Source organism: Pan troglodytes, chromosome 8 (genome assembly GCF_028858775.2).
Source record: "Pan troglodytes isolate AG18354 chromosome 8, NHGRI_mPanTro3-v2.0_pri, whole genome shotgun sequence".
NCBI lineage: Eukaryota > Metazoa > Chordata > Mammalia > Primates > Hominidae > Pan > Pan troglodytes.
Genome location: NC_072406.2, coordinates 82182842 through 82240701, shown reverse-complemented (window position 1 = coordinate 82240701; position 57860 = coordinate 82182842). Strand labels below are relative to the sequence as shown.

The 57860-nt window shown below is 39.0% G+C and overlaps 1 long non-coding RNA gene across 1 annotated transcript; it reads left to right on the top strand.

Annotated features, from left to right (window-relative positions):
• Window positions 1-2016: 2016 nt before the first annotated feature.
• LOC104008197 (uncharacterized) lies at window positions 2017-49108 on the top strand. The gene is made up of 4 exons (XR_008537407.2): window positions 2017-6138; window positions 17404-17615; window positions 30195-30257; window positions 48980-49108. It is a non-coding gene; the product is annotated as an uncharacterized LOC104008197 (long non-coding RNA).
• The last annotated feature ends 8752 nt before the right edge of the window (window positions 49109-57860 follow it).

Here is a 57860-nt window from a genome sequence, read left to right as displayed (position 1 = left end):
TTCTGAATCTACATCTGTCCTTTGTCAGATGTAAAAATTTAGCCCTTTGTCAGATGTACAGATTGTGAAGATTTTTCTCCCGCTCTGTGGGTTGTCTGTTTACCCTGCTGATTATTTCTTTTGCTGTGTGAAGGTTTTTGTTTAATTGAGTTCCATCTATTTACCTTTCTTTTTGTTGTGTTTGCTTTTCAGTTCTTGGTCATGAAATCGTTGCCTAAGCCAACGTCTAGAAGGGTTTTTTCAATGTCATCGTCTAGAATTTTTATGGTTTCATGTCTTAGATTTAAGTCTTTGCTCCATCTTGATGATTTTGTGTAAAGGTGAGAAATGAGATCCAATTTTATTCTTCTAAATGTGTCTTGCCAATTATCCCAGCACCGTTTGTTGAATAGGGTGTCCTTTACCCACTTTATGTTTTTGTTTGCTTTGTCAAAGATCAGTTGGTTGTAAGTATTTGGCTTTATTCCTGGGTTCTCTATGATGTTCCACTGGTCTATGTGCCTATTTTTATACCAGTACCATGCTGTTTTGGTGACTATGGCCTCATAATATAGTTTGAAGTTGGGTATTGTGATGCCTCCTGATTTGTTCTTTTTGCCAAGTCTTGCTTTGACTATGGGGGCTCTTTTTTGGTTCCATATGAATTTTAGGATCATTTTTTCTGGTTCTGTGAAGAATGATGGTGGTATTTTGATAACAATTGCATTGAATTTGTAGATTCAGTAGGCAGTATGGTCATTTTCACAATATTGATTCTACCCATGCATAAGCATGGGATGTGTTTCCATTTGTGTCATCTACAATTTCTTTCAGTAGTGTTTTGTAGTTTCCTTTGTAGATGTCTTTCACCTCCTTGATTAGGTATATTCCTAAGTATTTTATCTTTTTGAGTCCTTGATTTGATTCTCACCTTGATTGCTGTTGGTGTATAGCAGTGCTATTGATTTGCGTACATTAATTTTGTATACTGACACTTTACTAAATTCATTTATCTGTTCCAGGAGCTTTTTGAATGAGTCTTTAGGGTTTTCTAGATATGTAATCATATCATCAATGAACAGCAACAGTTTGACTTCCTCTTTACTGATTTGGTTGCCCTTTATTTCTTTCTCTTTCTGATTGCTCTGGCTAGGACTTCCAGTACTATGTTGAACAGAAGTGGTGAAAGTTGGCATCCTTGTCTTGTTCCAGTTCTCAGGGGGAATGCTTTTAACTTTTCCCCATTAAGTATAATGTTGGCTGTGGGTTTGTCATAGATGGCTTTTATTACCTTAAAGTACATCCCTTCTGTGTCCATTTTGCTGAGGATTTTAGTCACAAAGGATATGCTAGATTTTGTCAAAAGCTTTTCCTGTGTCTATGGAGATGATCATGTGATTTTTGTTTTTAATTCTGTTTATATGGTGTATTACATCTATCGACTTGCATATGTTAAACCATCCCTGCATCCCTGGTATTAAACCCACTTGATCATGGTGGATAACCTTTTTGATATGCTGTTGATATGTTTGATATGATATGTTGGTTAGCTAGTATTTTGTTGAGGATTTTTGCATCTGTGTTCATCAGGGATATTGGTCTCTAGTTTTTTTGTTGTTGTTGTTATGTCCTTTCCTGGTTTTCATATTAGGGTGATACTGGCTTCATAGAATGATTTAGGGAGGATTCCCTCTTTCTCTGTCTTTTGGAATAGTGTCAATAAGATTGGTACCAATTCTTCTTTGAATATCTGGTAGAATTCATCTGTGAATCTATCTGATCCTGGACTTTTTTGTTGGCAATTTTTGAAATTACCAATTCAATCTTGCTGCTTATTATTGGTCTGTTCAGTTTCTATTCTTTCCTGGTTTAATCTAGGATGATTGTATATCTCCAGGAATTTATCAGTCTTGTCTAGATTTTCTAGTTTGTGTGTGTAAAGGTTTTCACAGTAGCCTTGAATGATCTTTTGTATTTCTGTGGTATGGGTTGTAATATTTCCTGTTTCATTTCTTTTTTTTTTTTTTTTTTGAGACAGAGTCTGCTCTGTCACCCAGGCTGGAGTGCAGTGGCACAATCTCGGCTCACTGCAAGTTCTGCCTCCTGGGTTCACCTCATTCTCCTGCCTCAGCCTCCCAAGTAGCTGGGACTACAGGTGCCTGCCACCATACCTGGCTAATGTTTTGTATTTTTAGAGAGACGGGGTTTCACCGTGTTAGCCAGGATGGTCTCGATCTCCTGACCTCGTGATCCGCCTGCCTCGGCCTCCCAAAGTGCTGGGATTACACGCATAAGCCCCCGCGTCCGGCCTCCTGTTTAATTTCTAGTTGAGTTTATTTGATTCTTCTTTCTTCTTTTCTTGGCTAATCTCGCTAATGGTCTATCAATTTTATTTATCTTTTCAAATAACCAACTTTTTGTTTTATTTATCTTTTGTATTGTTTATTTTGTTTCAATTTCATTTGGTTCTGCTCTGATCTTTGCTATGTCTTTTCTTCTGCTGGGTTTGGGTTTGGTTTGTTCTTGTTTCTCTAGCTCCTTGAGGTGTGACCTTAGATTGTCTATTTGCGCTTTTTCAGACTTTTTGATGTAGGCATGCAATGCTATGAACTTTCCTTTTAGCACTGCTTTTGCTGTATTTCAGAGGTTTTGATAGGTTGTGTCACTATTATTGTTCAGTCCAAAGAATTTTTAAATTTCCATCCTGATTTCATTGTTGACCCAATGATCATTCAGGAGCAGGTTATTTAATTTTCATGTATTTGCATGATTTTGAGGGTTCCTTTTGGAGTTGATTTCCAATTTTATTCCACTGTGGTTTAAGAGAATACTTGATATAATTTGGGTTTTCTTAAATTTATTGAGACTTGTTTTGTGGCCCATCATATGGTCTATCTTGGAGAATGTTTCATGTGGTGGTGAATACTATGTATATTCTGCAGTTGTTGGGTAGAATGTTCTGTAAAATAACTGTTAAGTACATTTGTTTTAGGGTATAATTTAAGTCCATTTTTTCTTTGTTGACTTTTTTTTTTTTGAGACAGAGTTTCACTCTTGTTGCCCAGGCTGGAGTGCAATGGCATAATCTTGGCTCACTGCAACCTCTGCCTCCTGGGTTCAAGTGATTCTCCTGCCTCAGCCTCCTGAGTAGCTGGGATTACAGGCATGTGCCACAACACCCAGCTAATTTTGTAGTTTTTTTTTAGTAGAGACGGGGTTTGGTCAGGCTGGTCTTGAACTCCTGACCTCAGGTGATCCACCCACCTCTGCCTCCCATAGTGCTGGGATTACAGGTGTGAGCCACTGAGCCTGGCCTCTTTGTTGACTTTTTGTCTTAATGACCTGTCTAGTGCTGTCAGTGGAGTGTTGAAGTCCCCCCCTATTATTATGTTGCTGTCTATCTCATTTCTTAGGTCTAATAGTCATTGTTTTATAAATTTGGGAGCTCCAGTGTTAGGTGCATATATATTTAGGATAGTGGAATTTTCCTTTTGGACTAGTCCTTTTATCATTATATAATGTCACTCTTTATCTTTTTTAACCATTGTTGTTTCAAAGTCTGTTTTGTCTAATATAAAAATAGCTACTCTTGCTTGCTTTTGGTGTCCATTTGCATGGAATATCTCTTTCCACTCCTTCAGCTTAAGTTTATGTGAGGCCTTATGTGTTAGGTGAGTCTCTTGAAGACAGTAGATACTTGGGTGGTGAATTCTTATCCATTCTGCCATTCTGTGTCTTTTAAGTGGACCATTTAGGCCATTTATATTCAAAAGTAGTATTGAGATATGAGGTACTATTCTAGTCTATTCATTGTACTGTTTGTTACCTGAATACCTTGGGTGTTTTTTTTTTCATTGTGTTATTTTCTTATAGGTTCTGTGAAATTCATGCTTTAAAGAGTTTCTATTTTGGTGTATTTCAAGGATTTGTTTCAAGATTTAGAGTTCCTTTTAGCAGTTCTTGTAGTGCTGGCTTGGTAATGACGAATTCTCTCAGCATTTGTTTGTCTGAAAAAGACTGTATCTTTCCTTCATTTATGAAGCTTAGTTTTGCAGAATACAAAATTCTTGGCTGAAAATTATTTTGTTTAAGGAGGCTAAAGATAGGACCCCAATCCCTTCTTGCTTGTAGCATTTCTGCTGAGAAATCTGCTGTTAATCTGATAGGTTTTCCTTTATAGGTTACCTGATGCTTTTGCCTCACAGCTCTTAAGATTCTTTTGTTTGTCTTGACTTTAGATAACCTGATGACTATGTGCCTAGATGATGATCTTTTTGCAATGAATTTCCCTGGTGTTCTTTGAGCTTCTTGTATTTGGATGTCTAGATCTCTAGCAAGGCCAGGGAAGTTTTCCTTGATTATTCCCTGAACTATGTCTTCCAAACTTTTAGATTTCTCTTCTTCCTTGGGAACACCACTTGTTCTTAGGTTTGGTCATTTAATATAATCCCAAACTTCTTCGAGGCTTTGTTCATTGTTAAAATTCTTTTTTCTTTGTGTTTGTCAGATTGGGTTAATTTGAAAGCCTTATCTTTGAGCGCTGAAATTCTTTCTGCTATTTGTTTGAATCTATTGTTTGACACTTTCCAGTGTATTTTGCATTTCTCTAAGTATGTCCTTCATTTCCAGAAGCTGTGATTGTTTTTTATTTATGCCATCTATTTCCCTGGAGATTTTTCTGTCCATATGATTTAACATTTTAAAATTTTCTTTAAGTTGGTATTCACCTTTCTCTGGTGCCTCCTTGAGTAGCTTAATAATTGACCTTCTGAATTCTTTTTCTGGCAATTTAAATATTTCTTTTTCTTTTAGATCCATTGTTGGTGAGCTTAGTGTGATCCATTGTTGGTGAGCTTAGTGTGATCTTTTGGGGGTGTTAAGGAACCTTATTTTGTCATACTACCAGAATTGTTTTATGGTTTATTCTCATTTGGGGAGACTATGTCATAGGGAAGACCTGGGGCTCAGGGGCTGCTGTTCAGGTTCTTTTGTCCCACAGGGTGCTCCCTTGATGTGGTACTCTCCCCCTTCCCCTAGGGAAGGGGTGGGGCTTTCTGAGAGCTGAACTGCAGTGATTGTTATTTCTCTTCTGGGTCTAGCCACCCAGCGGAGCTGCTGGGCTCCAAGCTGGTACTGGGGATTGTCTGCAAAGAGTCCTGTGATGTGTCTTCAGGTCTCTCAGCTGTGGATGCTGGCACCTGCTCTGGTGGAGGTAGCAGGGGAGTGAAGTGGACTGTGTGAGGGTCCTTGGTTGTGTTTTTGTTTGGTGTGCTGGTTTTGTGTTGGTTGACCTCTAGCCAGGAGGTGGTGCTTTCAAGAGAGCATCAGCTGTGGTACTATAGAGAGGATACAAGTTTGCCCTAGGGTTGCCTGGATAAGTATTCGGGTTTCTCAGGTGATGGGCAGGGCCATAGAGCTCCCAAGAGATTATGTCCTTTGTCTTCTGCTACCAGGGCAGGTAGAGAAAGACCATCAGGTGGGGGCAGGGTTAGTTGTATCTGAGTTCAGACTCTTGTTGGGTGGGGCTTGCTGTGACTGCTGTGGGGGATAAGGGTGTGGTTCTCAGGCCAATGGAGTTATGTTCCCAGGGGGATTATGGCTGCCTCTGCCGTGTCATACAGGTCGCCAGGGAAGTGGGGGAAAGCCGACAGTGACAGGTGTTACCCAGCTCCCACGCAGCTGGAAAGGCTGGTCTCACTGTCAGCATGCTCCCCCAACAGCATCAAGTTTATTTCCAGGCAGCAGGCGAGCAGAGCTGAGAACTTGTCCCAGGCTACAAGCCTCCCTGCTGAGAACAGAAGCAGGGCTTTCAGATTTTATGCCTCTCTGCCTGCCACAGCTTCTGTGCTTGTATCTGCACTCCCTGTTTGACCCCCTCCCCAGATTCTGTCCAGGAAACTTCATGTTCGGTAGAAATTGTTATAAAATTCAACTGGAAGTTTTCCTCTCCCTCTGGTTTTTCCTCAATTCCACTGGCAGCCCTCCCCAAGGTGCAAGATAAAGACAGAAAAGGCTTCCCTGAGGACTGAGAGTGCCCACAGGGCTCTTGCTGCTGCTTTCTCTACCCCTATATTTTGTGCGGCTCTCAGCATTTGTCTCAGCTCCAGGTTTGGTCAAATCCTTCTCTTATGATCTGGACCTTCAGGTTTCCCAGTGAAGGTAGGTGTTTGGGGGCAGACATTCACCCTCTCACACTTTGGCACTCACAGTTTATTGGCTGTCTCATGGAGCCTAAAGTGGCAAGCTGCTTCCTTCAAAGGGTCTGTAGATTCTCTCAGCTTTCCTGGTACATTCCTGCAGTAGTTCTTGGAGCAAAAGTTCATGATGTTAGTCTCCGTATGCTGCTTTGTCTGTCCGAGTGGGAGCGGCAAGTCAGTCCTTCCTCTTATCTGCCATTTTCAAACTTTATTTTTTTTTAGAGCAGTTTTAGGGTCACAAAAAAATGGAGAGGAAAGTAGAGAGTTCCCACGTATGCCCCTTCTTACTCCAGGTATCCTCCCTCATTAGGAACATCAGCACCAGAGTGGTACATTTGTTAGACTTGATGAAGCTACACCGACACTTTGTCATCACCTGTAGTCCATAGTAGGGTTCACTCTTGATGTTGTCCATTTATGGGTCCTAACAAATGTATAATTACATATATCCACTATTATAGCATCATGCAGAACATTTCACTGTCCCCAAAATCTGTACCATGCCTATTCATCCTTCCCTTCCTCCCTCCCCTCTAACTCCTGGTGACCACTGATCATTTTACTGTATTCATAGTGCTGTCTTTTCCAGGGTATCCTATAGTTGGAATCATACACTATATAGCCATTTCAGATTGGCTTCCTTCAGTTAATAAGATACATTTAAGATTCTTTCATGTCTTTCCATGGCTTGATAGTTCATTTATTTTTATTGCTGAATAATATTCCCTTGTAAAGGATGTGCCACAGTTTATTTATCCATTTGTCTACTGAAAGACATCTTGGTTGCTTCCCTGTTTTGACAATTATGCACAAAGCTGCTCTAAACATTGGTGTGTAGGTTTTTGTGTAGACATATGTTTTAAACTCATTTGAGTAAGTAACCAAGGAGTGTGATTGCTGGATTGTATGGTAAGAGTACGTTTAGTTTTGTAAAAAACTGCCACACTGTCTTCCAAAATAGCTGTACCATTTTGTGTTCCAAACAGCAATGAATGTTCCTGTTGCTCCATATCCTCACCAGCATTTGGTGTTGTGTCTTGTTTTTTTGCCATTCCAATAGATGTGTAGTGGTATCTCTTTGTTGTTTTAATTTGCAATTCTCTAGTGACATATGATATGGAGTATCTTTTCATATGCTTATTTGCCATCTGTATATCTTCTTTGGTGAGGCATCTTCAGGTCTTTTGCCAATTTTTAAAATGAGTTCCTTCCTTCCTTCCTCCCTTCCTTCCTTCTTTCCTTCCTTTCTCTCTCTCTTTCCTTTCTTCCTCCCCCTCGCCCTCCTCTCCCCTCCCCTCCCCTCTCCTCCCCTCCCCTTTCCTTTCCTTTCCTTTTCTTTCCTTTCCTTTCCTTTCTGAGATGAGGTCTTGCTATGTTGCCCAGGCTGGTTTTGAACTCCTGGGCTCAAGCAATCCTTTCACCTCAGCTTCCCAAAGAGCTGGAATTACAGGCATGAACCGCCATGTCTTGCCCAGTTGTTCATTTTCTTATTGTTGAGTTTTTCTCAATTTTAAAATTGTGTTAAAATACACAGAAGATAAAATTTGCCATCTGATCCATTTTAAGTGCATAGTTCAGTGGTATTAAATATATTCATATTGTCGTGCAACCACCAGGGCCATCCATTCTAGAGCTTTTCCATCTTGCAAAACGAAAACTCTATATCCATTAAACAATAACTCCCTATTCCCCCCACTCCTCAGTTTCTGGCAACCACTGTTCTACTTTCTGTCTCTATGGATTTGGCTACTCTAGATATCTCATATAAGTGGAATCATAGAATATTAGTCTTTTTGTGACATTAGTTCTTTTAGGTATATACCCAGGAGTGGAATTGCTGGATCATATGGTAATTCTATTTTTAATTTTTTGAGGAACTGCCATACCATTTTCTATGGTGGCTGTACCATATACATTTACATTTACATTTCCACCAATAGTCCACAAGGGTTCCAGTTTCACTAACACTTATTATTTTCAGGTTTTCTAAATAGTAGCCATCCTAATGGGTATGAGGTGGTATCTCATTGTAGTTTTGATTTGCCTTTTCTTAATGATTCATGATGTTGAACATCTTTCCATGCGGTTATTAGCCATTCTGTACTTTCTTTGGAGAAATGTCTATCCAACTCCTTTGTCCCTTTGTGAATTGGGATGTTTGTTTTTTGTTGTTAAGTTTTAGGAGTTCTCTAGATATTCTGGATATTAATCCTTTATCATCAGATATATGGCTTGCAAATGTTGTCTCCCACTTTGTGGGTTGCCTTCTTACTTTTCTGATAACGTGTTTAGATGCATAACATTAAAATATTTCGATAAAGTCTAATTTGTCTATTTTTTTCTTTTGTTGCCTATGCCTTTGGTGTCATATCCAAGAAATCACTGCCAAATCTGATGTCATGAAGGTTTTGCCCTGTTTTTTTCTAAGAGTTTTATAGTTTCATATGTTATGTTTAGATCTTAGATTCATCTTGAGTTAATTTTTAAATGGTGTTAAGTAAATGTTAAACTTCATTCTTTTGCAAGTGGATAGCCAGTTTTCCCAGAACGATTTGTTGAAAAGATTGTTACCTTCCCAATTGAAAGATCTTGACATCCTTGTCAAAAATCATTTGACCATATATGTGAGGGTTTATTTCTGGGTTCTCTATTCTATTTTATATATATATATAAATATATATATCTGTTTTTATGTTAATACCACATGATTTTGATTATTGTAGCTTGGTAGTAAGTTGTGAAATCAGAAAGTGTGAGTTTTCTAACTTTGTTCTTCTTTTTCAAGATTGTTTTGGCTATTTGGGGGCCCTTAATATTCCATACACATTTTAGGGTGACTTTTTCTATTTCCACAAAAATCAAATCACTAAATTTTTTTTTTTTTTTTGAAATGGACTCTTGCTCTGTCACCCAGGCTGGAGTGCAGTGGCACAATCTCAGCTCACTGCAACCTCTGCCTCCTGGGTTCAAGCGATTTTTCTGCCTCAGTCTTCTGAGTAGCCAGGATTACAGGCTTGTGCCACCATGCCTGGCTAATTTTTGTATTTTTAGTAGAGGCAGGGTTTTGCCATGTTGGCCAGGCTGGTCTTGAATTCCAGACTTCAAGTCATCCACCCATCTTGGCCTCCCAAAGTGCTGGGATTACAGGCATGAGCCACCGCATCCGGCCTGGAATTTTGATTACATTGAATCTATAGATCACTTTGGGCAGCATTGACATCTTAACAATATTGAGTCCTCCAACCCAAGAATATAGAATGCATTTCCACTTATTTATGTTTTAAAAATATTTTTCAGGCCGGGTGTGGTGGCTCACGCCTGTAATCCCAGCACTTTCGGAGGCCGAGGCGGGTGGATCACAAGGTCAGGAGATTGAGACCATCCTGGCTAACACAGTGAAACCCCATCTCTACTAAAAATACAAAAAATTAGCCGGGCGTGGTTGCAGGCACCTGTAGTCCCAGCTATTCAGGAGGCTGAGGCAGGAGAATGGCATGAACCTGGGAGGCACTCCAGCCTGGGCAAAAGAACGAGACTCCATCTCAAAAAAAAAAAAAATTTTTTTTCAGCAATGTTTTATAGTTTTTATTGTACAAGTCTTTCACCTCTTTGGATAAGTTAATGCCTAAGTATTTTATTCTTTTTGATGCTATTATAAATTATTGTTGTGTTTTAAAAGGTTTTTGTAAATTTTGGATAACAGTTCTTTATCAGACATGTCTTTTGCAAATGTTTTCTCCCCAGTCTGTGGCTTGTCTTCTCATTCTCTCAACAGTGTCTTGCAAAGCAGAAGATTTTAATTTTAATAAAGTACAGGTTATCAGTTATTTCTTTCACAGATTGAGGCTTTGGTATTGTATCTAAAAATTATGAAACTCAAGGTCATCTAGATTTTTCCAGTTTATCTTGTAAGCATTTTATTGTTTTGCATTTTACATTTAGTTCTATGATCCATTTTGAGTTAACTTTTTTGAAGAATGTAAAGTCTGTGTCTAGATTCCTTTTTTTTTTGCACTTGGATGCCCAGTTGTTTCAGCACCATTTGTTAAGAAGGCAATCTTTTCTCCATTGTGTTGCCTTTGTTTCTTTGTCAAGGATCAGTTGACTATACTTGTGTGGGTCAATTTCTGGGCTCTATATTCCATTCCATTCCATTCCATTCCATTGATCTATGTGTCTGTTCTTTTGCCCATATCACACTGTCCTGATTACTGTGGATTTATAATAAGTCTTGAACTTTGGTAGTGTCAGTTGTTCAACTCTATTCTTTGCTTTCAACGTCGTGTTGGCTATTCTGGGTCTTTTGCTTCTCCGTGTAAACTTTAGAATCAGTTTGTCAAAATCCACAAAATAACTTGCTGGGATTTTGATTAGGATTCGTTGAACCTAAAGATCAAATTTGGAAGAACTGACATCTTGACAATATTGAGTCTTTCTAACCATGAACATGGAATGTATCTTAATTTATTTAGTTCTTCTTTGATTTCTCTCATCACAGTTTTGTAGTTTTTCTCATATAGATCTTATACTTACTTTATGAGAGTTATACCTAAGTATTTCTTTCGGTGTGTTGCTAATGTAAATGGTATTGTGTTTTTAATTTCAAATTCTACTTATGCATTGATGATATGTAAGAAAACAATTGACTTTTAAAATTTCCTGCATTCTCTCTCTAACCACTTATTAGTTCCAGGAGTTTTTTTGGGTCAATTCTTTTGGATTTTCTACATAGACAACCATGCCATTTGTTAACAAAGAAGCTTTTATTTATTCCTTCCCAATCTTTATATCTTTTATTTCCTTTTCTTGTCTTATTGCCTGGAGTGCAGTGGCATGAGCATGACTGCCTGCAGCATCACCACTCAGGCTCAACTGACCCTCTTGCCTCAGCCTCCTGAGTAGCTGGGACCACAGATGCATACCGACATACCCAGCTAATTAAAATAAATTTTTTTTTTGTAAAGATAAGATTTTGCCATGTTGCCCAAGCGGGTCTCAAACTCATGGGCTCAAACAATCCTCCCATCTAAGCCTCCCAATGTGCTGGGATTACAGGCATGAGCCACCCTGCTTAGCTTTCAATTTCTTTAATAGATATAGCCCTATTCAAATTGTCTGTTTCTTTTCGTGTGAGTTTTGGCAGATTATGTCTTTCAGGGAATTATTGGTCTATTTCATCTAGGTTAGCATTTGTATGCATAGATTTTTTTTCATAGTATTCCTTTATTATCTTTTAATGTCCATGGACTCTGTAGTGATGTCCCATCCTTCATTTCTGATATTAGTAATTTATGTCTTATCTCTATTTTTCTTAGAGGTTTATTAATTTTATTGACCATTTCAGAGAACTAGCTTTTATTAGTAATTTATGTCTTATCTCTATTTTTCTTGGTTAGAGGTTTATCAATTTTATAGACCATTTCAGAGAACCAGGTTTTATTGATTTTTCTCTATTGATTTCTTATTTTCAATTTCATTTATTTTTACTGTAATTTTTATTATTTCTTTTCTTCTGCCTACAGTGGATTTAATTTGCTCTTCTTTTTCTAGTTTCCTAAGATGTAAGCTTAGATTATTGATTTTAGATATCTCTTTTTTCTAATATATGCATCAAATGCTATACATTTCTGTTTATACACTACTTTTGCTGCATCACACAAATTTTGATAAGTTGTATTTTCTTTAGTTCAAAATATTTTTAAATTTCTCTTGACATTTCTTCTTTGACCCATGTATTATTTAGAAATGTGTTGTTTGCTGGGCACAGTGGCTCACACCTGTAATCCCAGCACTTTGGAAGGCCAAGGGGGGAGGACCACTTGAGCCCAGAAGTTCAAGACCAGCTTGGGCAACATATGGAGACTACATTTCTAAAAAAAAAAAAAAAAAAATTAGCTGCATGTGGTGGCACACACCTGTGGTCCCAGCTACTTAAGAGGGTGAGGTGGGAGGATTGATTGAGCCCAGGAGGTTGAGGTTGCAGTGAGTCATGATTGCACCACCACACTCCACCCTGGCTAACAGAATGAGACCCTGGCCAAAAAAAAAAAAAAAGTGTTGTTTAATGTACAAATATTTCTGTTACTGATTTCTAGTTCAATTTAATTGGGAGTATACACTGTATGATTTTTATTCCTTTAAATTTGTTAAGATATATTTTATGGTTCAGAATGTGGGTCTAAGGGAATGTTCCATGTGAGCTTGAGAATAGTGCATATTCTGGTATTGTTGGATAAAGTATTCTATAGATGTCAATTATATCCAGTTTATCAATGGTGTTGTTGAGTTCAACTATGTCCTTATGATTTTCTGCCTGCTGGATCTGTTCATTACTGGTAGAGGAGTGTTAAATTCTCTAACTGTAATAGTGGATCCATCTATTTCTTCTTGCAGTTCTATCAGTTTTTGTTTTATGTACTTTGATATGGTGTAGTTAGGCTCTCATGCATTAAGAATTGTTATGTATTCTTGGAGAATTGACCCCTTTATCATTATGTAATGCCCCTCTTTATCCCTGACCATTTTTCTTGCTCTGAAGTCTCCTCTGTCTGAAAATATAACTACTTCAGCTTTCTTTTTTAATGTTAGCATTGTATATCTCTCTCCATTCCTTTACTTTAAAAAATGTTTTTAACTTTGATAAAGAATACACATTGCCCAGCATGGTGGTGTGTACCTATAATCTCAGCTACTTGGAAACTTGAGCTCAGGAGTTTGAGACCAGCCTGGGCAACATAGTGAGACCTTGTCTTTAAATAAATAAGTAAATAAATAAATAAATAAATGTATTAAATTATCCACACAACATAAAATTTACCACCTTAACCACTTTTAAGTTTACAGTTTATTTATTTATCCATTCACCCATTGATGGACATTTTAATTGCTTCCACCTCTTGGCTGCTATAAATAATGCTGCTATGAACATGGATGCATAAATATCTCTTCAGAATCTTGCTTTTAATTCTTTTGGATTTGGGCAATCCCAGAAGTGGATCATATGGTAATTCTATTTCTCATTTTTTGAGGACCCATCACACTGTTTTCAATAGTGGCTGTACCATTTACATTCCCACCAACAGTGCACAAGGGTTCTAGTTTTTCCACATCCTCATGAACATGGATTATTTTCTGTTTCTTTTTTAAAAGTAGGCATCCTAATGAATATGAGGTGGTATCTCATTGTGGCTGTGATTTTCATTACTGTAATAATTTACAAAGATGATATTCAAATGTCCAAGAAGCATATAAAAAGATGAACATTTGAATATCATATAAAAATATGATCTTTTTTATATGCTTCTTGGACATTTGAATATCATTTTTGGAGCAATGTCTATTCACATCATTTGACTGTTTTAAGATCAATTCTTTTTGTTGTTGTTGTTGTTGAGTAGTAGCTCTTTATACATTGCAGGTATCAACCTCTTATCCATATATAATTTGCAGATATTTTCTCCCATTCTCTAGATTGTGTCCTTTGAAATATGATATTTTCAAGCTGGATGTAGCACCATTTATCTATTTTTGCCTTTGTTGAATGTGCTCTGGGTGTCATATCAAAGAAATCATTGCCAAACCCTTATATGCCTTTACTTTTAATTGATATGTATCTTTACATTTAAAGCAGGCTTCTTCTAGACAACATATAGTTGTGTCTTGTTTTTTGATCCACTCTGACAATCTTTGTCTTTCAATTGCTGTATTTAGACCATTAAAATTTAATGTGATTATTGATATAGTTGGGCTCATATCTACCATATTTGTTACTGTGTGCTATTTGTTGCCTTTGTTCTTTGTCCTTATTTTTGTTTTCCACACTGTTCCTGCCTTTTGTGGTTTTAAGAGAGCATTTTATATGATTCCATATTTTTCTTTCTCAGCATATCAATTATACTTTTTTAAAAACTTTTTCAGTGGTTGCCCTAGACTTTGTCATATACATTTACAACCAAGCCAAGTTCACTTTTAAATAACTCTATACCATTTCATGGATACTGCAAGTATTTTATAATAACTGAGTATTCTTATTTTCTCCTCCTGTATTATTGCTGTCATTCATTTCACTTATACATAAGCTATAATCATCAAATGCATTGTTACTATTACTATATTGAACAAACTGTTACGTTAAATAAATTAATAAAAAAGTTTTTGATTTTATCTTCACATTTATCTATTCTCTAATGCTCTTCTTTTCTGTGAGAAACATCTGAGTTTCTCACCTACATCATTTTTCTTTTCTTTGAAGAACTCCTTTTAACATTTCTCACAAGGCGGCTCTACTGCTAACAAATTCCTTCAATTTTGTTTGTCTGAGAAAGTATTTCTCCTTCACTTTTTAAAGATAATTTTGTAGAATACAGAATTCTAGGCCGTTGGCTTTCATTTCCTCAACTCTTTAAATATTTCCCTCTACTACTCTACTCTCTTTTTGGCTGCATTGTTTTGCAAAGTTGAATACAATTCTTATCTTTGCTTCTTTATAGATAAAGTTTTCTCCCTGCAACCCTCCCAACTTCTTCCTGTAGTTTGAATATAATATACCTACATGTCATTTTTGGAGGCTTTTATTCTGCTTGGTGTTTTCTGAACTTCCTGGATTTGTGGTTTGGTGTCTGAAATTAATTTGAGGGAAATCCTCAATAATTATTGTTTAAATATTTTTTCTGTTCCTTTCTCATTTTCTTCTCCTTCTGGAATTCCTATTCTGCATGTTATACCTTTTGTAGTTGTCCCACAGTTCTTGTAAACTCTGTTCCATTTTTCTCCCAGTCTTTTATCTCTTTGCTTTTCAGTTTCGAAAGCTCGTATTGATATATTCTCAGGTGCAGAGAATTTCTTTTCCAGTCTGCTAATGAACCCATCAAAGGCACTCTTCATTTCTGTTTTTGATTGCTAGCATTTCTTTTTTGCTGTTTCTCAGAAGTTCTATATCTCTGCTTACATTACCCATCTGTTCTTGCATGTTGTCTACTTTTGCCATTAGTTCCTTTAACATATTAATCATAGCTATTTTAATTAATGGTCCGATAATTCCAACATTCTTGACACTCCTGGGGGGTTTGATTCTGGTGTTTACTTTGTTTCTTCAAACTGTGTAGGTATTCTTTTAGTATGCCTTGTAATTTTTTGTTGAAAGTCAGACATAATGTGTTGGGTAAAAGGAACTGAGGTAAATAGGCCTTCAGTGATGTGGTGGTAAGGTGTTGGGGAGGGGAAGTGTTGTATAGTCCTGTGATAAGTCTCAGTTTTTTTTTTTTTGAGATGGAGTCTTGCTCTGTTGCCCAGGCTGGAGTGCAGTGGCATGATCTTGGCTCACTGCAAGCTCCGCCTCCTGGGTTCACACCATTCTCCCACCTCAGCCTCCCGAGTAGCTGGGACTACAGGCGCCCACCACTATGCCCGGCTAATTTTATTTTTGTAGTTTTAGTAGAGATGGGGTTTCACCGTGTTAGCCAGGATGGTCTCGATCTCCTGACCTTGTGATCCACCCACCTCGGCCTCCCAAAGTGCTGGGATTACAGGCGTGAGCCACCATGCCCAGCCAAGTCTCAGGTTTTTTGTTTTTTTTTTTACCCCTTTAGGTGGGACAGGATGGCTACAGGGGCCTGGATTTGGGTATTTGCCTTCCCTCAGGTTTGTTAGGATCTGATAAAATCCTAGTAGGGTTAGGCTTTGGTAAAATAGTTTCTCTTGAGGACAGGCCTTGTTAAGAAGAACAGAATGTTCTGGAGTATTTCAAAATTACACCTTTACTTTACTATTCCTCTCCCTCTTACCATTACTTTTCCCTCTTCCTGCTGGAAGCCCAAGGAGATTTTTCTCTGATGTTCACTGTGAGAACTCGGAGGAACTCCTGGAGGTAAAGTGTAGGCATCCCCCTTGCAAGTGGGCCCTCCTGGAGCTTTAACTCCCAGAGTTGTCCACACGGAGCCTCCAGCAATTCATCAACTACAGTTCAGGTTTTTCTAGCCTGGTATTTGTTCCTGCACAGATTTCTTTTTATGAGTTTCTGCTCCTGTAAGTTGATTCTCTGTATCCTCCTGTCTAGGACTACTGGTTTGCTCTGCAAATTTAATTTTCTAACAAATCTAAGAAGAGTTACTGATTTTTGTTTTGTCAAGTTTTAACTTGTTAGGACAGAGTGATGACTCCTAAGGTCCTTATGTGCTAGATGGGGCAAGCTTCTTTTTATTTCAAAGTCTTTTCTAATTTTCTCTTAAGGCATTATACATTGTGATTACTTGCTCTTGTGTTCCTTATAGTATAATATTTATTCTTGAATAATGTATTTTAAAATTTGAATTCTTTGCTGAATTGCGTCACTTCAATTTTTTTTATCTTTTTGTTTTTCTCTTTTCTCAAATAGGAAGTACTGTCATTCTGACAGCAGGTTCACCCAAAGGGTACACCTTGACTTTGTAATAGTATCCAGGACTGTTATGTTAAATTTCAAAATGAGAAAACTCTTTTTCGTCTATTGACAGATAATGTGCACCCAAATTAAGTGTGAGTGGGGGTCTGACTGTATGTCTAAAGTGTACAGGCAGAGATGAATGTGCGTGGCTTTAGCAGATCCACACTCATCCAGGGATAACTGGACCATGGAGGCAGGGTGGGAGTGGAGAGGAGTCATCATAGGATGGTAATCAGGTGCTTGCAGGGAGAAGAGAAGGAAAAGCAGATGAGTGAACAGGGGCAGATGGTGCTGGAGAATTCCATCAAGTGGGCATCAAGAAGGGACTGGAGGTTAAAACCTTTGGGATAAAGAAGAAGAAAAAAAGACAAGCTGGTAAAAAGTAAGGTCTGGGGGGTGGAGGCAAGAAGGGGAGTTGCTGAAAACTCTAGAATAAGCAGTAAGACATCTTTCAATAAAACTGCCCCTTCCCAGATGGCACCTGGGCACTGTTTGCTGGGCGCAAACATGGCACTGTTTCCTAGGAGATGATTCCTTCAGTTCTTTAAGGTAGTAATGAATGACAACAAGAAGTTACTTCTCTATGCTACACACGGTGTAGAATCCAGAGCCTGACTGGCTGTGACGCGCCCATGGTGACACCAAGGGGACTCTGCATGGGCACATCCCGGCCCTCCTCCCTGCATGTTCTCCAAGCCAGGTCTTTGAAACAGCCAGTGATGGCAGGTGTTAACTCCTACATGTGGGTGGTTGGCTAGTGACCCCAAAGAGCCTCTGAGAAACTTGGAATTCCCCTTCTCTTTCCAGGGAATGACAGAATCTGGGATGATTTTCTTCTGTTTCTTATCTAAAAAACAACAAAAAGCTCAGCATACACTGACTCACACAAACCTTTTGCTAGAGGCAGCTCTGTAGACTTAAGACGCTGTCATTTTTCAGAAGAACCCAGCTTGCTTTGGAACTACAGTCAGCCCTGCAACTCACCCTCACCTTGGACCCTGCTGCTGCTGTCTGTAAAGGTGAGTGAGATAATACCTGCTGCTCAGCTCAGGTCCCTCTGTCCAACAACCTGGGTCTGCTGTTGGGAACAAAGAACAGGAGAACAAAGAAAAACTCCCAGCGGCCTTACGGACCACACGGCTTTGCAGCAGACTCAGCCGAACAGTTGTCGAAACACCTGTCACCAGTATGTGGTTTTTAATGATGAGCTGTCGCTGCATTTCTGAGTTGCTCTAGTTCTTACTTATGTTATTGCATGTGTTATATCATTTAAAAATGCCACTTAGCTCATTTTGAAATGGAAGATTACATTTTGATCAGTTCTGGGACCTATTTTAGTGGCATATTTTCATGATCTGTGGGAATGTTATTTTATTCGTGATCTTTTTTCTTATAATAACTTTATATGGACTTTGATGTGCATGCTTTTCTGTTATTCGATTTCATGCAAAATTAATTTCCTAAACTTTTGGAAGAAGGTATGATGCAGAGTGGCTTTGCTAACTTGCTAGAGCTCCCTCTTCTGTTGTTTTGTGAAGTGTTAAAAAATATAGTGATGTCCTTGCTGAGATTTTGTGGCTCTGTTCATCTCCTCTATTTTCATGTGGATCTTCTCTTTTCTTCACCTCCATTGTCCTGCAAGGTGGGGCCCTGTCCTTAGAGGGAGGCAGGTCAATTTTGAGAATTCACGAAGAGTTGACTGCCTCTGGTCCTTCATATCTTACTGGGGACCCCTTGCACTCACTAGCCATTGGATTGTGTAAAGCACTCTCTTTCAGGTGCTAAATTAAAACTGACCCATATACTTTCCAACCAATGCCTACTGGATATTTTGGGGGTCTCCTGTTTTCAGGTTTATTATGTGTCCCATTGTTTTTCTCTGCTCTCCTCTGCACCAATGCTAGTGCAGGTCTTGTGGCTACTAAGGTTTTGTCCCCAAGTGTATGTTGATGTTGTGGGGCTAGCTTAACACCCAACATTTTTTTCCAATTGAGGTATAATCTACAAACAACAAAATGTACAAATCTTAAGTGTTATGTTGAGTGAGTTTTGGCAATGTGTGCACTCACCTTGTCACCTGATTTTGAGATAAATATTGTCCACAGTTTTTTTTTAAATAGAGATAAAATTCACATAGCAAAATTCACCATGTTAACCATTTAAAAGTGTATAATTCTGTGGTTATTAGTATATTCACAAATTTGTGCAATCATTACAACTATTTAAATCCAGAGCATTTCTATCATCCCAAAGAGAAAACCCATACTCCCTATTGCCCCCCCAGCCCCTGGCAACCACTAATCTGCTTCTGTCTCTATGGATTTGCCTAATGAGGACATTTCATGTAAATGGAATCACACAATATGTGGCCTTCTGTGTCTGGCTTCTTTCACTTAGCATAATGTTTTAAAAACTCATCCATGTTGTGGCATGTATCAGCACTACATTCCTTTACTTGGCTGAATAATATTCCATTGTAAACATATACCACATTTTATTTATCCATTCATCAGTTGATGGGCATTTGTCCCCCCGCCCCCTCACTTTTGGGCTCTTATAAATAATGCTGCTATGAACATTTGTGTACACATTTTTGTGGGAATGTATATTCCATCTCTCTTGGGTATATACCTGGGAGTGGAATTACTAGGTATATGGTAACTATATCCTCTTGAGAAACTATCAGACTGTTTTCTAAACTGGTGGCACTACTTTACATTCCAATCAGCAGGCTATGAAGGTTCCAGTTTCTCCTCATCATGCCAACCCTTGTAATTATCGATCTTTTAAATTAGAGCCATTCTAGTGGTATGAAACAGAGTATCATTGTGGCTTTGATTTGCATTTCCCTGATGGCTAATGATGTTGGGCATCTTGTCCTGCGCTTACTGGCATTTGTATGCCTTTTTTGGAAAAATGTGTTTTGAGATCCTTTCACTACCTTCTATTTGGTTTATATGTCTTTTTTTAATCATTGAGTTGTAAGAGTTCTTCATATATACTAGATAAAAGTCTCTGATTAGACATACAATTTGCAAATATTTTCTTTCACTCTCTGGTTTGTCTTTTTTCCTTCCTTCCTTCCTTCCTTCCTTCCTCCCTCCCTCTCTCTCTTCCTCTCCCTCGCTCCCTCCTTCCCTCCTTCCTCCCTCCCTCCCTCCCACCTTCCCTTTCTCCCTCCCTTCCTCCCACCTTCCCTTTCTCCCTCCCTCCCCCCCCTTTCTTCCTTTCCTTCCTCTCTCTGTCTCTCTCTCTCTCTTTTCTTTCTCTCTCTTTCTGTCTTTCTCTTTTCCTTTTCCATTTCCATTTCCTTTTCCCTTTTCCCTTCCTCCCCTCCCCTCCCCTCCCCTTCCCTTTCCTTTCTTGTCTCACTCTGTTGCCCAGGCTGAAGTACAGTGGTACCATCTTGGCTCACTGCAACCTCCACCTCCTGGGTTCAAGGAATTCTCCTGCCTCAGCCTCCCAAGTAGCTGGGATTACAGACATGTAATCCTAGACCACACCCAGCTAATTTTTATTTTTAGTAGAGACGGTTTCACCATGTTGGCCAGGCTGGTCTCGAACTCCTGACCTCAAGTGATCTGCCTGCCTCGGCTTCCCAAGTGCTGAGATTACAGGTGTTAGCCACCATGCCCAGCTGTCTTTTTCATTTTCTTGATGGTATCTTTTGAAGCACAAAGTTTGGTATCCTTTGAAGGATGAAAGTTTTAGATTGTGATAAAATTCAATTCATTCTTCTTTTGTTGCTTGTGTTTTAATGTTATATCTAAGAAGGCTTTGCCTAAATGAAGGTCATGAATACTTTTCCCTATATTTTCTTCTAAGATTTTATAGCTTTAGTTCTCACATTTTGTTTTATGGTCCATTTTGCGTGTTTTTTGTATGTATGTTTTATGTGAGAGGAGTCCACATTTATTCTTTTGCATGTGGATATGCAGTTGTTGGAGCACCTGTTTTTGAAGACCATTCTTTCCCCCTTGAACTGTCTTTGCACCCTTGTCTAAAATCAATTGGCATGAGGTTTTATTTTTGGACTGTCAATTCTATTCCACTGATCTATAGGCATATCCTTGTGCTAGTACCAAAGTATCTTAATTACTGTAGTAAGTTTTGAAATTGGGAAGTGTGAGTCTTCCAACTTTGTTTTTCTTTTTAAAGATAATTTTGGCTATTCTAGATTCTTTGAATTTGCATATGAATTTGAATTTGCTGTCTTTTTTGTAAATTTAAATACTTTTATGCTTCAAAGGATACCATCAAGAAAGTGAAAAAGACAAACCAGCGAGTGAAAGAAAATATTTGCAAATTGTATGTCTAATCAGAGACTTTTATCTAGAATATATGAAGAACTCTTACAACTCAATGATTTAAAAAAAGACACGTAAACAATTAAAAGGAGGTCAAAGGATCTCAATACACATTTTTTCAAAAAACACATACAAATGCCAGTAAGTGCATGACAAGATGCTCAACATCATTAGCCATCAGGGAAATGCAAATGAAAACCACAATGAAACTCTGTTTCATACCACTAGAATGGCTGTAATTTAAAAGATGGACAATTATTAATACAAGAGCTCATGAGATAAGGAAAAATTGGAACTTTCACACACTGCTGATTGGAATGTAAAGTGGTACAACCACTTTAGAAAACAATCTGATAATTTCTCAAGAGGATAAACATAAAGTTACCATATACCTAGTAACTCCACTACTAGGTATACCTAAGAGAAATGAAATAGAATCCACATAAAAATTTGTATACAAGTTTCCATAGCAGCATTATTTTATGGTAGCCAATTGTGCTATGAGATGTCTAGGTGTGGATCTCTGCATTTATTCTATTTGGAGTTCTTTGAACTTCTTGGAAATATAGAGTAATACTGGCTTTCATCAAATTTGGGAAGTTTTTGCCATTTTTTAAAGATTTTTTTATACCATTTTCTCTCTCTTCTCTTGGTACTCTTATTTATCATATGTTGATGCAATTAAAGGAGTCCCAAATTCTTTGAGGCTTTGTTCATTTTTCTTCATAAGTTTTCTCTGTTCTTGAGATTGCACAAGCTCTATTCATCTACTTAATGTTCTCTGATTCTTTATTCTGCTAGGTTAAATCTACTGTTATGCCTTTTCTGTGAATTTTAAATTTCAGTGATTGTACTTTTCAACTGAAAAATTTCCCTTTCATTCTTTTTTGTACTTTGTATCTCTTCATTGGTATTCTCTTTTGATGAGACATTGTCATCATACTTTACTTCTTTAGCATGCTTTCTTTAGTTCTCTAAACATATTTATAATGGCTGCATTTCAGTCTTTGTGTGTTAAGTGTAGCCTCGGGGCCCTCCCACAGGCAGTTTCTGTTGCTTGATTTTTCCCCTCAGGTATGGGTCACAACTTCCAGTTTCTTTGCCTGTCTCATAATTTCTTGTTAAAAGCTGGGCATTTTATATTTTATTTTGCAGTAATTCTGCATACAGATCCTTCTTCTTGAGTTTGTTGTTGTATTTTTCTTATTATTTGTTACTCATTTAGCTGGACTATTTTAGTAAAGTCTGTTTTCCCACAGCTGAAGCCTTTGGTGTCTCTCCTCAGAGGGTGCAGGCTTAGCCATGCTCATGGTCACCTTGGAATAAGTAGTTTTTTTGGTTTTTTTTTTGAGACAGAGTCTTGCTCAGTTGCCCAGGCTGGAGTGCAGTGGCACGATCTCACTCACTGCAAGCTCTGCCTCCCGGGTTCACACCATTCTCCTGCCTCAGCCTCCCGAGTAGCTGGGACTACAGGTGCCCACCACCACGCCCAGCTAATTTTTTTTGTATTTTTAGTAGAGATGGGGTTTCACCATGTTAGCCAGGATGGTCTCGATCTCCTGACCTCGTGATCCGCCCACCTCAGCCTCCCAAAGTGCTGGGATTACAGGCGTGAGCCACTGCACCCGGCCCTGGAATAAGTAGTTTTAGCAGGGCTATCTCTGTCTCTTTTCCTCATTTCTTTGTTATGCTGTCTGCCTCTGTTGGTATCACACCCAGATGTTGGGCTCCACTGTTAGCTAATTCCTCTATTTAGTTTTTGACAATGTCCTAGGGCATAAATTGCTCCACAGTTTTATTCAATTAAATTTCAACTCCTTGGCCAGGCGTGGTAGCTCATGCCTGTAATCCCAACACTTTGGGAGGCCAAGGCAGGTGGATCACTTGAGGTCAATAGTTTCAGACCAGCCCGACCAACATGGTGAAACCCTGTCTCTACTGAAAATACAAAAATTAGCTGGGCATGGTGGCATGGGCCTGTAATCCCAGCTGCTTGGAAGTTGAGACAGGAGAATTGGTTGAACCTATGAGGTAGAGGTTGCAGTGAGCCAAGTTGGTGCCACTGGACTCCAGCCTGGGCGACAGAGCAAGACTCGGCCTCCAAAAAAAAAAAAAAAAAAAAAAATTAAACTTCTTTGCAGGAGTAGTTTTTGAGGCCAATCTCTGAGGTTTGCTTTGATCTCAGGAGGACTCTTAGCGGTCTCCATTCATGACACTTTCTGGTAAATTAGCTGGACTGTAGTTTAGCTTGCTGCTCTCATGGAGCTGCCAACCTTTCCTTAATTGCTTGCCACCAAAACTTCCACTGTTTTTGAGAGAGCCCTTAGGTTGAACTTCCCTATATTCTTTTCCAAAAAGTCAGTTCCTTTGGAAGGTGCTTTGGAGCTCTCTATTCTTGTAATCTGCCTTGTCTGCTGGGCAGAATCTCTGAGCCACTATTCTGGAGCTGGAAGCAGTGATAGTAGCCCAATTCTCTTGCAGTGACAGTTTGGTTGAAGAGTAGGGCACTGGGCCGGGCAGTGGTAGCCTCTGGTCTTCTTGGCTTCCCTTTCCTGGCATGGACCCTCTGAATGATGCCTTTCCTGGCATGGACCCTTTGAATGATCTGGAGCCTGGTGTTCTCAGCCTGCTGTTTCTGATGTCGAACCTCTGCTTTACATTTAGGGTCTAGATGAAGGAAGGGAGCCTCCAGCTTGTCGGCTGTACTTGCCCAGAATTTAGCCTTTGCAACATGGAGCTGCGGGGATGGGAAATGTTGTCCACTAGCCTTCCCTAGGTATATACTGTGGCCCTTGAGTGGGAGCTGAGGGAAGGGGGAGCCTGTCTTCTAGGCCACACCCACTCATAGTGGAGCTTCCATTACCCTGACCTGTGGGGGAAGGGTGGATAGAGGGTGGGTCATGGCTGAAGTGCCACAGACTTGCTATTTCTGCTATGATTTAGTAGAATTTCTTGAATAAAGATCTCTACTTGATATATTTCCATTAAGAACATTTCCAGATAATTTAAATGATTGGTTTTTTTCTTATAATTTTCACCATTTTATAAAAAATTCTGTGGTGGTTTCACTGTGGGGCAGGTCTGTGAAGCTCCTCACAATACCATTTTCATTTAGAAGTGGAATCACTAGTTTGAGTTAAAGTTTGTGTCTAATAACTAAAATATTTGAATTTCCTGTTTGTTTGTTTCTGTTGTTTTTGCTTTTGTCTTGATTTTTAGTCAGTATTTATACTTTTATCTGCTTGGTTATCTTTGGTGAAATGCCAAAGATCACACACAAAAATTTTAGAGATAAATTGTGTCTCTAGATGATTAAATTTCCTTCCAAAGAGAATTTACTTTTGCTTCTGGCAAGCAGACCAGTGGCAGATAACCTTAGTTCAATTAGAAATTGAAGGCCAGGCATGGTGGCTCACACCTGTAATCCTAGCATTTTGGGAGGCTGAGGTGGGCGGATCATTTGAGGTCAGGTGTTCAAGACCATCTTGGCCAACATGGTGAAACTCTGTCTCTACTTAAAATACAAAAACTAGCCAGGTGTGGTGGTAGGTACCTGTAATCCCACCTACTGGGGAGGCTGAGGCAGGAGAATCACTTGAACCCAGGAGACAGAAGTTGTAGTGAGTGGAGATCGTACCACAGCACTCCAGCCTGGGCAACAGAGTAAGACTCTGCCTCAAAATAAATAAATAAATAAATAAATAAATTTTTAAAAAATTAAAAAAAATTAGAGATTGATATGATATAAAGGTAGTTGTGATGATTAATGGCATGTGTTAACTTGACTGGGCTACGTGATGACCACGTAGCTGGCAAAACATTATTTCTAGGTATGTTTGTGAGGGTGTTTCCAGACTCAAATTGCAACTTGCACCATTGACCTCCCCGTTTCTCAGGCCTTTGGACTTGTCCTGAATTACACCATTAGATCTCCTAGTTCTTTGTCTTGCGGATGACAGATTATGGGAATTTTCAGCCGCTATAATTGTGTGAGTCAATTCCTATAATAAATCTCCATCTATCTGTCTGTCTGTCTATCTATCTCCTATTAGTTCTGTGGTTATTTTATTTTATTTTATTTTTTTGAGACAGGGTCTTGATCTTATACTCAGGCTGGAGTATAGTGGTGTAAACACAGCTCACTGCAGCCTTGACTTCCTGGGCTCAAGTGATCTGCCTGCCTCAGCCTCCCTAGTAGCTGGGACCACAGATACACATCCTCAAGCCTCGCTAATTTAAAAAGTTTTTTTTTGTAGAGACAGGGTCTCATCATGTTGCCCAGGCTCGTCTTAAACTCCTGGCCTCAAGTAAACCTCCCACCTTGGCCTCGCAAAGTGCTAAGATTATAGGTGTAAGCCACCATGCCCAGCCTTAGTTATGCTTCTCTGGAGAACACTAATACAGTAGGCTTCAATCCTTAGAAGGGCTGGTCTATTTTGGCTCACTCTTTCTTTTAGGGTATAACCCTTCAGGGTTTCATTTGAAATGTCTTACCTCCTTGGTGGGCCTAACTCCAATTTTTAGGCTCCCAGTCAACTTGAAGTCAGTAAGTCAGCTGAAAGATTGTTCAACTCCTCAGCTATTGTTTTCAAATTGGCAAATACTTTAAGGGAGGAAATTATGTTATAGTCCCCTTTCTGGGATTTCTTTTATTTTGGGTCTTTTGTTCTATAAATCCTAACTATTTTGATAGTTCTCCAATGCCTTCAAACAGGTTAAAAATATTTAGTCTAGCTTTTATAGCTGTTCTCAGTAGAACAAAACCAGCCAACCCACTTATTTCATCACTGAGTTTTAATTTTAATGAATATTTAAATATTTTCTGTAATTTTTTCTTTTTTCTTTCTTTTTTAGACAGAATTTTGCTCTGTTCCCCCGGCTGGAATGCACTGGTGCAATCACAGTTTACTGCACCCCTGACCTCCTGAGCTCAAGCAATCCTCCCATCTCAGCGTCCTGAGTAGCCAGAACTATAGGCACACCACTACACCTAGCTTTTTCTTTTGCCAGGTTTAAAATTGTTTCCTTAAAAAAAATTGCCCAATCTTTTTCATAGTGTCTTGTCCACTTTGTATAGTTTCTACAGTAAAAAAAAAACCTCTCTCTTTATTTTTTAAATTTTTTTATTTTTTGAGACACCGTCTCGCTCTGTCACCCAGGTTGGAGTGCAGTGGCTTGATCTCGACTTACTGCAACCTCCGCCTCCTGGGTTCAAGCGATTCTCCTGCCTCAACCTCCCAAGTAGCTGGGACTACAGGTGCCCGCCACCATGCCCGGCTAATTTTTGTATGGTTTTTTTTTTTTTTTTTTTTGAGACGGAGTCTCGCTCTGTCACCCAGGCTGGAGTGCAGTGGCGCAATCTCGGATCACTGCAACCTCCACCTCCCGGGTTCACGCCATTCTCCTGCCTCAGCCTCCTGAGTAGCTGGGACTACAAGCGCCCGCCATCACGCCCGGCTAATTTTTTGTATTTTTAGTAGAGACGGAGTTTCACCGTGTTAGCCAGGATGGTCTCGATCTCCTGACCTCGTTATCCGCCCACCTCGGCCTCCCAGAGTGCTGGGATTACAGATGTGAGCCACCACTCCCGGCCTAATTTTTGTATTTTTAGTAAAGATGGGTTTCACCATGTTGGTCAGGCCAGTCTTGAACTCCTGACCTCAAGTGATCCACCCGCCTCAGTCTCCCAAAGTGCTGGGATTCAGGCATGAGCCACTGTGCCTGGCAAGAAAAAATCTCCTTAAACATTCTTTTTTTTTTTTTTGAGACAGAGTTTTGCTCTGTTCCCCAGGCTGGAGTGCAGTGGTGCAATCTTGGCTCACTGCAACTTCTGCCTCCTGGGTTCAAGCAATTCTTGTGCCTCAACCTCCCAAGTAGCTGGGATTACAGGTGCCCGCCACCATGCCCAGCTAATTTTTGTATTTTTAGTAGATATGGGTGTCACCATGTTGGCCAGGCCAGTCTTGAACTCCTGACCTCAAGTGATCCACCCGCCTTGGCCTCCTGAAATGCTGGGATTCAGGTGTGAGCCACTGTGCCCGGCCACATTCTTGTACATATGTTCTTATGGGCTAATTCTTTTAGTTCTTATAAGGTGGAGTCCTATAAGTTGGACTGTTGTGTGAAATGTACGTGCATTTTGTAAGTCAAGAGCTATTGCCAGATAACTTTTTAAAAATGCTGTAGAATGTCAAACTTTCCTTAGCCATGTATGAGAATGCCTGTTTCCCTGAGTCCTTGCCAGTGCCATGGGAGCTGTTGTAGCCTTCTCTCAGCTTGGCAAGAGAAAGAGCCTGCAGCACTTTAACCTGGGTAAGCTTCCAAGCGGTCCGTAGGTAGTGGAGGTGGAGGAGGTAGAGACAGGATACCTCAAGAGGGATATGTTGGACTACTTCTAATTGGGCAAGTGGTTCTCTGTATAATTAATTTCGAAAAGGGAAAGAGAAAATTTATAGTTCGTGAAGCAGGTGTCATCAGTTGTGGAAGATCTACTTCATACTAAAGTTTGGATCTATTCATCTTTTAAAGCGTATGCTTTTAAGTCATGCACCAGGTGTCAATTGGTTCATAAAGAAAATTCCAAGGCCCCCATTAAGGTGATTCTAGTAACTGTTCAATTGTTCTGGCATTGTTGGAGCTTTAATTCAGTTCATTCAGTTTTGGCCTTACTCTTTGAATCCACCTCTCAATTCTTATTCTCAAAGGGATTGACTTTGGTAAGTATTCTTGCTGGCTTACGCTCAAGACTTTCCCCTTTCAGAATGTTGACCTTGTCCTTCTCTCCCAGTTTTTTACTCTATTGGGCTGTGACCCTTGATTACACTATGTTGGCCACCCCTAAGTTCTATTCCTGGCCCACTTGTGATGAGCTGGGGTTGGTGGAGAATAGCCATCTAGATGATGCAGGGCAGGTGAGCTCTAAAATTGGGGCTTAGCCTACCCCTTACCTGTTGAAACCTGTGTTTCATTTGCTATCATGGAAGATAGCACAGGAAGTTAAGGAGAAGATACATTATAAAGACGAGTGTTATCTTGAGAATATTCATATGTGAAATTAACATTGATGTTTTTGAATGAATGGTAAGGGAATGGAGAGAACTGGCTGATGACCAGTAAGATAATGAAGCTGTGAGTTTCAAGCAGAGAGTGTTTAGCAGAAAAAAAAGTTATGTTGGGCAACATTTTGCAGCTTATTTTGATAGTTTTTAAATTAGAGGAAATGCAGTAGATGTTATATGCGTAAATGTTAGCAACACATTTCAAACAGTGTTTGGAAATTTTACTAGTGAAATTTAAGATGGCTTGGAATTAGAAACAGTCACATGGTTTGCAATCTGCTTAAAAGACTGCAAATTGCAAATGGTATTGTTTAGTAGTTGGCTGAGAACCTTAACAGAGGTTGTAGAGTCTGAAAATTATCGCTGGCATCTCTAATTCTTAAGAAAAATGTCTTGGAATTTCAGGAGTTTCTAAGCAGTATATTTGTAAGAAAACAAAATAATTTCTGTCCTCTGGGGAATCTCAAAGGGCTGAGAGCTGACCTCTTAACAAAGTGGTAGGAGTGGACAGTGCTTTATGAAGACGGACATTTTATGTTCAGCTGTGGCAACCAGCCTGGCCCTAAGAGATGCTCTGTAGCAATTAATTCTCTTTGTGGTGGCTGATGGCTTCATACTCTCTGTGTTGTAGGGATTTAGAAAGGTTTTCCTATAAAATAGAGTTGTCTGTATTCCAAATCCTTGTGGGTTACTTTATGTAAATTATTCCATTTATTTTCTTGAATAACTTTTGGTATTGTTTGCGTGTTGTATTGATGTTATTTTCCATGATTAAAAACAACACAATTTCAGGCCAGGTGCAATGGCTCACACCTGTAATCCCAGCACTTTGGGAAGCTGAAGTGGGTGGATCACTTGAGGCCAGGAGTTTGAGACCAGCCTGAGCAACATGGTGAAACCCTGTTTCTGCAAAAAATACAAACAGCTGCGAGTAGTGACTACGCACCTGAAGTACCAGCTATTTGCAGGGCTAAAACAGGAGAATTGCTTGAGCCCAGGAATTTGAGGCTGCAGTGAGCCATGATCATGCCACCTAACTCCAGCCTGGGTGACAGACTCTGTCTCAAACCAAAAACAAACAAAAAAATTCTGAACCATTGATCAGAATTTGTCTGTTTTATTGTATTCCAGGGAAATTGTTTCCCACTTATTTTCTGCCTGTTTCCCCTGCTCCATCATTGATTTTTATCTATTCTTAGAGCAATCTTAAAGGATATATTGACCAAAAAAATTTCATAATCCCATCACTCTACCTCAGAAACATTCAGGGAGCTACTTTTTTTTTGAGTTATATTTGTTAACTTTGTTCGTGTGTAATTAGAGTCTACAGTTTTGTTTCTTGCTTTTTTTATTCTACTTAAAACCGTCAAGAACATTTCCTCCTGCAGCTACAAAGTCTGTCATCGTCATCTTTATCATCACCACATGGTTTTAAGATTAAATGATAATCTGAAAAGATGAAAGAGCAAATTTACTTAACTACTTTGTGGAAACTATCCTAAAATGCAGTAGAAAGGTCCTCATCCTTTTTCCCAAAGGCACATAGGTCTGTTGGTTTCTATTCAGAAGAGCGAGGCTACTTTCAGGAAGTGAGTTGGAGAAATACCAGGCGCTCAGTCAGTTTACTGTCCAGCTCAGAGACAAGTTAAAAAAAAATTTTATTCCAAAAACAAATAAACTATTGCAGAAAAATTGGAGAGAAAAATCAGTTTTAATTTCACCATTGATACTACCATTGTATTATATCTCTTCACTTTTTTGTTTTATTAGTACACTCTCCTTCCCCAATTTGGTTTCTTTTCATTCCCTGTCTTTTGTTTTTTAAAAAAGTGGAATACATGAAAACATTCTTACTGTAAAATATTAAAATAATTATTAAGTGGATAGAAAACAATAAAGTTTGCCTTCTTTCTAGCACACTCATCTCCCTGCTCTAGGGATAAGTTACTGCTGTTTGGTGAGCATAATTCCTATTTTATTTCCATGTGGTTTCATATGTACTAGTATATTCATAGGACAATTATATATTGTCCTATGAATAGGATCATTTGTATATTATTGTGTATCTTGCTCTTCCAGTTTGCTGTATATCCTAGAGCTAGTTTCCTGTTAGTACTACATTATTCTCTTTTACAGCCATTTAGTAATCTATAGAAGGAATTATGTCAGAATTTAAGATTATTTCCTCTATTGATGGACATTTAAGTTTCTTTCTTTTTTTTCCCTGTAACAGACAATGCTGCGATGAATACACCTGTGCATTCTTTTTTAGAACGAGTGTAAGGATTCCTATGTGGTAAGTCTGTTTAAAGAGAATTTCAGATTCACGTGTAGATGTGTTAAGTTTGAGCGATGTTGCCAAACTGTCTTGAAATTATACCCTCTGTAATAGTATATTGGGATATTTGTTTCCTTTTGTTCTTGTCAGTTTTCATACTATAAAACTTAAACATGTTTGACAATCTGACTGGAAATGGCTTTTTACTGTTTTAATTTACTTTTCTTTGCATTATGGTAGATATCTCTAACTGTCCTCTAGTATCGACCTTCTTCCTTTTAGTGGTTAAAGACTACATTTCCCAGCTGCCTTTGCAGCTGGCTGTGGTCATGTGACTTAGTTCAGGCCAATGGGATGAAAGCAAAGTGATGTATCGGCTTGCCTTGGTCTTCCCCTTTTCCTCTTTCCAGCAGCTGGAAAAGTGCTGACCAGAGCATTGTTGAAGGCCATACAGTAAGAATGGCAAAGCTTCCCTACCAGCCCAACTGACTGTTTTGTGGTGCAGAGCCCATCTATTACGTGAGAGAGAGCAATAAATATATATATATATATTTTTTCTAAGAGACTGGAGTCTCACTATGTTGCCCAGGCTGGCCTTGAACTCCTGGCCTAAAGCAATCCTCCCACCTCAGTCTTCCAAGTAGCTGGGACTACAAGTGTGTGCCACCATGCCCAGCTCTATAAACGTCTATTTTTATTGAGTCCCTATGTGAGATCATTTTCTTGTAGCAGCTTACATTCTGTACTAAATTATACATGCATTTTTTCAAATGTATTGGACATTTACACTTTTTCTTCCATGATTTGCTTGTTCAAACCATTTGCTTGTTTTCCAGTTAGGTTTTGCTTTTTACATATTTTAATGGGTGTTCTTCAAATATTTTGGAAATTTCTCCATTGTTAAAATGTTATACTTTTTTTTTTCTGTTTGTCTTCAACTTTATGGTGTCTTTCCAGAGAGAACAGTTAAATTTTTTTTTAAAAAGTGAGGGTGTGTTTAATCTTATAGTTGATTAATTTTTTAAATGAAGGAAATGGTAAGATATTATAAGCAGTTGAAAGGATAATCCAACAGACATATTTATATATCAGAAATATTGAAATGAAAGTGCCAATAGAAAAATAACTGGCTTCCTGCACAATGGAAGAGGAAAATCAATGGAACTTTCACTGAATATAATTAATTTTCATGTTTATACAAGAATTATTTTGCATTAATATCAGTTATCTACAACTTACTGAGTTGTAAAGTAGCTCAAAGGCAATGATAGAGTTAGATTTAGATTACCTGTAAGAGTGTGCACTAAAAATGCATAGCTTTTTATTAGAGACAACAAGTCCTCTTTTCTGCCTATTCCAAAGTTCCTTACATTGTCACATTCTGGTTGATAGGTTACCTCCATCTCTGATTACTTACTGTATATTCGTGAATCTTTTCCTTTCCTCATGAGCTACAGATTGAGCATCTCTATCTTGTACTATTTTTGCCTCCCCATTTTCCCAAATATAGTATTAGAAGAAAAACTGGTGCTTCTTAACTATAATACTTAGTGTAATTAACTTACCGAACCTGCAAGTTATTGGTCAACCACAATGACTGTTTGATTTTCATGACATGTTCCAACAACATGAATGTATGTTTTACTATGCATTTTTTACTATGCATTCATAGTTAAAGAATGCCCTTGGAGGTCTGTGGAAAGTGAAATTTTAAATTTTCATGAAGCCAATTCTCTAAATCTTATGACATCTACATTTTATATGTTCTTAGAAAAAACTATTCTACTCTAGAATTATAATCTTTTTCTTTCCCCTAGTAGATTTTTTTCAAAAAATTGTCTTAATCCCTTTGGAGTTCATTTTGGAAAAGATGAAATAAGGGCTAATTTTATTTTACTTTTACAAATGGATATTTAGTGTAGCACTAGATACTGAATAGTTCATCCTTCACTGATTCGAAATGCCAACATTTTGTATAGTAACCACTCACATTTACACATGGATCTGTTTCTGGATATCTCTTCTAGTCCATTACTTATTTATCTTAGGTTGAGCCATCAATAGTCTGTTACTTAGATATTGTTACTTATGAAAAATTTCAAGCATACATAAAATAGAGAAAATAGTATCATAAATACAACATATCACTATCTCAGTTTCAGCAATTATCAATATTTCCTTACAATTGCTTACTCTATCCCTTTTCTCTCTCTCTAGTTGCTGCACTGTTTTAAAGCACATCTCAGACATCATACCATTTGACCTCTGAATACCTCCATATACAGCTCTGAAATAAAAAATTAAGGCATTTTCCTATATAAATGTAATACCATTATCACCTCTGAAAAATTAAGAGTAACTCCTTAATGTTATTGAAGTTCCTACCTACATTCAGGTTTCTCTGGTATAACACACTATTTTAAATATCTCTGTATCAACATATGATGCTTTTATACCTTGCAGGGCAAGTCTCCCTTGCATTATTCTTTTAAAAACATTTCATTGCTCTTCTCGCATATTATTTTCTGTGCCAGAAAATTATTTCCAATCACTCTGTCAAATTTCATAACAAGTTCTGTAGAAATTTTGCTTTGAATTACATTTAATTTATAACTTAATTTGTGGGAGCTTTACAGTATTGACAGCTTTACAGTATTGATTCAATTCATTCAGAAACGTAATGTCTCTCCATTTATTTAAGTCTTCTTTCATGGCTTCAGTAAGGAGTTAGAGTTCTTTTTCATAGGCAGGTTACATTTGCTTCTGTTTGCCTCCTCTGTGTTCTTCCATTTCTCTTGCTTTCTTTTGGATTGTATTAAAACTGTTTGGACTTCTATTTTAATTTATCTATTAACTTTCTAGCTATTCCTCTTTATATTACTTTTTATATTACTCTTTGTGTTACTTTTTAAATAGTTCCTCTAGGGCTTACAACATATTTCTTCAAATCTTCACAGTTGGAGTATTGTTCTACTACAACTAATGGAAGTTAGTATTGTACTACTTTATGTGAACCCCAAAATCTTGCAACTGTATAGATCCAATCATGCCTTCTCATCCATTATGCTATGTAGTTGTCATATGTGTTGCCTTTACATATGTTATGGATCACATGTCATGATTTTTAAAACCGTTTTTTGTAGTTGAAAAAAAAAGAGAAAAATATTATGTTATATTTACCTAGATATATGCCATTTCCAATGCTTGTCACAATTCCTGAAAATCTAAATTTCCATTTCATCTGGAATCATTTTTTTCCTTTAGCATTTCTTATAATGTGATTCTGTTGGTTCTTAGTTTCTTTCTTTCTTTTGTTCTTTTTCTTTTCTTTTCTTTTCTTTTTTTGAGAAAGGGTTTTGCTCTGTTGGCCAGGCTGGAGTGCAGTGATGCAATCATGGCTCACTGGAGGCTTGAACTTCTGGGCTCAGGCAATCCTCCCACCTCAGCCTGCTGAGTAGCTGGGGCCACAGGTGTGTGCCACCATGCCCACCTTTTTTTAAAAAAAATTTTTGCAGAGACAGGGTCTCCCTGTGTTGCCTAGGTTGGTCTTGAACTTCTGGGCTCAAGCCACCCTTTTGCCTGGGCATCCCAAAGTGCTGGGATTACAGGTGTGAGCTACCGTGTCTGACTCTTACCTGAAAATATCTGTTTTTCGCTTTCATTCTTGACATGAAGAATATTATAGAATTCTTGGTTGATAGGTTTTTCTGAAACATTTTAAAGATATTGTTGCATTGTCTTTTGGCCTTTATGATTTATGATGTCAGCAGTCATTCAAATAATTGTTCAATGTTTATATGTGTCACTTGTATCTGGTCACTTTAAAAATTTTATCTTTTTTTTGGTTTGCAGAAGGTTGATTATGATCTTCCTAGGTGTGGATTTTTTATTCTTTTGGGGATGCATTGAGCTTCTCGAATATATAAATTTACTTCTTTTATCATATTAAGAAAATTTTGGTCATAGTTTCTTAAAATATTTTTTCTGCTCCATTCTCTCTCCTTCTTTTGTGCAACTCCAATTACATGGATGTTAAACCTTTTGATATAGTCCCACATATCACTAAGTCTCTGTTCATTAAAAAATGTTTTTCTCTGTGCTCTTCAGATTGTATAATTCTATTGATCTATTTTTAAGCTCATTGCTGCTTTTGTCAATCTTCCTCAATTTGCTGTAATTGTTTTCCAGATATTGTATTGTTCAGTTTTAGTATTTCCATTTGGGTTTTTTTTCTGTAGTTTTTATTTATCTGCTGAGATTTTCTATTTATCATTTATTGTGAGCACATTTTCCTTTATACCCTTAAGCATAATTATAATAGCTGTTTTAAAATCCTTCTCGCTAATTTAAACATCTGGGTCATCTTGGGGTTGTTTTGTATTTATCAACATTTTTCATGAGAGTGAGCCACATTTTCTGTTTATTTGGGTATCAAGTAATTTTTTATTGTCTATTGGGCATTATAAATGCTATGCTATGGAGATCTAGATTTTGTTATAGTCCTATGAAGAACCTTGATGTTGTTGTTTTAGCATGCAATGTATTTGGTTTGACTCAAATTATAAACATCGTGTCCTTGTGTCTTTGGTGACAGATTAAATTTCAGTTTAGTTCTTTTAGCCTTAGCTGGCTGCTGAAGTCTGTCCACATATGTGTGGTCCAGGGGTTAGGCAGGGATTTAAGTAGAGTTTATATACGAAAGTTAGTCACTACCTCTGTGACTCTCTCTTTTCTGGTATTACTGCCTCATTGTATAGTGGCTATATTTGTCCTGAACTCTGTCTTCTAGGTTTTCAAGTCAGAAAGACTGCAATTTTGATGTTTTAGTCACCCTAAATGGCATAGACTGAAGCCTGCTGTCAGGCTTGAAGCCATGAAAATGTGAAACTCACCCAGTGTCATTCCTATATTTTAACTGTCAACTCCGCTCCAAAATCTACCTGCTTTTGGTCTTTTCCCAGTGCCCTCAAGTATTTGTTTTTTTTCATATTTTTTCCAAAGGTTATTGTTTTACCTGTGGAAGGGTTGGTTCATTTAGAGCTTCCTTGGTCATTATCAGAAGCTGGAATTCCATATTTCTTGTTTGGTTAATTGCTAGGCTGCCATTCCTTCCCTTCCTTCCCTTCCTTCCCTTCCTTCCCTTCCTTCCATTTCCTTCCTTCCCTTCCTTCCTTTCTTTTAGGTTTGATAACCTTCTGAAGGGAATTTCCCCCCATACAATATTTTCCCACTGGTTTTTACTGATATAGAAAAAATATTAAATTTTGTTCATAATATTGTATCTGGCTACTGTGCTAAACCCTTTTATTAATTTTAATGATTCATTAATCTGTGCACTTTGGATTTTTCTAGAAAAGTGTCATAATATTTACAACTGAAGATGTTTGTCTTGTTCTTTCCACCATTTATACTTTTAATTTTTTAATTTGTTATTCCATTGACTAGGACTTCTAATACAATGTTACCTCTAATACTTCACCATTAAGAAGGATGTTTGTGTAAAATTCTTGTAGATATTCATTCTTGAATGAAGCTTTCATTTTTAAATTCATAATTAGTTAAGATTATATTAGTTTTGATTTATGGGTATTGAAAAGTATCAAATACTTTTCCTTCATCTATTACAATTTTCATTTTTTCCTCATTAATCTATTATAATATAGTCCTTGCATTCCTGGCATAAACCTCACTTGATTCTCATGGATTAATCATGAAATGCATTGTTGAATTTCATTTCACAGCGTATTATTAGGGATTTTTGTTTCTATATTCATGAATAGAGTGGACCTACAGCCTAATTTGGGGGCTGTTCTTGTCTAGTCAAGTATAGGGTTATGTTAACTTCATAGTTTAAGTTCAAAAAATTTTCATCTATTTTTATATACTTTTATAGTTGATGTACCATGGCAATTATCTGTTTCTTAAAAATTTGGTAGAACTTGCCTGTAAAACCATTTGAGCCTGGAGTTATTTCTATTAATAAATCTCTGATGCTTCTTACGGTTGTTTATTCAGGTTATCTACCCCTTAATTGTGCTAATTCTAGTATACTTTATTTTCCTTGAAAATCATCAATTTCACCATCATCAAATTTATTGGTATAAAATTATATATAATAATATCTCAGCCAGGTGCGGTGGCTCATGCCTGTAATCCTAGCACTTTGGGAGGCTGAGGCGGGTGGATCACCTGAGGGTCAGGAGTTCTGGACCAGCCTGGCCAACATGGCAAAACCTCGTCTCTACTAAAAATACAAAAATTAGCCGGGCGTAGTGGTGGGTGCCTGTAATCCCAGCTACTTGGAAGGCTGAGGCAAGAGAATTGCTTGAACCCAGCGGGGTGGAGGTTGCAGTGAGCCGAGATTGTGCTACTTCACTCTAGCCTGGGCAAAAGAGTGAGACTCCATCTAAAAAAAATTAGATATAATAATATCTCATAAATTAAAAATTCTCCCCCAAATTTGTAATATACTTTCTCGTTTCTAATATTCTTTATTTTTGTTTTGTTTTCCTCTTTTTTTTTCTAATTATATAAACTTATCAGAGTTTTGTCTATTTTATTGGTCATTACAAAGAACCAGATTTGGATATTACTAAATAACTACTCTTTTTCTTTCATTTGTTTATTATTAAATTAATTTCTGTTTTTATCTTTAATAATTCTTTTCTTCTATTTTCATTGAATATTTTGGTTATTCTTATTTATAGCTTTTGGGTTATTTTTATCCTTTCTTGTTTTTTATTAATAAATTAATGTTTTAAATTTTCCTGCACTATTTTGTTTTCGTGTATAAATTTTGTGTGTTCTTAGTGTCACATATTTTAAAGTAATTTATAATTTGTTTTGATTGCTTCTTTATCTAGTTACTAAAAATACTGCTTAAAAATGTACACATGAATAAAAATACATGTATTCTTTAAATATCCTTGTTATTCATTTCTAAATCGATTGCATTTTGGACACAGTGAATGAAACCTTCATGATTTCTGCTTTTTATAATAGATTGAATAAGGTTTTAAAAGAAAGTAGTCTTCTGTTTTGGCAGTGTGATGCCTATAACTAATCAATAAAACTTATTGACTAATTATAATCTATATTGTTATCTCTTTTTGTTTACTTAGTCTGAGAGAAGTAGATGAAAACTATCCTATTATGGCACAGTGTGGTAACTCACACCTGTAATCTCAGCACTTTGGGAGGCTAAGGCAGGAGAATTGCTTGAGCTTAGGGGTTCAAGACCAGCCCGGGCAACATAGTGAGATCTGTCTCTGCAAAAATTTAAACAAAATTAGCCAGGCGTGGTTGGCTCACACCTGTGGTCCTAGCTACTCTGGAGGCTGAGGTGGGAGAATTACCTGAGCTAGGGAGGTTGAGGCTGCAGTTACAGCCTGGGTGATTTAGAAAGATCCTGTCCCAAAAAAAAAAAAAAAATCGATGTTGTAGCATGGATCAGGACTTCATTCCTTTTTTTTGGGTGAATAATATTCTACTGTGTGGGTATACTGTATTTTGCTTATCCATTCATTAGTTGATAGGCATCTGGGTTGTTTATACTTTTTTTTTTTTTTTTTGAGACAGAGACTTGCTCTGTCGCCCAGGCTGGCATGTACTGGCGCGATCTCGGCTTGCTGCAACCTCCACCTCCTGGGTTCAAGCGATACTCCGCCTCAGCCTCCAGAGTACCTGGGACTACGGACACCCACAACCACACCTGGCTAATTTTTTTTGTATTTTTTAGTGGAGACGGGGTTTCACCATGTTGGCCAGGCTGGTCTCAAACTCCTGACCCCAGGTGATCCACCTGCCTCGGCCTCCCAAAGTGCTGGGATTACAGGTGTGAGCCATGGTGCACGGCCTGTTTATATTTTTTAACTACTAAGTAATGCTGCTGTGAACATTAGTGTACAAGTTTTTGTGTGAACATGTTTTCATTTCCATTTCACATATACCCAGGGGTGGAATTTCTGGGCCATCTGATAACTCTATGCGTAACTTTTTTTTTTTTTTTTTTTTTGAGATGAGGTCTCACTTTGTCACCTAGGCTGGAGTGCAGTGGCATAAACATGACTCATTGCAGCCTCAGCCTCCTCTGCTCAAGTGCTTCTCCCACCTCAGCCTCCTGAGTAGCTGGGACTACAGGCATGCACAACCATGCTCAGCTAATTTTTAAAAACTTTTCTATAGAGATGTAGTCTCACCATGCTGCCCAGGCTGGTCTTGGACTCCTGGGCTCAAATGATCCTCCTGCCTTGGCCTCCCAAAGTGTATGCTTAACTTTGAGGAACTGCTAAACTGTTTTTTAAAGTGGCTGCACCATTTCACATTCTCATTAGCAGTTTATTAGGGTTCCAGATGTTTTCATATCCTTGATTTTCATTTTTTTGTTCTATCTTGTTTTTCCAGATTTTTTATTATAGCCATCCTAGTGGGTGTGGAGTGGTATCTTGCTGTGGTTTTGATTTGCATTTTCATAATGATTAATGATGTTGAACATCTTTTAATATGCTTATTGACCATTTGTATATCATCATTGGAGAAATTCTATTAAAATTCTTTACCAATTTTTCAATTCAGTTGTTTGTTTTTTAGAAGAGTTCTTTAGTTCTTTTTTTCAAATATTGTTTTAGCTATTCTGTGTCCCTTGCATTTCCATATGCATTTTAGTATCAGCCTGTCAATTTCTACAATTTCTATAGCTAGGATTTTGACAAGAATTGCACTGAATATACAAATCAAGTTAGGGAATATTGCCATCATAACCAGATTAGTCTTCTGTGAACACAAACTGTCTTTCCATTTATTTAGGTCTTCTTTAATTTTTTTCAGTAATGTTTTGCTGTTTTCAGTGTATGAGTCTTGCTCTTTTTGTTTAATTTATTTCTAAGATTGTATTCTTTTTTTTTTTTTTTTTTTTGAGACGTAGTCTTGCTCTGTTGCCAGGCTGGAGTACAATGGCGTGACCTCGGCTCACTGCAATCTCCGCCTCCTGGGTTCAAGCGATTCTCCTGCCTCAGCCTCCCGAGTGGCTGGGATTACAGACCTGTGCCACCACACCCAGCTAATTTTGTATTTTTAGTAGAGACGAGATTTCACCATGTTGGTCAGGCTGGTCTTGAACTCCCGACCTCAGGAAATCCGCCCACCTCAGCCTCCCAAAGTGCTGGGATTACAGGCATGAGCCACCGCACCTGGCCGATTGTATTATTTTTAAAGCTATTGTAAATGTAATTGATTTTCATATGTTAAGCCAATCTTACGTTTCTATGATAAATCTCATTTGGTCATATTGTATAATTCTTTTTATATGTTGCTGGATTCAATTTGCTAGAATCATACTGAGGAGTTTTGCATCTATATTCGTAAGGAATTTTGATCTACAGTTTTATTTTTCAGTAATATCTTTGGTTTTGATACTAGGATAATACTAACCTCATAGAATAAGCTAAGAAGGGTTTCTTCTTTCTCCTTTTCCTTCCCACCCTCTCTCTCTCTTTTCTTTTCTTCTTTTATTCTTCTTTTTTCTTTCTTTCTTCTTTCTTTCTCCTTCCTTCCTTCCTTCCTTCTCTCCTTCTCTCCTCCTCCTCCCCCTCCATTTGTTTTTTTTTTTTTGAGATGATGTCTTGCCATGTTGCATAGGCTGCTCTTGAGCTCCTGCCTCAAGCAATCCTCCTGCTTCAGCCTTCTAAAACATTAGGATCACAGGTGTGAGCTATTGACTAAATTCAAGGTTATTATTGATTGTTAAGGACTTATTCCTGCCATTTTGTTAATTGTTTTCCAGTTGTTTTGTAGATCCTTCATTTTTCTTCCTTTCTTGTTGTTTACCTCTGTGCTTTGGTGTTTTTTTTCTGTGGTGTTGAGCTTTGTTTCCTTTTTCTTTCTCACTTTTATATTTCTTTCTTTGTGGTTACCATGGGGTAACATAAAGAGTCTTATAATAGACTATTTTAAGCTGATAACGACCTAACTTTGGTTGCTTACAAATACTCTAGACATCCCCCCTTACCCTTACTTTTGTTGCCTTAATTTATATCTTTATCTATTGTGTGTTCTTTAGTCACTAATTGTAGTTGTTGCTCTTTTTGACCATTTTGGATTCAAACTTTCATACCAGAGAACTGAAAGATTTACATAGCACCATTATAGCATTAGGGCATTCTGAGTTTGATTATGAATTTACCTCTCCTGGTGAATTTTATATTTTCATGTGTTTTCATAATTGTAATTATCATCCTTCGTTTCCAGTTGTAGCACTTTCTTAAGCATTTCTTTTAAGTTCAGTCTACTTGTTATGAATTCCCTCTGCTTTTGCTTGTCTGGGAAATACTTAATTTTTCCTTCATTTCAGAAGGATAGTTTTGCTGTATACAGTAATCTTGGTTGGTGGGCTTCTTTCTATTTTTCTTTTCTTTTTTTTCTTAGGGTCTCACTCTGTCACCAGGCTGGAGTGCAGTGGTGCAATCTTGGCTCACTGCAACCTCTGCCTCCTGGGTTCAAGTGATTCTCCCACCTTAGCCCTAGTAGCTGGGACTACAGGTGTGCACCACCACACTTGGCTAATTTTTGTATTTTTTGTAGAGATGGTGGTTTTATCATGTTGCCCCAGCTAGTCTCAAATTCCTGGCCTCAGCCTGCCTCGGCCTTCCAAAGTGCTGGGATTATAGGTGTGAGCCACTGCGCCTGGCTGACAGTTTTTTTTTTTCTTTGAGCACTTTGAAACATTCTCTCCTGGCCTGCAAGGTTTCTGCTGAGAAGTCTGCTGATAGTCTAATGAGATGCTTTTCTCTCATAGCTTTTAGAATTTCCTCCTTGTGACTTTTTTTTTTTTTTTGAGTTTAGAAGCAGAGGTTTAATAGGCAGAAGAAAGAGAAAGGAGAACAGCTTTCTCTCTACTGAAACAGAGGGGCTTCCAAGAAGAAAAGGCCAGCCAGTGGCAGAATTCACTGGATTTTGTAGGCAGGCTTGAAGGGGCAGTGTCTGATTTATGTAGGGCCCATAGATTATTTCCCTGAACTGTAAAACTTCCTGCACATTGCATACACAAGGAGGATAGGAGACATGGTGGTTGCTTACAGGAAAGGAGGAAATTATGATAGGAAAGTTGGAGATCCTGTGGCTGACACAGCATTGGTTGGTCAGAGGCTGGGGTCAGTCCAGAAGTCTTTGGATAACACCAGCGAGTAGCCCCAGCCAGAAATCCTCAGTTGCTCCAGGACCTCTTCCAGCCCCATGTGACGGCTATGTCCTCCATGAAATGAAGCTGGTTCAAACATGGCCAATATGCCCAGCAACTTGTGGGTACTGGGGGATTCTCCATGTTCTCCCCAGCAAGCCTCACATCCAAGTCTTTAAGAATGGAAGCCATGCTAATTGTATTCTTAAATGGCTGAAGGATGCCCGTTGTTGATTTGATTTGGTTTAAAATGGAGGCCGAGAGCCCTAAAATGAAAAGACAGAGTTGGAGTTCTGTCCTCTTCTTACCGTTTTCATGAATGTTGTACCTTAGGATCCTGGATAATTCCCCCATTATGAAGCAGCTTTGTCATCTGGGGTAAATACCCAGGGTTCATCTTCTCATGCCAAGAAAATTTGGGACACAGACATACACGAGGAGTTTAGGAGCGGAGGTTTAATAGGAAGAAGAAAGAGAAAGGAGAACAACTCTCTCTCTAGTGAGAGAGAGGGACTTCTGAGAGGAAAAGGTCCCGCTTTGTGACTTTTGACAGTTTGATTATAATGTGCCTTGGAGAAGATCTTTTTGGGCTGAATCTAACTGGTGTCTTTGAGCTTCCTGGCTGTGGATATCCATATCTCTTCCAAGACTTGGGAAGTTTTTAGCTATTATTTTGTTAAATAGGTTTTCTGTGCCTTAATCTTTTCTCCTTCTGACACCTCTATAATGTGAATATTTATATGCTTAATGGTGTCCTATAACTCCCATAGGGTTTCTTATTCTTTTTATTGTTCTTTTTTTTCCCTCTCTCTCCCTGGGTAGTTTTAAGAGACCTGTTTTCAAGTTCAGAAATTCTTATTTTCTGCCTGATCTAGTCTGTTGTTGAAGCTCTCAATTGTATTTTTTATTTCATTCATTGAGTTCTTCAGGTCCAAGATTTCTTTCTTTTTTTTTTTTTTTTTTAATGATAACTCTCCCTTTGTTGAATTTCTTATTCAGATCATGAATTGCTTTCCTGATTTTATTGAGTTGTCTGTATACTATTGTACCTTACTGATATTCCTTAAGATCATTATTTTGAATCCCTTTTTAGGTATTTTGTAAATATCCATTTCTTCAAGGTGTGTTACTGGAAACTTATATTGTTCTTTTGGGTTTTTTATGTTTCTTGTGTTCCTATGTTGATATCTGTGCATCTAGTGGAACAGTTGCTTTTTCCAATTCTCTAGACTTACTTTTACAGGGAGAGGCTTTCCTGTAGATGGGTTCTAGGGTGTTGATTGGGCATTGTGTTAGCTTTGGCTCTGGGTGGACTCAGTACTGTGGTCTCTGTGTGTTTTTTTTTTCAGCTGTAATCTCACCAGTAATGTCTCTGATTGCCTCAGTGGCCTAAACTGCAGAAGTTTGTGATGGCAGTGGCATGGTTTTGCTGGAGGGTGGGGAGTCTGGGCAGGTTTTAGGTCAGGCATGTTTGGGCATGGTGGGCCAGCAGACTATGTGGTGGGCTTTCTAGTGGGGGCTTTTCATGCTGCCAGCCTTTCTGTCAAGCTGGGCACATACAGGTATAGCAGTCTAACCAGCTATGCAGTGGGCTCTCTGGGAAGGTAGGACCACTGCTATACTGGCTGTACAGCTGGGCATGAGTGCATGCTAGTGTGGCAGGCTGGTTGGTCTCTCTGTGAGGTTGGGCTGCTGCTTTGCTGGCTGTCAGGCTTCGCATGGGTGTGTGCAGGCACAGCAGGTTTGCCAGCTGTGCAGCACAACTCTGTGCAGGTATGACAGGCTGGCTGCCTGATCAGTGGCATTCCTATTATACAGGTTCACCTGTTCCCTGGAATTGGGGTGGCAAGGAGTGCTCTGTGGGTTTGACCACCAGAGTCTCCATCATTCCATTGGTTCTAGGCTCCATGCAGCTGTGGTTATGGTGTCACAGTCACCTATGTGAACATGTTGGAATGATAACAGGGTCTCATGGATGGAGAAAGGCAGTGGCCACCAGCCCCTAGGGCAGGATGCACTCTAGCAGTGTGTCCAGCTTGAAGATGGCACCATGTCATAGCAGCTCAGGTTGTGGGGATAGGTAGTGCCCAACTTGGGCTCTTCCTCCAGGGCAGTGCAGCCACAGAAACTTCCAGAACTCCCCAAACTGGATTCAGGGCCTGTGAGGACTGAGAGACTCTTTTCTAGCAAGAACTGCTGGTGTCTGTAGTGGCTATGAGGACCACTAGGGATCTCCAACTTACCTTCTCCCTGTAAGAAAAAGTACCCCCTGACTCCTAGCCAATCCTGGTGGGGAAGGCAGTGCTACAGATGCAGGGTGTGCCACTCCTCTCTCTATGATGCTATCCTGGGCTTCCATGCTCCATGGGGTTTTCCTATCCTTAGGTGCTGTTCCAGCATACTTCCTTAGTCACTCCAGTTGTTTATTCATTGTTTTGGTCCCTTTTTGTCAGGGAGAAAAAGTCCCAGGCAACTCTAGCCAACCATCTTGCTGACATCAGTGGTATAATGACCATATCTTCTTGATGGATTGACTCTTTTATTATTTTAAAATGTCCTTTTTTGCCCCTAGTAACAATTTTTGTCTTAAAGTTTGTTTTGTGTAATATGAGTATAGCCACTCCAGTTTTCTTTCGATTATCATTTGTTCTATTTGTGTCTCTGAATTCAAAATATGTCTCTTGTAAATTACATATGGATAGATCATATTTTTATCCATTCTGATGATCTCTGTGTTTTGATTGGCATGTTTAATCCATTTGCATATAATATAATTGATAAAACACTATTTACATCTACCTCTTTGCCTTTACTTCTTTCTTTCTTTCTTTCTTTCTTTTTTTTCTTTTTTTTGAGATGGAGTCTCACTCTGTCGCCCAGGCTGGAGTGCAATGGCAAAATCTCGGCTCACTGTGACCTCCGCCTCCCAGGTTCAAGTAATTCTCCTGTGTCAGCCTCCCAAGTACCTGGGATTACAGGCACTTGCCATCATGCCTGGCTAATTTTTATATTTTTCAACAGGGTTTCACCCTGTTGGCCAGGCTGGTCTTGGCCATTATTTCTTTGTATATTCTTTCTGTCTGTTTCTCTTCCTTCTTCTCAGATTCCCAGTATGTGTGTGTTGATATGCTTGATGATTTCCCTTATGTCCCTGAGGCTTGTTTAGTTTTATTTATTGCCTTTTCTTTCTGTTCTTCAGACTGAATAACCTCAGTTGAACTATCTTCAAGTTTGCTGATTCCGTCTTCTGTATGCTCATATGTACTGTTTAACCTCTTTAGTGAAATTTTCAATTCAGTTGTATTTTCTTTCTTTGTTTTTTGAGACGGAGTCTTGCTCTGTCATCCAGGTTGGAGTGCAGTGGTGTGATCTTGGCTCACTGCAACCTCTGCCTCCCAGGTTCAAGTTATTCTCCTGCCTCAGTTATCCAAGTAGCTGGAACTACAGGCACCTGCCACCACTGTCAGCTAATTTTTGTATTTTTAGTAGAGATGGGGTTTTACCATGTTGGCCAGGCTGGTCTTGAACTAGCCTCAAGTGATCTGCACGCCTTGGCCTCCCAAAGTGCTGGTATTACAGGTGTGAGCCACCGCACCTGGTCCAGTTGTATTTTCTTAACCTTAGAATTTCTGGTTGTTCCATTTTATAATTTCTATCAATTTATTCATATTGTCTATACAGTGAGATATTATTCTCATATTTTCCTTTAGTTCTTTACCCATGGATTACTTTTTTTTTTAACATATCTAAAATAGTGATTTTAATGTCTTTGTCTAGTAAGTCCAACATCTGGCTTCCACAAAGGTAGTTTCTGTTACCTGCTTTTTTCTTGTATGTAGGCTTTCTTTCTTTTTGCATATTTTAAAATTTTAATTGAAACAGAACACCATATAATATTAGGTGTCATCTCTGGGAATCAGATTCTTTCTTCCCCCTCCCCACTCCATGATTTGCTGTCCTTGCTGTTTGTTGTTATTATTGTTTTCTTTTGATAGCAACTTTTTTGAGGTAATTCTATAATGTCTTTATTCATCATGTGTGCTCACTGATGTCTCTGCTCAGTTAACTTAGACATCAGCTAATGATTACACAGAGGTTTCCTCAAATGACTAGAACAAATAAGTCTCCCATTCTGTGCTAAGAGGCTCTATATGCATATTGAGGCATGCCTTTAACACTCAGCCAGGGATGACAACTCTTGCTTAGTGTTCACTTACTGTTTGTGTAGGGCCTCAAGTTCGGCCAGAGGTGATAGCCTAGGGCTTTCTCAGATCTTTCCTGAGCATACCCACAGCCCTCTACATGCACATGTTTTTCTAGACTACTGTAAGTTGGAGTTTTAAAAAAATCCCCATGGATATCTCATTTCTCAGATTTACCCTTTAAACATTTTGGTTGGAATATTGTTTGTCCCAGCTGTTAGCCACCACGCAGGCAGCCACAATGTTAAATAGTCACTGCTGTTTGTTTCTGACAAATTCTCCTGGAGAAGAGGCTGTTTACACTGGGCTAACCCTGATCTGGGTCAAATAAGATAAGTCTTGTGAATAGGGTCTTCCAGGGAATGACCAGACAGGTTAAGTAATGATAATTCTCTGGAAGCATGGCCTTGAATGAGCTCCAAGCTGGTTCTGCCTCCCACATAACCACCTTCCTTCCTGCACCCCACTTCCTGCCCAACCCCAGGGCGTCTGGCTGCCAGGCTGCTGGTTTCATATTTTCAAGGCTACTGCTGAGCTGAGGAGGGTCATGGAAAAGGCAAGTTAAAACTCCACAAAACTCCCTGTTCTTACCAAGTTTCAGCCAATTTTCTTGAATAAATGCTCCTGGATTGCTGTAAGCCTTTCATTAATTTTAGAGTTCTGAAAAAGTCGATTCTGACAATTTTTGCCATTGTTTTAGTTGATTTTATGGAGGAGAGAATGTTCAGAACTCCTTACTCCTCCATTTGTACTGATGTCACCCTGAATACCTTTAAATTTTAGCACATGGTATCTCCTCTGTATGACCACAATTAATCAGTATTTCTCTCTTCCTCTTATTCAGAATAATGGATAAACTAGGTATGATTTTACTTTCTCCTTCCCCAGGTCTCTGCTACTTTCCTTGCTGAAACTATTTGGGATTTTTGTTTCTTCTAGATTCTATCAATAAAACAACAATTATTTAGGCTTAGCTGCATGTTTTACCAATTTCTATGGATATAATAGTTTCTTGTATCCCATGTCTTTTTATTTGCTCAAGTACATTTTCTAGCATTAATTTCAGTGAGAGTTTATGGCCAAAGAAATATTCTAAGTCCTGCAGTCTGAACATGTTTTTATTTTGTCATAATACTTAAATAGTTGATTGCATATAGAATTTAGGTTCAAAATTATTTTGTCTTAGAATATTGAAATTATTTCTACAGTGTCTTCTTTTTAATATATTTTTGTAAATAATTTCAAACACAAGAAATAGCTATAGCAGTGTAAAGATCTCCTGTACATCCTTCATCCAGATTTGTCCCTCTTTGTCTTATTTCCCACATTTGTTTTCTTATTTTCTTTTTCAGTTTTTTCAACTTATCTTTTTATCTTTTTTCAATTAAAATTTTTTTTTCCTGAATGATTTGAGAGCAAGTTGTAGACATCTTTCTCCTTTACAGCTAGATACTTTGGTGTGTATTTTCTAAGGACAAGAATATTCACTTATATATTTCAGTATGTATTTTCTAAGGACAAGAATATTCACTTATATATTTCAGTATGTATTTTCTAAGGACAAGAATATTCACTTATATATTTCAGTGTGCACTTTCTAAGCACAAGAATATTCACTTATATAATGTCACACCATATTCAAACGTTGCCAATTGCTCTATAATGAACTTTTTGTCCATTTTTTTTCTGGCCCTGAATGTATTTTCCATGTCTCTTTAATCTTTACTCTTTGTTATTCTGGATCAGTTCCTCATTGTTCTTTGTCTTTCATGACACTGATATTTTTGAAAAGTACAGGCCAATGTTTTTGCTGAATCTCTCTCCATTACATTGTATTTTTATATCCATTGTTGCCAGTGAGAATGTGGAGGTAGAGGGGCTGAACAAGAATGTATTTAAGTCAGCATAACCCATCCTCACTCTTCAAAAGCCAGGGAGATAAACAATCTATTTGGGGAATATCCAGTACCTAAACTCCTGAAGACCTGTTCAAGCTCAGAATCCTTGGAGATGCCATTTAATAGCTTGTTTTTGGGAATTTACTACTTTCTCAAATGAGGCATGAGTTAGGAAAGAGATCTCTATGTGATTGGAGTTATCCAAACCAATCTCTTTCCAATTCCCACATTAAAATCTTACTTCCGAGAGGGTACACTGCCGTTTTCCAATCACACATACAGGCTGTTAACAGCTACTATAGTCGCAATATATTAAAGACACCAATGGCCACAATATGTCACCAGCTATCACTGTAAACCGTGATAGAATCAAAAAAGATTTAGAATTCAATGTCTTCACTTTTATGAAGAAGAGGCCGTGGGAGATGAAGGGCTGGTGAAGGCACATAACTTGTTAGTGCCACAGCCACATGACTTCTTTGGGTCACAGCCACATCTTGAATTAATATTCTGATTTATTATTTTAACGTGAAAAGATCCAGCAATGCTAAGGAAATCACTGTATCCTTAGCAATGGCAAGAGTATAATGACCACATTAATTAATACTGAAAAAGTGGGGAGGGAGACATAGTTCATGTCTCCAGGACTAAGATACTATGATTCTGCCAGCCCAATTAAAAAGAGTGGGTGGATGATAAGCATGAAGTATCATTGGATGGGCCTCTGTGAGGTCAGGAGGAAGACTGCATGGGGGTGTATGAGGTCAGGAGGGAGACTGCAATTTATTATTCTAAGAGCATCTTAGCTGTTGGCACATTGAATTAAGAGGCCAGTGACAAAGATGTTCTTCCCAGTCAGCGGCCACAAATGTGAAGGTTTAGTGGGCTTTAATTCAGAGGAAAGACTCTAGCCATATAAACATAGAGATTTATTACTCACCCAGTGATGACTGCTATGAAATCCGGGGTCAACATCCTTCACTACATCTGCTTTTGATCAGCTCTGCAGAGTTAGTATTTATGTCAAGAGTTCTTAGCCCCAAGCTAAGTGGGGGTGGGGTATGAGGTGGAGACAGTGAATAGACAGAGGAAAATGGCTCAGAGAATTCAGAGGTCAGAAGCTTAACACTCAAATACAGGGCTCCATCAATATCTGCCCAGGGGTTTTTCTGATTACACGTTTACCAGCCTAATATATAAGTTGAAAAGGATGATGTGTTTTAATGTCTGTGAAATAAGTCTAGGTATTAAATAAGGCAGAGCATTGCTTTACAATTGTAGGAAAAAAATTCTATGCTTTAATGGAAAATGATGCCACATCTATAGCATATCCTTCTGGGGTATCAGGTTCTATACTATTCATTGTCTTTGAGCTATTTTGCAGCCCTTTCTAACTTGTAGGTAACTGATAGTTATATAAATTATATACTGTCCAATAGTCATAATTGACTTTGTTTCCATTTGCAGTTCATCTCAACCTTCCTTTACTGCATATAATTTGTGCTTGTTTGATTTTTCCTTTGGACCGGTGAAAACATCTGTCTGGTTCCCTCATCATATGAGTCAAATAAAATCTTTAACATGTGTTCATTTTTATATCAGTGTAAGAGTATGATTTTACCTTTTCCTGAACATTATCTTTTAGCAAAAATCCTTCCAAATCCTGATTGTTTGTGGAAAGATTCAGCCACTTGTTTTTCCTGTCTTTCCGAGATTTGCTTACCCAGATCAATTTTCTGAAGACTTTTAAACTAGAACTTTTAAACATCAGTCATTTAAAACAAAACACAGCTGAAATTTTTTCTAATGCCATTTTCTGAATTGTCGGGTTAATTAATTGGAAATCACAGGACTGGGTATCTAAGATAACTTCCTGTTTTACCAATCCTGCATCAAGGATCTGATAGAAGTTCAGGGCTGGCAGTGAGACAGGAAAAGCCAGGAAAGAGAAAGTGGAGAAGGTGCTTTTAAATGCTCAGTGCTAGCATTTCACAGAAGGAAGGGCTCATGATCATGCTTAATGGAAGACTCAGACCTGGAACCCACTTCTTCAGGGACTTCTCAGTCCCATCCTGCTTCTCAGAAAAGGAGGAGAGATGGAAGCTTTTACTTTTATGACACAATTGTCCTCATCCACAGCCAAGATCCCCAAACTGTACAGTGCAATGCCTGTATTTCTGATGGTCTCAGGGGAAGATGGAGGGCCTGTAAGTGGCTGAGAGATGAAAGCACAAGTTCCCCTCCACCTGCCTTCCATGTCCTTCATCCTGAGCTGCAGGTGGAGCAGGTGGAACCACAGCTGCTGAGAAGGACTATATTGTCTCTTTATCCCTAGCTGTTTTTCTCATGAGCTGGAGGGCCCATGATTTTGAATGACCCTGGATGAGTCACATAAATTCCCAGTCTTTCATCTGTAAGATGCGAGGGGTGCAGATGATCTTTAAGGCTTCTTTCTACTCTGACATGGCAAGAATCCACGGTCAATCCTTTTGGTCTGTTAAAGCGTGAAGTAAGCTGCTAGTCATTGTGGCTTTCCTTTGAGTTGAATTGGTTCAGTTTGGTCATTTACAAAGGAAAAGAAGGCACTTCTCAGTGTGATGTATTTGTATATGTGAGTTCCATGGATCCAAAGTAGAGTTTGCCTGGGACATTCCTTGGGATTCCTTCCCCCCTTTGGATGGATTGCCAATTCCACATCATTTGATTACATTTCTGCCTCCGGAAAAGACTTCATCATGGAATGTTAGGCACTGATGAAGAAATTTTGGTCAAACCAAGAACATTCAGACTTAAGAATTTTGTTAAAAATTGTTGAAACTTATTTCTTCCCCAGTGCTCTTAAAGGTCATAAGATCATTATGATTATTAATTATGGGCCTTTAGAAATACCAGTAGAAGTTAACTTGACATTCAATTTCCATTTGGTTTTGTCCCAAAATAGAATTCAAGCAAAATACAATAATTAAACAAATTTCCTATATATAAAATTTTATCCCTCAACCAATGGACGCAATGACAATTAAGGGTTAGTAATTCCATGCCTTTGAGTACACCTTTTTACTTTCAAAGCATTTTGCATCTATTACCTTATTGAGTTTTAAAACAACGTTGGCAGCTGTTTTCAGTTTTAGATGAAGCTCCAAGAGGTTAACTGACTTAGTCAGGGCCCCACATCTGTTAATGAAAAAGTCAGAGCTAAAACCCACTCTCCTGACCCTTCATCTTTTCCTCTTATATGGCACCATCTTACTTCCATTAGTTAGGAATGAAGTTTCTCTTTAATCATGAAACTCTTTCCCTTCTGAAGGACAGTAAAGGTATATAATTTCTAAAAAAAGAAAAAAAAGAACAAGATATAGATGATTTGTAATTTATTACTTGGATCAACTTCCATTTTAGAAAAGACAGAAACAAAAAATATAGTTAATATTTACATTTTTTACAATGAAAAGTATTTACATCATAGAGAAGAAGTATAAAATGGCATATAAAACTCTAGGACAACACAAATAGCAAGGACTACAATTTCAGCAAAAAATTATCTGTCCATTTTTTTTCCTTATAAGTTGAAGTGTGTCAGGCTAACTGTTGTCTAACCATTTTGCTAATTTAGCCAGTTCCTGCTTCATCTTTTTCATTTGATGGCTTTTTCAAAAGAGCCTTTATTTAGTGCAATTAGTAATTGGTCTTCCCACATCACTCTTTTGGGTTCACCTTTGATCTTTAGGATACCTATTACATTACTGTGGTTCAAGTCATTGGCCCCTGTGGTTCCCAGCGGGTAGGACCTCTTACTTAAAAGAGCAGTTGTGTTCATTTGCTAAAATCCTCCACATCTGGACAGTAGCAAAGCTACATTTCAAAGAATAGGCTGTTTTGTTCAGCTAAGTCTTTCCATACAGAATAGTTGTGTTGCATTCAAAGTCTAGCCCTGTATTTTATAGGACCAAGGCCCAGAAAGCCTGTCATTGCACCCGTGACAGAACTGGAACCAGAACCTAGGTCTTCTGTCTCCCCATGCAGGGACCTCACCCTGGTGTCACACTGCCCAGGATGGATGTGTTCAGGTTAGGGAGAAAGGTCTCTTCTGAACTGAGACCACACTGCCTGTCTCTGTGTGTGCTGCCTCACTGGTGAGCAGGGTCTGGGTCAACAAATATTTCTAGAATTCCAGGTTGAAGTCTACCTGGAGGTGGAGAAGTAGGAAGCAAGAAGTTTTAAACAGATATGGCTATGGGCTAGCTGGATAGTCTGTCCCCCACTGCCAAAACACTTGAGGAGCCGTTTGTGAAGCTGTCTGCTCAGTAGGTTCTTAGCAAACCCTGGCCACTTGGGCTGTTTTTCTTGCTATTCACTCTCAGCCTGGAAGTTAGCAAAATGGAGAGAAGATGCCACCGTCAAGGGAAATATCTATCTTTGATGTGGTATATTCAGGCATTGGCAAACCGAATCGCAGGCAATTAAAAATTAAAGTCAGAAATGGAAAGGACAGAGTAGTTCAGCAGAGAAACAAGTTTTGTTGAAATAGCACCTGTTAATTGGAAGAAAACCATATAGATAGCATTTAAGAGGACCAAATTTTAAGGTCAATATCTGTCTATCAGAGAGCTTACAGCTTAATTTAAGCACAGCACTTTCCTATGTCTACGTACACAAATAGCTAACATACTTTCAAAATATCCAAGGTGATTAAAAAAATAGAGTGCACCAGAAAAAAAAAATCCAACATTAAGAATGATAACAGAATCATGGTGATAATGATCACAATAAAAGTAGAGACAGAACTTGAAACACCAAAGTATGTCAAAAAGTATTTACATATATGAAGTTAGAAACAGCACAACATATATAAAGTGGGTGCGAAGATTTAAACATTTCTGAATTATCTGAAGACTATGAGAAGGAAGAGAAACTCTGTTCTATAATTAATTATGGAGATAAAATACTGTACATTTAAATATTGTACACCAAATAACAAGAAAAAAGTTTAAACAAAAGAGCCAAAGTATCAAATGTATAAAATCCAATTGCTTTAATAAAAAGGCAAGATCATCCTGGGCTGCCATGGAAGTTTGCAATGTTCAGTTGGGCAGAAAGGAAGTATTAAGAAGAAGGGAACCAGGCACCTCCCCTTAGTATTCTTTTCCCAGCAAAATGCTATTTTTACTAAATTGCTGAAATATGATATGAGATTCTATACTCTTTCTTATAAAGAAAGCTCTCAAAATTATAGACTAATTAAAATTCCTTGGAGCCCCCTTTTTAGATTATCAACCAAAGAGGCCACGGGATGATTTTGTGCTTGGTGGAGTCTGGTGTAACAGACTAAAGTAGTTATGGATTGTTGCAGAAAAACTGTGGTTGAAGGCACAGGTATTCTGCACAGGAGGGGTCCCTTTGGTCAGCACCAAGAGGCTGCATGTGTGGCCAGGGCCATGGGAGGCCCACAGAGACCACTGTGCTCTGGGATTACTACCACCCAGTGGAATGCCGCTCTAGGGTCGCCAGGTTCTGCAGAAGACTTCTCCCTCATACTATGGTCAGCAGCCTGGTGTGGACAGGCTGGGGGCTATGGGCACTGACAACACCACGCATACTTGAAGAACCCTATGTGAGTGCCTCAGGACCTGGAAGGACACCCACACAAGTGGCTATTTCAGAAAACAGCTGGAGAAATCAGACTTCCTTGAGGGCTCCTCTCCAAGTGGGGAGGGACATCTTTGGTTGATACTAAGTTAATATTTTGATAGGAAGACTGGAGGCTTTGTCTCGATATAGAAGCGGCCAGTTCCTGTGAGTTTGTGTGCCAGTTAACAGCGTATTTTCTTGCCAGTTAATATAGTAGGACATTGCTCTGTTCTGTCTCTACCCCTGCTGGGTGACAGCTCATGTGACACCTGTTTTAACATGGTCCCTGCACAACCATATTCCCAGAGACATCACTCCATTCTATATGAACCCTGCAGTAACACCACAGAAAACACAGGTGCTGGTTTTCTCTTCAACACAATCTATAAACTCTTTTGGCAACAGAACCACTTAGAGATTGACATTTTTACATTGATCATTCCAGAGCGTGTACACTGAACTCAAATGGCTTCGGTGATGGAAACTCTGTAGACCCCTGATCATTCATGGGAAATATTGGTGGGGGATCTTCTCTCAGGGTCTTGGATGGCCATGGAACTGGCTTGCTTACTTTTGGCTAAACCATAAACTAAAGAATTGGTTAAGAAAAAGATGAGTTATTCTATATTCTGCCATAAATACCAGGCACTCCGTTTCTCTGGATGTCTCATCGCTTGTTGGGGATCTAATCCCAGATTCCACCAAGCCATGCACTGAAGGGAAGCCAAATGGATTCCCTCTCTGAAAGGAAAGAGCATTTCTGGAAGCACTTGCTGGTCTTCTCAGCATGGGGAACTGTAGCCCTTCTTTGTTCACTGTAACTTTCCACCTGGGTTTGGTGGGGAAAGGGTGGGTATCAACTCAAGCCTGAGCCAGAACATCTCTTTAAATCAACAAAATCCAGTAGGCCTAAAGAAAAGTGTGTTTGACTTACTGAAATCAACAGAAAAGTTACTGAATTATAGAAGCACAATGTAGGACACCTGGTCTTCCCCTTTGGTTTTAAAGACCAGGAAGCGGAATCCATCCCTTTGCATTGTAGTTGGCTGCTGCCCTCTCCTGAGCTGAGTGTGTCACAGGCCTGTGCTGAGGAGTTTGCTGTGACATGTCGGACCTGACACCAACAGGAAACCCTAGACACTTTGCTTATGACCAAGAAGCCAAAAAACAAAAAAACCCAAAACATTTCTTTAGCCATAGGACCTAATAGCAGTGTTTTATGAGACTTAGAACATAAACTAAAACTAAAAATTTTTAAAATGTACATTTTTTTCCTCTGAAAGGGAACCTACTAAGATATATCTGTCAAAGAATCTATTTAAATGAAAGGCACCAGGAGTGTTTGACAGGAAAATAAAACTGTCATAAGGTTGACAACATTGTCGATGTTTTCTCCCTGGGTGTTGTTTTGCAGAGGTGAGCTGTGGTAGTGATCAGTGGGCTGCACTGAAAGAAGTGTCGGGAGGCCTTGGGGGCAGAGGGAATGGGCAGGGGCATCGGAATGGAGACGAAAAGAGATGGAGACAGGAACAAGGGAGGGAGCCAAGGGGTCTGGGGGTGAGGAGCCGATAAGAGAGTATTGAAAAATAAAGAAAACAGTTAACAAGGGGGGGATGCAAGAGAAAGGGGTGAGGAATCGTCAGGGGACACCAAAAGGAAATGGGACTGTGTTAGGGAGAGCTATGGCCAAAGGAACCATCAGAGCTGAAGGGCTGGGGTCAGATTCCGTGAAGGGTCAGAGTTTGCTCTGGAGCTTTGGAGGCCATTTGGTAACGTGCCAAAGAGCAGCAAGAAGGTAGAAGACTCTGAAGCTCTCCTACCATCTGCTTGGTACCACGAGGAGATGTGAGCCAGGGGCTCCGTAAGGATGTGAACATGGCACACACAGAGACGGTGACTGACCTGTCAGCCCAGGAAAGGCCCTGGGTTTTGGGAAATGACTTCTTTTTGGTAAGAGGCACGAGGGTGGACAGGGGGCTCTGGCAGGGGTCATGTTGGGCATGTGTGTGGTTGGGAAACCTTAGGTGAGGAGCCGGGAAGGCCTCACGTTGGGGGCTTAGCACCAGATGGCCTCACCGGGGGCGCTTCTGTCCCGAAGGAGAGTTCAGGGGAAACAACATTTTAAAAGTCATAGGAAATGTACAACAGTTAGCAAAATGAAGACACCTTGCCTTTACATTGAAACAGAAATGATTAAATAAACTTCAGCATACTGTATGCAGATAAATGTTTTCTTCTTCCATACAAAATACCCACTGCCTGCAGTATGGACAGGTCCTTAACAAAAATAACTACTGCAAGAAAAAAAGTAATGAGTTCGTGCTTTCATCATCTAGGGATTACTCTGGAAAATCTTTTTTTCCTAGTGCCTAATCTGTGGAACCAGTCGGTCAGCTGTGACCGTCATTATGCAATTCTGAAAATTAGGTTCTGCCTTACTTTCATATATATATATATATATATATATATATATATATATATATATATATATATTTAGACAGAGTCTCGCTCTGTTGCCCAGGCTACAGTGCAGTCGTGCAATCTTGGCTCACTGCAACCTCCGCCTCCTGTGTGCAAGCAATTCTTCTGCCTCAGCCTCCTGAGTAGCTGGGACTCCAGGCGCCCGCCACCACACTTGGCTAATTTTTTGTACTTTTAGTAGAGACGGGGTTTCACCATGTTGGCCAGGCTGGTTTCAAACTCCTGACCTGAAGTGATCCTCCCGTCTTGGCCTCTCAAAATGCTAGGATTACAGGGGTGAGCCACTGTGCCCAGCCTGACTTACTTTTAAAAGTATATGAAACCCTCCATTAACCGAACTGAAGTTTGCCACAAGACACAATGAAATAGAACTTTTTCTACTGATATACTGAGGTAATGACGTTTAAACTTAAGACGTCAGATTGATCACATGGGGAGTCTGCCCAGCGTGTCTCCAAGGGCACAGGGGGGCAGGAGAAAGAAGGAGGGAGGTGGGGGCAGGACCAGGATGGAGGAAACATTGCAGGCTGGAGCCATCTGAAGAGAAAAACCTCATTTAACCAGCAATATGGGGAACTGGAATTTTAAAGCAAAAATAATTTAAGTTGCTGACTTTTCTAGGAGAAAGGGAAAAAAATCTCTTATGAACATTTATGGACTTTAGTTTGAAAAAGCAACTTCCTAGATCTATCCTCATGTCTTTCCCCAAGCCGGCCACCATTTCCACATCTTCATTACTCAGTGTCCACAGTGTTTATCAGTCAGGCCTTCTTCATGCCTCCAAGGAGGGCCTCTTTGAACCTAATTTCACCAGAAATTTTAATGAACCATTCTTAAGTGATTCCATGTAGTTGAGGTTTGTCTATGAAAAGCAAGGTTATTTTTTGTTTTTTGTTTTTCTGAACAGCAAACACTAGCAATTGCATTGTCTAGCCTTTGCATGGCTCTTTACTGTGTTCCAAGTGCTTCCACAGAGATAGCCCTCACATCACCTGGGAGGTAGGCAGTGCCTGCCCCAGGTCACACATGAGGGACTGGAGGCTCAGAGCATGGGCAGCACTTGCCTACGGTCACTCTGCTAGCATGCTGTGGCCGGAGCAAGCACCCGATCTCCTTACTCCCATCCCAGCCCAAGTGCTTTCCCACTGGCTGGGGGAGTTGCAGGCACGTTTATTTTGGCAGACTTTGCAATAAATTGCTTTGTCTTTGGAATGAGTGGAGTGCAAGAAAAATGTCTCTTAGCAAGCAGTTTCACTGCATTTGTGATCTTACAGTGAGCCCTGGGACTTGGCTGTGTCTTCTTAGAAGGTGGTCGTGATGGGTTTGTCTTCCTCGACTGTTGTAGGTTTAGAGCGGGGTGGTTTGCTGGCAGGAGATGAAGACCATTTGACTATATACAAATGTACAGGATCCTGTGAGTCATCTGGAATCCTCAAACCCACTCACACGTGTGTCATTTTAAATAGGGATGCCTTTTATTTCTGCCATGCCCTGGGAAGGGCAGGAGGGTTGGGTGACTGGTTAACTTGGCTGTGAAAAATCTCTAAGTACCCACTGAGCCTCACATCACATCTGGATCACCATCTGGGTGCATTAGCTGTGACTTTTGCTGCATCCAGTCATGCACATGTGCCCTTGACCCCAACGGGGCTGCAATGGACCTGCGCAATTTGTTTGCAGCCCTGGACGTACTGCTCCTCCCCATGTAATGAGGCTGCTGTTCCTACTTTACAATAAGCACCAAAAGAGAGGAGAGAGATGAGGTTATCAAATGAAGATCAGGAGTGTACTTTAACCCACAAGCCTTGTGGGCCAGATACTGTGAATGGGAGAAAACACTAAATTTGCTCTAAAGCATTTTCTTTAACCCACCAGGGCCGAGGAAAGATGTTGTTATGAATTTAAAGTCAGAATCCCAGCATTTAAAGTCAAATCACCAGAATGGCCTGGTAACCCTGGCGACCCAGCCTCTCCATCTTAAAATAGTCTCGGGGAAAAATTCCCTCCAAATGTTTGTTTATTCAAGATCTTTCTTTCCTTTGAATGTCTCCTGCCCTTCATTTCTGCCTTCTGCTGGCCTGTCTGTCCTGCCTTCGGTGAGAGTTGTCATTTGTGTTCTGATCATATCCCACTAGCCCAGGTGCATGGAGGTGAGAACAGGGGCGTGTTCACTTTGTTCTCCACACAATGTCCACCTGGCCCTGTGGACACCTGAGGCCATTGGTGAATGGCTGCAGCT